This window comes from Prionailurus bengalensis, chromosome A1 (assembly GCF_016509475.1).
Source record: "Prionailurus bengalensis isolate Pbe53 chromosome A1, Fcat_Pben_1.1_paternal_pri, whole genome shotgun sequence".
In the NCBI taxonomy this organism is placed as follows: Eukaryota; Metazoa; Chordata; class Mammalia; order Carnivora; family Felidae; genus Prionailurus; species Prionailurus bengalensis.
In genome coordinates, this window is record NC_057343.1 from 10,093,120 (window position 1) to 10,164,560 (window position 71,441).

Consider the following 71,441-nt stretch of genomic DNA (forward strand, 5'->3'; position numbering starts at 1 on the left):
TTGGATGCCATTCAGCCTGCCTGTGCCCATGTGGCGTCTGAGCTGAGGTATGGATAGAAAATTAGCCATCGTCTTGAGGGAAGCCAGTTTGCACTTCGATCCGTCTTTCGATCAACAATACAGGTAGAAACATAGAAACTACCTGGCAAATCTGTAGAATAGGGGGAGAAAGCTGACATCCTGGATGACAGAGTCAACGTGTGAAGAAGAACTTCCCAGGCTGGGGTAATGAATGAAAATCAAAGAGGCTAGTCTGAATAGGGTCATGGGCAAAAGTCCAACATTAGTGGTATTTTTTTTTTGTTTCTCTTCATTGCACAAAGCTCAGGATCGGGGACACATGAATTGGTTCATATGACTCTTGGTTGATTGCATAATCTATAGGGGGGCTGGGATCTAGGGATCAGAGAAGGCAAGACAGGAGGAGGAGAAGAGGGAAATTTCAGACCCACCCTAGTTTATCCCACTAATGGGGTGTAATTCATTCTCAATCCGGAGAGACAGAGCACTTCTAGCTTCCAGTGAACTCTTAAGGGCCCAAAAGATAGATGGTGTTGGCCATCACACAGCGAAGGCTGCCTCTGAGAGCCCAGGATTGGTGCCAGGCCACGCCAAAGACCAGGGCCGCCCTCAGGTTGTGTCCTGATGTCTCAGCTGACTAGGGAGGAGATTTATTTATATCGTACAAAAGATGACTGCCTCCAGAGGGCACACGTTAGGCTATTTCCCTCACAAGTTCTGTGGATGTGGCCGGCGCCCGTCCAGAACATCCCCTTCCTGACCTAGATGGAAGGGTATATTACGTTCGCAATTATCTCTGCTTTTTTCGTAGGTATGTGGAACTGACCAACTACTGCGATTATAAAGACTACAGGGAAACTATATTGAGCAAGCCAATGCTGTTCTTTGTTAACGTACAGACCAAAAAAGACACCTCAAAAGGTAGGTATATAAATATTTTGGGTTTGATGCTGCTTCCTGGGGCTGTGGACTGTGGCATGCTAATGAGGTACAAGTTGTGCACGGAGTAGGCAGGGTAGATGTCAGCTTGTGACAACGCTGGGGGCAAGGAGCCTGGTGCGTTAGACCATCTGAAGCACAGCACCAGCCTGCAGAACCTCTACATGATCCTAGGGCAGAAGCCATCTGTCTCTGGGCTTTTGTCTTGTACTTCCTGTCTAGGCAGGAAGTGCTATCAGGTTCTGAGTCTACGAGGGTTGCAAAAATGACTGGAACGCTGCTGATGATATATAATACTGTCTGCCACATTCCAGACACTCACGTGCGTGAGGCATAGGCTCATGTCCTTGATGGATGCAACAGGCCCATACGACTTTCATGCAAACGGGAACCTTTTCGAGCATGAAAGTATGTCCTGTTAATAATTATGCTGGGACTAAGGTCTAACCCAGGGGGACTAGGATATATAGTCATCCTACCTATGAGGTGCTTATCCCCACTTAACAGATAAGAAAACTAAGATAAAGAGCTGTTGTAGAGGCTTTTATGTTTCATGCTGTGGCCTTCACATCTCGACTGGAGGGATATCTCTTTACCGTTTCTTCCAAGAAATCAGATTTACTGATAACAACTCCATTAACTTCCCGTTCCGATAGGGAAATATCTCCATCTTCCCTGCTTCCTGCACAGTGTTCTGTGGGGAAAGCCATGGGCATAATGCTCGGTGACAGAGGCAGGATTTCTTAATCCTACTTCTCAATAGCGTTCTTAAAAGGAGCCCAAAGTAATAAGAAGTGATCTGCAAATTCCAAATAGACTCTCTCAAACATTCATTCTCATTCAGATTCGTGGAGCTGCTGCTCTGTTCATTTCCTTCAGAATCATTCAGATTCTCCGCTCACTTGGCAATCCAGCCACAATGCTCTCTCGGCAGGAGGGGCTGGGAACGGAACACAAGGTAGCAAGTAGCGCTTGTTAGAGCATCTGAGCCCCTGATGTTATTTGGCTTGATGATGACCAGAAAGCTGGAGAGTTCTCCGGGAATGTAATTCACAGACATATCAAGTACACCTCCTGCGTCCATCTCTCAGGAGGAATCTTAAGAAAGAATAAGAGACCTCTCCATTTTTACATTTTAATGAAAGTAGCAGGGAGTGGTGCAGGAAATGTTTGTGGATTTGCGGGTGGCCTGTAAAAGGTATACGGTTGTGTGACAACTATCCTGGAAGGAGGTACAGAAACCCAGTGCTGTGCGATTGTAAGGAAAGCCATGAAAAAAAGAGCTGCTGTGATACAGAAGCTTGAGATGGTCAAGTTTAAATTGTGAAAGTTGTAAGTAAGGTAACACGTCTAACCTTGGTGCTAAGCTGCACTTTTGTGCAAACTAGAAAAAGCCACCAGTAACTCAACATCATTTACTAATCCTTTCCAGAAGTTTGTCATAATAACTGTACAAATAGACAATGTCTATGAATGTGAATGGCACCCTCTAGAGTTGTGCAGTGCGCAACCTGCCCAGCCAGCACGACTGTGGAGTGCGGTAGCCCTTAGCATCTAATGAACCTAAAGATCTTAGTTTGGTTTGTGTGAAAGTTAGTTCAAGGTCTCAAATAGCTTGCTTGCTTTCTTTATCTCTTGTCTCAAAGAGGATATAAGGTCATTTGTATTTAAAGTGCCCCCCAAGATGGCAATTTGGGAGAAAGGAAACAGGGGTAAAAAAAAAAATAAGATGAACAAAGTTAGTGCAAAAGTTAGCTCAAATGATATTCCTGAGGGATGTAAGACTAATTATTGAGGGACCGTAGGTTTGACTCCCAAAGCCAATGCAAAATAGTTCTCACACCCACATAATGGCTGGTCCGTGGCCTTTAACAGAGAGTGGGAATCCATGTAACGTGTCTGTCTAGAAAACAACACTTGACCGTTAAGGCGGAGGAGCTTGATTCTGGGGACTGGAAAAGTTATGAGATCGTTGGTTCATAATATTTCAAATTTCCTAATGAAGAAACAACTTTCTCTTTGTTTAGCTTGTGTAGGATTGGGCAGAAGTGGGCATAAGGAATTAAAAAAAGAAAGAAAGAAATTAAGAAATTAAGAAAGAAAGAAAGAAAGAAAGAAAGAAACAACCCCAAAACAAACCAGCACCACACCACCAAGGATACACCTGCCGGGGGCAGAGACATCGTATCATTTAAACAGTGGGAAGGATTTTCTTCCTAGTGACGTGAGCTCCCCATGCCGGATGCACACAGTGGGAGTCAGTTCTTATCTGTGATAATCGGGGAAGGGGACTTATTTTTTGTATTTTTTATTTTTTTGAGACAAGAGTGACAGAGTAGACTTGGAGCTGATTTTTCTAACTGGCTTTTACAGTTGCCCAGAGCTTCCTTTGCATCCCCAAGGTTCTCAGGAATAACATTTCTAGAAATCTGGTTAGGCCTTACAGTGAGGGTCTGAGGGAGCTGCAGAGGAGGCTATAAATGAACAAAATCTCCAAATAAGTTGGGAGTCACTGCTTTATCAAATGCTGAGAAGTATGTTGATGTCGCACGTGCGCACCTCAGTCTGAATCTTGCCTCCTAATTCCTAGAAAGAACGTACGCGTTTCTCGTGAACACAAGGCACCCCAAGATAAGAAGACAGATAGAGCATGGAATGGACATGGTCATTTCCTCAGTGATCGGGGAAAGCTACCGGCTTCAGGTAAGCTTGCGTCAGTCGGATTCCAGGGCTGCTAACCACATAGAGAGGGGTCGGTGGCATTTCATGCGAGGCTGAGTCCCTAGAGCTGAGTTATAACCAGACCCATACGTTTTCTGTGGTTTCATTATCACTACCAATAAAATGAGCTTGGTTTCGAGCAACCGATTAGAAACGGGGTAACAATAAAGGTCAATGTGACCAAGCAGTTCAAGGGCTTCAGATGGATAAGGTATAAGTGCGAAGGTCCGTTCTAAAAAACAAAAGTCAACCGTTGAAAACTATGTCAGAATGAAAAAGAAAGAAGATAGGTCATATTTTGGATATTTGGGCAGTCGTTAGTTCAATAATAGAATTCTATAGTAATATACGGTTCTGTCATATAACATTATAGCCATGACATTAATTAAACGCTTCTCTCTCTCTTTCAGTTTGATTTTCAAGAGGCGGTACAAAATTTTTTCCCTCCAGGAAACAAGGTGGTTAATGGAGAACATTTGAGCTTTGCGTATGAATTCAAAGCTGATGCATTATTTGATTTCTTCTATTGGTTTGGGCTCAGCAATTCTACTGTAAAGGTAGAAGGGAAAGTTCTGAATTTGTCAAGCACAAGTCCAGAAAAGAAGGAGACAATTAAATTATTTCTGGAAAAAATGAGTGAACCTTTAATCCGAAGGAGCAGTTTCTCTGACCGAAAATTCAGTGTAACTTCCAGAGGTATGTTACCAATTCTCAAGTACCTGAGGAAGGTAAATAAGAGGGTAGAATAATATCATGGGAGTGGACAATTAATTGAAAAAAAAAAGGCCTCGGGGCTCTTGGGCAGCTGAGTCGGTTAATAGTCGGACTTCGGCTCAGGTCATGATCTCCTGGTTCGTGGGTTCGAGCCCCGCGTTGGGCTCTGTGCTGACAGCTCGGAGCCTGGAGCCTGCCTTGAATTCTGTGTCTCCCTCTCTGCCCTTTCTCCCTTGTGCATTGTCTCTGTCTCTCTCTCAAAAGATAAATAAACATTTAAAAAAAGGAAGAAAGAAAAAGGCCTCTTGATAAAAGGGAAATATAACATCACGGACTTCAGAAAGTAAGAAGTGAGAAATGTTTACTACCAAGAAAAAAATGCGGTGACTCTTCTTTTTAGGCTCCTTAACGTTTTCTGACGTAGCAGTTATAGTGTGCAGCATGCCCAGAATACAATTTTTATTTAAAAAAAAAAATTTTTTTTTAACGTTTATTTATTTTTGAGACAGAGAGAGACAGAGCATGAACGGGGGAGGGTCAGAGAGAGGGAGACACAGAATCTGAAACAGGCTCCAGGCTCTGAGCTGTCAGCACAGAGCCCGACGCGGGGCTTGAACTCACGGACCGCGAGATCATGACCTGAGCCAAAGTCGGCCGCTTAACCGACTGAGCCACCCAGGCGCCCCCAGAATACAATTTTTAAATACATTGTTCATGTAAGTCCATCTTACTGCTCATTTAAATATTAACAACAATTTAACTGTTATGAAAGCGTGATGCTTTCCTGATGTGCATATTCAAGGCAACAGAATGTTAACAACCAGGAGCAGCTGGGGGAAGACTAACCACGGGCGATATGTATCTTTAAAAACTTTTGAAAGGGTTTGTAAGACCACGAAAGAATAGCTTTGGAGAAGGCTTCGCCTACCAGATTTTACTCTAGATCCTAGTATCCAATGCTTCCCCCTCAGGAGCTGGTGCGACTTTTCAGTCTGGTTGTGGCTCAGGCAGAGGACATCTGTCCAGTCTCGTCTGGGTTTGTCTTCCGCTGAGCCCATTCTCCTGTCCCACGTGAGTCTGGGCCCGAAGGCAACTCTCTCGAACCAGGACTCTTGCTGCTAATTGCAAGAAGAAAGAGCCCGAACACAAACACACGAAAAAACACCAATCTCTATGAACCTGCAGGTTAAAAAATACTCAGATATAAAAAAACAAGAGTCTCAATTATGTTTAACAAGGGTTGCTTTCTTCCGATGTTTATAGCAAAAATGCTTATTCCTGAGGATTTCTTGTCTTGGAGATAGCCTCTCCCCTCCCGTGTGTGCTTGTGTTTGTGTGTGTGTGTGCACGCGCATGTTCTCTCTCTCTCTCTCTCTCTCTCCCTCTTCCTCCTCCCTTTCTCCTCCCCCACCTTTCTCCCTTTCCCTCTCTTTCTCCCCCTAACTCCCTCCCTCCCTCCACATTGCTTTAGCTTTCTCTGTCTGGGTGTTCCTTACAAAACCACTTTGTGCTTCGCTCCATTGCAGCCCTGTGGGGGATCATACATGGATTCTTGGGGGGAAGGATTAACTTGCCCAGTGGTGGCTGCGGTCCCAGGTGCCTGGTCCCTCCTGTGACATCTCTCCAGCCCCACCCACTGGCCTTGGCGCCCGTGAGTGCGGCTGCCTGGGATGACCATTGCCATCCAGGGGACACCAAGGGGCTTGTGAAGTTGGCCAGTGCCTCCTTGCAAGTTGACTAAGAGTCAAGCTGGGGCCACTTCCAGGACAGAGCTGTGGGGAGGGACTCTTGGAGCCCCGCCTGAGGCCTGAGCCATCATTATGCACCGCAGGTCGCAGGTCGCACAGCCAGAGATGCATCAGCTGCCTGCAACCCCCTGCAGGCAGGCCAGCCTGGCCTCTACTGGCTCTGCCCTGGTGAATCAACCTAGTGCCATCCGCTTCTCGCCTTTGCAAAAACTGACCTTTGTCCTAGGCATCTATTCGCCAACTGGGGGCCTTTTGTCACAAGTGGGAAAACTCTGCACATCTACTCCGGTCCTTGGAAAAGCGAATGATCCATATCCTACTGGTAGACAAACAACCATAAAAAGCTGCTTGGGTTTTTGAGTTCTTCTGAGGAAGTCAAGGTTCTCTACTAATTATTGAAATGGTTACATTGTATGTTGTATGAGTTTTAAGGCACTGTTGGGTTTTTGGCTTTGTTTTTCCAGTGACGATAATAACGTGCCTTGTTACTTTTCTCAGGTTCAATAGATGACGTTTTCAACTGCAGTCTGTCACCCAGATCATCTCTGACGGAGGTTCTTTTGGCAGAATTGCCATTTCCAAGTGTTCTGGAATCGGAAGAGACACCCAATCAATTTATCTGATTGATTAAACACTTTGTGGTCCCTGCTACCTGCCAGGCCTGTGCCAAGACAGAAGGCTGGGGGGAGGCAAGAGGTGGTGGGAGGCGGGCACTTCCCCCTGCTTGTCCGTCCCTGTGCTCTCTCGGGAGGCTCCTGTCTTCCGTTTCCCTGGGGATGCCCTGGCCAGCCCGATGCAGCTGACTCCAGGAAGGGCGGGCTTTGGCCCAGTGGCCCGGAGGGGTATCTTCCCCTTTGAACACTTCTCCAAAGAGGCAGAGGGAGCACCCTGAATGCTTTGCTTAGAACCCCAGCATCCTGGGAGCTCCCCAGGCAGCCTTTGAGGGGCCAGTCTGACTTGGGCGTTGACTGTGGATACTGCATAAATCAGCGGTCCTCTGCTCGGGATCTCCTCCTCGTCTGAACCCAACCCCAGCAAGTGGATGGTTAGCAGTGCTATCTTCTTGCAAACGTGGCTGGACAAAAAGCCTAGGACACCTTTCACTGGAAGACAAGTATGTTTCCCATCCTTAGGAGAAACATTCTGGGGAGGGGTCACTGGAGGATTGGCCAGGTCGAGAGGACGGTAACCTGCCACCCGCTGCCTGAAACTTGAGCTCCCTTGGCCTCTTTCTCTCATCAAAATGATGTAGAAAGAGGCCGATAACTCAGAACCAAATAGTGACGGGGGAAGGATAACGTACTTGGCAGTGTCTTCTGGTGAAAGCGGGTTATGTCAGTTGGGTGTTTTAAACAAGCTTTTAGCAACCCTAACACTAAAAGCAAAAAGAAGGAAGCTGTAACATTACCATAATACATTGTTACATCAGTACATTTTTCATCTCCTAGCTACAATGGAGTTCTTCAAAAAGAAAAAAATTCCTATTTACATATAAAACCTGCATTGAAGGAATCGCTACATATGCTTATAAAGAGGAAGATTTATGGGTCCTTAGTATAATTTTTCTATTCTTTTTAAACAACTTCCTGTATTATACATTTTGATAGCGCTCCTGATTGTCCCTTCATTTATATTTGATATGTTGGGTACTCTGTGCAATTAAAACTTTTCTTAGCATTCAACATGGAATCGATTACATTTGTGACCGTGTGTGTATGTGTGTGTGTGTGTGTGTGTGTGTATGTGATATTTCTATCATGCTTTGTAGGTGGTGGATTTGCCTTGTAACTTACCAAATTACAATAAGAATTGTGGTTTTCACAGCTACTTTCTCAAGAAGAGCTTTTTGAGGAACAGGTCTATGAAGTATTTGGAGAATAGAAACAATTTGATAACCGATCTTCCAGAAAAGAAAAAAATGTTCCTTAATAACAGAAGAGGCTAAACATTTGTTTTTCAATTCAGTACAAGATGAAGAGTGTTCACAGTAAAAGAAGTGTCAGTGCAAACAAACCTTAGCAGATATCAAATATTAAATGTTTCCCGAAGGAAATAGAAACTCTATTCACAAAAATTGACAAAGATTTTTTTTTTTTTAAAGTAGCTGAATTAAGACAAACCATCAGTAATCACTCCAGGAATGGACTAGAAATCTGGAAGGTTTCTTTTATAATTAAAAACAGTGTTTTCATTGAATTAAAAGCGGTTTTTATTGGATGCATTCACTCAGTCCTTATTCACTCAGCAAAGTTTCATGAACTGCTTCTTTTTTTTTTTTTAATTTTTTTTCAACGTTTTTTATTTATTTTTGGGACAGAGAGAGACAGAGCATGAACGGGGGAGGGGCAGAGAGAGAGGGAGACACAGAATCGGAAACAGGCTCCAGGGTCCGAGCCATCAGCCCAGAGCCCGACGCGGGGCTCGAACTCACGGACCGTGAGATCGTGACCTGGCTGAAGTCGGATGCTTAACCGACTGCGCCACCCAGGCGCCCCTCATGAACTGCTTCTAAGGGGATATACACTGTGCAAATGTCACAACGAAGTAATGTCGGGCAGCCTTTAAATTTGTGAAAAGTGTATTGGAACAGATCTTTCTGGGAAAAAGAGGCTTCAATCTGGGTATAAGTGCAGCCTTATTCAGATATTTTAACAGTTTAAGATCGATCCTAGTCTCTAGGACAACAACGATCTAAGCAATTCATCCATTCATTCAGTCATCCATTCATTCAGTTCACGCATGCAACACATATGATCGAGTGCCTACTCTGCGGTGCACTGAGGTGGGTGCTGGTATATAGAGTTCAGCCCTTGCTTTCAAGGAGCGTCCAGTCTTATAAAAGAAGACAGGTGTGTGGGGCGCTTGGGTGGCTCAGTGGATTAAACGTCTGACTTCGGCTCAGGTCATGATCTCACAGTTCATGGGTTAGAGCCCCTCATCAGGCTCTGTGCTGACAGCTCAGAGCCTGCAGCCTGCTTCGGATTCTGTGTCTCCCTCTCTCTGCCCCTCCCTCCCTCCCTCTCTCTCTCTCTCAAAAATAAAATTAAAAAAACAAAATTTTTTTTAAAAAGACAGCTGTGCAAACTAAGAAGAATAATAAAATGAGTGCTATGAGAGACGTTTAAAAAAGGGAATGTCTAAAACACTTAGAATCCAGTTTCCGGAGTGAAACTAATGACATAAAACTGTAAAATCGAGTTTTAAAATAAATATATGAGGATTGATTTATCCAAGTGATTGATTTGTTGAAGCTCTCAGAACAAGAGTCACCTTGGAGGCTATTAATTTATCCCAACAAGAATGCAAATCCAGACATTATCTACAGAAGGAGGGAGGTTTTTTTTTCTCATTACCTCACGGTTATAGTTGATTTTTGGCTAAAGGATAATATTGCCCAACTTGATTGCCTACCTTAATTATCAGCTCAAATGTGGATGTCTTTTTACTGTTTCAAATCCCAATCTATCTTCAAAGAGCCAAGTTATGCCCCTATTGAAGAAATTCAAAAGAATATTGCATCTAGTTCTGAAGGGAGTTTCTAAAGAATTTCAAAAATGCTTTAAGCAATGGCAGTGTCATTAGAATGAATTATTACTTTGAAGAAGAGAACATTCATTTGGATGGGTAAATGCTGGTATAACAGATTTAAAAGGAGTGTTCACACTTGATATTCACTACTTGAATACACTTGAAAGGACTGACAGTGTGGAGCATTAGTAATTACCCAATGACTGGCCTGGCCCACTTAACCTCTTCAGAGTTCAGAGGAGAGGAAAACACAAGAATCAGGGACAGCAGAGCTGGCCCAGGAGGGAGGTGACGTCCATACTGGACTGACAAGGTTTTGATAGAATCAACAGTCTGATCTTGCTGCTCTGGCTCTATGTGAATAAAATGTCAGTAAGTTTGTTGAGTGGCACATTAGGAGGAGAGTTTAGAATCTGCTCCATTAGGTTGGACTGTCTTAATAAAATCGAGAACATTATAGAATTTTCTTTTCTGGATCTTTCAATAAAGTGATAGTAATCATTCTGGACTGCTTATTAACAACACCCCCTCTGAGTGACAGATGTGAATTAAGTAGACTTCAGAAAGATCTAGGTCAGTGAGGGCTAATTTTATGTGTCAATTTGGCTGGGCCATGGTGTCCAGATATTCGGTCTGAACATTATTCTGGATATTTCTGGTTAAGTATTTTTGATGAGACTAACATTGAAATCGGTGGACTTTAAGTAAAGCAGAATGCCCTCTACAATGTCAGTGGGGCTCTCCCATCAGTGGAAGTCCTGAGTGGAACAAAAGACTGACCTCCCTTGAGCAAGAGAGGGGTCTGCACAGGTGGCCTTCAAACTTGAATGGCAACATGGGCTCTTCCCTGGGCCACCCACCTGCCAGCTTCCTTTGCAGATTTTGGACTTGTTAGGCTGCACAGCTCTGTGAGCCAATTCCTTAAAATAAATCTCTTTCTCTATCCACATGCACACACACACACACACACACACATTCTATTGGTTTTTTTCTTTTGAGAACCTGAATCATATAGACTCCATCACAGACATTGAGAAAATGTTTTATGAGTTAATAAATAAGCTAAAACAAAGGAGCAAAAGCAATATTCTTTTTTTTTAAGTTTACTTATTTATTTTGAGAGAGAGAGAGAGCACAAGTGAAGGAGGGGCAGAGAGAGAGAGAGAGAGAGAGAGAGAGAGAGAGAGAGGGAGAGAGAGAATCCCAAGTAGGGTGTCAGTGCAGAGCCCAACTCGGGGCTCAAACTCATGAACCATGAGCTCATGACCTGAGCTGAAATCAAGAGTCAAACATTTAACCCACTGAGCTACTCAGCCACTTTAGTCTCTTTCTTTCTTTCTTTCTTTCTTTTTTTAACATGAAGACCCTTGACTAAAAGCATTGCAAACTACATAACGGAAAGACTTTTGCCCAAATATATCAACCCGGGGGAGGAACTTCACTCAGTGTATCCATATCCAAAGTACTTGGGTAACACTGGAGATCATCTGTGACCTCTCCTGGGCTTTTGGAAGCAGCCCCCTGTCAAATCTTTTACACATCCTTTGTTGGCTTGCTCTTTGAATTCTCCCATCAACTATTTCCCATCGTCTGTCTTGTTCAGGAGACACCGCTGTGACCGCTGTCACGTTTCCTGGAGCAAAGCTTCTCAAACTTGAATGTGCCTGGGAATCTCTCGGAGGTCTTGTCGAGCTGTGGACTCATTCAGGAGGTCTACATGTTTTAATTTCTTTTTTTTTTTAAGTTTATGTATTTATTTTGAGAGAGAGAGAGAGAGAAGCTCATGTGCACCGGACACGCTGATGCTTGTGGGGGGTGGGGGAGCGAGGGGCAAGGAGAGAGGGAGAGAATCCCAAGCAGGCTCCAAACTATGAGCATGGAGCCCAACTCGGGGCTCCGTCTCACAGACCTGTGAGATCATGACCTGAGCTGAAACCAAGAGTCGGAAGGAAGCGTAACCAACTGAGCCACCCCGGCGCCCTGGTCTGCGTTTCTAACAAGCTCCTGGATGATGCAGAGTCTGCTGCGTTTAGGACTCGGCTCTAGCTCTGCCCATCTCAAACTTTATGAATCATCCGGGGGTCTTGTTAGAAAAGCAGAACCTCAGGCCCCGCCCGACTGACTTACTCAGAATCCGTGTTCTCGCAAGATGCCCAGCTGTAGGTGGGCACGCTCAGTCCGAGGAGGGGCATAGACATCTTCTCCAGGTCTGAGCCCCATGCGCTCTCTCCACAGCGGCAAGTGCCATCTCTCTCCCTGCTTCTTACCCACGGCCCGTGAACTTGGTTACTCATCCCTCGTTGGAACATTAACTGTCCACCTGACACACTCCCTCTCCTCCAGCTGGAGACTTCCTTCTCCTTCACAGCCCAAAGCTGGGTGTTCTATACTTGCTGTCCCCTCCCTCTGCCACCCACCCGTCTCTCCGCTGCTTTAACAGCAGGTTCCTCTGTGTGTGTGTGTGTGTGTGTGTGCTCCTGCGTGCACAGAAAGAAATTCATTATAATAATTTGAATTGGAAACAACCGTGTAACATTTAACCCATTCAATATAATATTGTTTCAGATCAATTTGAAACTCTGTAAAAGGCGTATTAGTAACCTGGATGTCTTAATTTCCGAATGATGAACTTATTCTGGTAGGTGATATGGATAATCTTCCCTCTTCTTCAGGATTTATGTAAACTTCTGATCTGACCTCTTCACCCTGTTGCTTTAACTTAACTCCAGTGAATTCTTCTCATGTCTCGGGGCGGGGGGGGGGGGGGGTAGGGGGAAGCCCAAGCACAGCCTTTGCCTTCTTTCTTTTTCTTTTTTTAAATTTTTATTAAATTTTTTTTTTCTACGTTTATTTATTTTTGGGACAGAGAGAGACAGAGCATGAACGGGGGAGGGGCAGAGAGAGAGGGAGACACAGAATCGGAAGCAGGCTCCAGGCTCCGAGCCATCAGCCCAGAGCCCGACGCGGGGCTCGAACTCACGGACCGCGAGATTGTGACCTGGCCGAAGTCGGACGCTTAACCGACTGCGCCACCCAGGCGCCCCAATTCTTTTTTTAAATTTTTTAAAAATACTTATTTTTGAGAGACAGAGACAGAGCAAAAGTGGGGGAGGGGCAGAGAGAGAGGGAGACACAGAATCCCAAGCAGGTTCCAGGCTCCCAGCACTGATCCTGATGCCAGGCTTGAACTCACAAACCATCAGACGTTTAACCGACTGAGCCACCCAGGCACTCCCGAAGCCCTTGCTTTCAAGGGGCATCCAGTTTTATAAAAGAAGACAGGTGTGCAAGCTAAGAACAATAAATTCATGACGGAAAACTGTAGAAGGCCCGCAGGGCCTTGTGCTCCGGTGTCTCTTAGCTCTCCCTTCACTCTTTACTGTGTGACAATCCCACGCTGTCCCCTGCCTCCTGGGCCCCTTCTCCCCCTTGTGGCAGCTCTCCTCCCTCTCCCGTCTCCTGTCTCCCATTGAGCTGAGAACCCAGCTCAGGCATTTCCAGTTCTAGGACCAGCTCCCTAAGCTCCCATGGTATCCAGGGCCCCTTAATGTCACCCTCCAGCTCATTTTCAGTGCACAGTCCGTGTTTGTGAAGGGAAAGAGGCCAAGGAGAAAAGAATCAACTTAATCATTGAAAGGGGTTACCTCAAGCAACCCGAATTCAAGGGCAGGAATAGTGCTATACTGCTCGCGATAAAATGGACTTGTACCAAAAATCCATTCTGAAGCAGAAACGCAAGACCAAAAAAGAAGGCAGCTCAGAATAGCAGTGAGACAAAAGAGCAGTACCTTAGGTTTACACGGCTTTATAACTTATAAATTATTGTTGGAGTTACTCATCTTTCCATCCCGGTGAGGTGGGTACTGCTATACTCATTTTATAGATAAACTGGGGCTCAGAGAAGAATCTGCTTGATCCCAAAGCCCCCCCAGGTAGAAAGTGCAAAGATTTCTTCCAGCTCTTGATTCCGTGCGTAGGCCACAATTTCACAGCTTGCCTAAGATGAGACAAATGTAAGATATTAATACGAATTCACTTTCAAAATTCTATAGACTCCCTGCTCTGTTTAAAAAAATATATTTTTCTTAAATTATGCTATGCTAATTAACGCTGCCATTTTCAGACAGTAATCTGTTATTGGGTGTTATTTTCTTCATTTAGATGCCACTACTAAATCCTAATTTAGACTCATTCCTTTTAATAACATCGACAGAACTCTATACCTTCTATGTGTTCCCACCACCATTCATTGATGTAAAATTTGAAAGTGTAAAATGCATTAGGAATGTAAAACGGATAGGAATCCTCTCCGAAAATTCTACTTGGGATCTTGATTTTTAAGCAATACCTCGCATATGCACTTGGGATGCTTACTCTGATGCTTTTTCTGTGTCCTTTGATAATTTCCCTTTTTGTAGATATCACCGCCAACGTCTGACTTTTGAATAACCCCTTTGCAGAGAAGGGATTGTTGTAGATTGCCTTCTAAATATGTTGCCAACAGTCTCCAATGTGCACTTCCGGTCTTTTCTTTGCGGCCAGGTGGCTAATAGCTGTGTCCTAGCCTGGAGGCATTCAGTTTTACTAAGCCCCTACTATGTGTCAAACTACCAAGGTGGTTGCCAAGAATATGAGGATAAAAGTCCCTCCACATTCTGGGAAAACTCTGGGGTGAGAGACACAGTTTTGTCTTGTGGGGATAGAAGGACAATTAAATTGACAATCACAAAGTGCAAAGGTTTGTGCCAGGAACCCCAGTGAGGAGAAAGGTGTCAGCTCACATCCTTCCCCACTCTTGTTTCCTACTTAATGCAAAGATCTATGACAATTTTGCCCACAGTCACTTAAATAAGTTGAAAGTTATGCGTGGATGAAAATTTGCAATTGGGGCGCCTGGGTGGCTCAGTGGGTTGAGCATCAGACTTGGGCTCAGGTCGTGATCTCCCAGTTCACGGGTTCAAGCCCTGTGTCGGGCGGGCTCTGTGCTGACAGCTCAGAGCCTGGAGCCTGCTTCGGATTCTGTGTCTCCCTCTCTCTCTGCCCCTCCCCCGGTAAGGCTCTGTCTCTGTCTCTCTCTCAAAAATAAATAAATTTAAAAACTTAAAAAAAGAAAATTTGCAGTTGAAAATCTTCAGCGTACTCCTCTTTTTTGCTCCACTCCCCAAATAAGACCATGCTCAGGAAAGCTCATTGCAAGAACTATACAAATAAACAAAAGTAAGTAGCCACATTACTGGAAACACATCTCCTTGCTTTCCCCACCGGGTGCCCCGGCCCTCCTGATGAAGAGTCCAGCCTCCCTCCAGCACCTGTCGGCCCCCAGCTGAGCTGCAGGAAGTGACCCATGTCTCCATGGCGACGCGTCACAATGCAGCCGCGCTCCACCCACAGCACCCAGTCCAGCTGGAGCAGAGGGCATCTCGGTGGCCTCTTTCCAGCAAGAATGGCACTGCCTGGGCTGGAGGCTGCGTGCCCCTTTCAAGGAGGCCACAAGATTCAGCCAAGTAAGGGTACTGACCCTGCCGGCAGGGGAGGGGGGGGCTAGGCTTTTCCCTGGGAATGGGGTACACCGAGCAAAGGCTGCTTTGGTCTGCAGGGGTGTTTGCCTCCCTCTTACCGGTGGGACTCCCTTCATGGAGAGTCTGGGAGTCAGAGAGAATGAGATGTTCATGATCTTGCCCTTTTACAGCCCTTGGTCCCGTTTCTGCCAAACCTCTCCCTAAACCTCTCAGGTGCTTTCAAACACCCCCCCAAAGTGCCTAGGAGGGGACAGCAAAAAGAAGGAATAGTGCCTTTCCAGGATCCCAAAGTCAAAGACAAAGAAGGAACGGAGGTCGGACGCTGTGAAGACAGCGGACCCAGCGGAGACCTGACCCCCGTGCAGGATCTGGGGAAGTGCACAGAACACGGGGAGGTGCCCGGAGGCAGGAAAGGACCCCGCAAGTAGATGTGCAGAGGCACCTTACCCCTGCGTGGTCGTAGCCAGGCTGGCACCTAGGCGTTTAGCTGCCACTTCTCCGGGACCTTGGCTGATTTTTCTTTCAAAGCGATTCCGCATGAACCCGGGGGTAGAGCTTTTAATGCTAATTGTGCGTGCGAATGCAGCAGGTTTGCAAAGCCCGCCTCTGTGTCAGTGGAGGGAGAGTGATTCCCAGGTTCTCAGCCGCATCCTGGCCTTTTTCATGGCAATAATAACCCACCGCAGCCGCCTCGCTGGGTAATTGTGGTTCCACAGTGGCTACAGAGCAGTGGGAACTGTTCAGTGGCGCATTCCCTGGAATCATAGACCCACCAGAATGAATGAAATGCGTATTTTCATTCCATTCCATTCATCCCTTTGTAAATTAAGGACAGAAAATGAAAATACTTAACCTGGTAAAAACATATTGAGAACATTCTGTTTCTATATGATGACAAGGCAAAAAAAAAAAAAAAAAGAGAGAGAGAGAGAGGGAGAGAGAGACAGGAACCGCATTCCTTTTGAATCTCTCTTTCTAGTCACTCCTCTTGGTTTCTTTCGCTGTCGCCCCTCCCCCTTCCAGTCTGGGGAATGTGGGAATCCTCCAACATTCTCTCCTCCTTGGTTCACATCCTCTGTCGTGGCCGTGTCCTGCCAAGGGCTTCAAGTCTACAGAAATGCCCCACCGGCTTTCTAACCTTACCTCTCACTCCAGCGTTCCCCCTAATTTTCAAACCAAAGTACGCAACTGTCTACCGGATAGTTCATTTGGGTGTCACAGAAGGGCCTTGATCTAACACGTAGAAAATTACACTCCTTGTCCACTCGACTTTGCAGGCTCAGTTAGGAGGGTGCCAGCTGCCCACGGTACATGGGAGGGCGGCTTGGCTGACACCTCAGTTTGATCACCGGGGCTCATTGATTCTGCCCCCCAAGTTCCCCTTCCTGTGGGTGAGTTTCATTCTTCACGCCCAGTCTTGGGGCTCTAACAGGCACTCTGTGCCACTCGATCTTCCACTGCTAAAAGTGTCACGCTCCAAAAGGTGGGGGACTGATGTGTCACACTGCCTGGCTTTGGTCCAAAAATAAGATGAGAGGTTGACAATGACTGCCACGGACTACTTGCTGTTGAACTATTACTCTATGTGGGCTTGTAAGTGCTGCATCACTTTGAGGGACTGCCATAAATAACCAGGAACTGGTGGCTTGAAACCAAGGAGATTTATTCTGGAGGCCTGAAGCCCCACATCAAGGGCTGTGCTGCACCGGTAGCTCTGGGGCAGAAGCCTTCCTTGCTTCTTGTGTTTTCTGGGAGCTGTTGGCATTCTCGACTCGTGGCCTCATCACCGCGGCGTGCGCCTCCACGGTCACATCGCCGCCTCTTCCGGGTCGAGTCTCCCTCTGCCTCCCATAAGGATGATGAAATTGCACTTGGGGCCCACTGATAATCCAGCACGATCTCCTCATCCCAAGATCCTTAACTGCACCTGCAAAGGCCCTTTACCCTTATGTGGTACCGCTCGCGCGTTCTGGGGGTTAGGACGTGGACCTATCTTTTGGGTCTCTGTTCAGCCTACGTTAAATGCTTGAATTTACCCTCCCCTTTAATCCTCCCGACAACTAGGAAAACGTTGACTCACCAGGTGCTGTTCATACTTGCCCACCCAGCAGGCTATGGTAAGGATGAAACAAGACTCCACCCGTGGACACACTTTGTAAAGCGTGATAGAATACGCACATGTTCGTTACTGTTTTATACTGTTTTCAAAACCTCCTAATGCATCTTCGTCATTGTGAATACCTCCAGGGGTGGTGAGTTCAAGGGGGCAGCAAGGCAAACAAGGCCTCGCTGGCCTGGCGTTGACCATTTCTTCCCCTGCTTCACTCACATCGGGCCACTTCAGACTTTTCATACCTCGCGCTGCTTTCTCTGAAGAATGCTTCCCTCCACGTCCTCCTGTAATCGCGGTCAAACCCCTGCTTTAAGTCCCGGCTCAGATGCCACCTGTTCTATGAAGTCCCTCCCGGATCCACCCTCAATGCCCCTTCTCTCATCCAACCAGAAAGAACTGCGCCTTCCTGGGGGCTCCCACGGCACACAGCACAGCACCCCACTTAAAGTGCTCGTTGGCTATTTTCTCTTTCCTCTCCTCACCTGTGAGCTCCCCAAGGCCAGGACAGGGTCCCAATGGCCTAGGGCCTGTGGTCTCCATGGTCCATGGGAGGGGCTCAAGCCTTGCCTGTAGGATGAACAGAAAATGAGAGAGGTAGAAAGAGGAAGACAGAATCATGGGACGGGTGGACACAGAGAGGGAAAGACACTGGGATACTTAGCAAGAATAAGCGTAAAAGAAAGCAGTGGCACATGGCTTGCAAAGACGTTTTTAGAACATTCGGATTATAGATTTTTAAGTTACTGCTGCTGTTAACGAAGAGGGTTAATTCTAATAGCATTTTATTTGCAGGAGCTTTGTCAATGGAAATAAAAAGCATAGACGCAGCCCTGACCTAGAGACTTTTAGTAAGAAAAACCTTTAGACAAAAAGAATTGAAGAAAGATGTCCTGGAAATTGAGTGCACATCTCGTCATGTTGGTCATCCAGGCGGATTAGCATTAGGGAGTGGGGGGGTCCGCTCGGTCTCAGGTCCTAGAGGCAGCCAGGCACGGCCTCTCCTGCACCCGATGCCTTCCAGAATAGGATCTTGGCGACAGAAGGCGGCCAGCACCCAGCCTGTCCTCAGAAGGAGGAAAGGCCGCAGACAGCGGCAGCCAGAGGTGTTCCTGGCCTGCCCGTGTGATCAGTTGGGAGATGTTACCCCGGCGCTGTGTTGCCAGGGTGTTTGAGGTATATTTGGGCTTAACAGGAAATTGGTCTGGCCTGGGTCAGTGTTGTTTGCTTTAGGAAAAAGAGGGGGAAATGGTGCGTGGGCTCTGTGCAGAGAGGATCCTTCCTGAGCCCTGCAAGCGTCACACTCCGAGGTTCAAATCAGGTTCCATGGAGGTTTCTTTTAAGAGCCGCACTGCCTCCCAATTTCTTCCCACTTACTTGTCCATACTTGGAACTCTCTGAACAAAGAACATTTAATGCCGCAGTTGGAACAAAATGCTTCGAAGCATGAAGTGACTCCCACTAACGAGCCGGTGTCAGAGCATGACGTCATTTCTCGGAGGCGCGTGGGCTCGGGACGCGCACACCCGCAGCGTGTGTGTAAACGGAGGCACAGAGCGCAGCCTGCGGGGCTCGGGCTTTTGTGGGACCCGGGGGAGCGGGTGGAGGGGAGTCTCAACCCGTGGGAGGGCAGTGGGAAAATAGTCACGGAGGAGCGGGTCCAGCTGCCTGGCTCCCCCAAAGGGCCTGTTAAGTTAGAAACAAGACCTGCCTGGAAGATGGGAGAGGAAACAGAAGTATAGAGGCAGCACGAATGAAATGTTCCGTCAGGGCCCTACAGGCCAGGCGGTGCATATAGATTGTAAAGCTATTTGGAAACTGCAGACGTATTTGAGAAAAGTATAGCGATTGTATTCGGGATACAGGAGTGGGAAGATACACAGGCAGTTAGGTGGCTACAAGGTTCCTGCGGTGAGGCCCTAGACCCCGGACAGCAGGTTATTCAAATAGTAAAGGGGACCCTTTGGACCCAGGTTCTAGTGAGATGTAACCAGGTTAATTGCCTAGATAGGAAGAATGAGAAAATGTCGGAGTTAAATTTAAAATCTGTATTCCCAAGAAAGGTCGTGGTGCTTTGTGGACAGTGGGAGGCTGGGGCAGTCAAAGCCTGTTGTTGCTAGCAGGCGCCTGATGGTTAATTCTCTATCCTCAGTGGTCTGGACCCAGCCGACAGCGGTTGCCATAGGCGATCCCTCTCCCACCGCCTCGTGGAAAGTCCTCCTTCCTGTGGCCCCTGATGTCCTCTGCCCTCACTGACTGCTTTTCTCAGTCTTCCCCAACCTCTTGACATTGGTTGCCCCAGGCTTTATTTAGCCTTTGGGCTGGTCTCCTCCAGCTATGCCCCCTCTCTTGTTGAATCCACCTGCTTATGCAGATTGAAATATCACGCATGCTGCAGAATCCTGCACAGTTGCGGCAGAGAACGCATCAGAGCTGCCCCAGATGACACTGTTCAGTGACAGAAGAAAAGGACCCTTTGTGTATTATGAGCCCAGCTTGGTAAAACAAGATGGTGGAAACTAAAACCCAATATGTCAACGTCCTTATATATGCGTATATAAATCTCTGTATCATTGTATCAGCAGACGTAAAAGCGTGGAAAGAAACCAGCACAATTGTTAACATGGTCTGGGAGGAGGGCTGAGGAGGAGGAGGGAGCACGGGGAAGGCGCCCAGAATAACCGGAGGTGAGCCCCTTTGTGCAAAATCATTTCATGTGCATATAGGTTTATCTAATAGGGTTCATGAGAAGTTGGTCACTAAAGTCACAGTGGGCATCTTAAGGGGATAGAACTTCAATCGAACTTTCTGTTTTATATTTTTACGCATTGCTTAAATTCTTTTTTTTTTCAACGTGTATTTATTTTTGAGACAGAGAGAGACAGAGCATGAACAGGGGAAGGGCAGAGAGAGAGGGAGACACAGAATCCGAAACAGGCTGCAGGCTCTGAGCGGTCAGCACAGAGCCCGACGCGGGGCTCGAACTCACGGGCCATGAGATCATGACCTGAGCCAAAGTCGGATGCTTAACCGACTGAGCCACCCAGGGGCCCCTATTCCTTTAGACTTTAAATTACTATCCCCAATTTTTTTCTTCTGAAAAATTATTTTAATTATGAAGACGACACATGATGGAAGTATTCTGGTTTGCCACATTTCAAACCGTTTTGTCATCCCTTTGCCAGGCGAGGCCACCTGGGATTCCTACGCGACCACAATGAGGACTGCATTCACGCCCAAGACGGGAGCGGTGCCTGCTTTAATTCGGTAGATCCCGATTTGCGTCAGGTTGATGGACTCACCTTCGTCTGTTCACCTGTGTTCTATTATTCGGAGTCCCAAACCAACAGAAAGCAGTCATCAGAGAAGGTTTAGAAAAGGGCACTCAGGTAGAACCTGTTGCGTGCACAGTGCTCCTCCAAGCACCAGACAGGCTTTCCCCCCTTCGGACCCTATCCAGACCTCCTACAGGAAAACTAAGGAAAGAGACACATGGATCCTTCATAAAGTCACTGCGGGTCAGGGCAATAGAGCCAGTGTGTAGGTTAACAGAATTGTGCTACTCAAAAACATGGAGCTGGCATTGCGTTCATTACCTGGTATGTAGTAGGCAATGACGATTCAGTAACTGGATGAATGAAGAATTGTTAGCACTTGATCATCCATTGGAAGCTGGAAGGCCATGACCCACTCACCCTTCCCTTCACTCCTCCACTCACTGCTTCCTAAGTGGCCTTTCAGCGTCTCCCATTTCCACCTGAATTGTGCGGGGTGGGACTTTCTGTCCGTCGGCTGCCTCTTTAAACTCATTGGTGGGTGAGTGAGAGTGGGATCGGGAAAGCCTCGTTACCGTTACCGTCCATTGCATCCCGGGTGGGTGGGAAACCAGCATGGAGACGCTTCACGGGCCTGTGTTTACTCTGTGAATTGTTTCCAATAAAGAGCATCCTGGCACCTTACAAGTTCACGTTGCTGAGAAGTCACATGGATCGTGGGTAAGACCACGGCTGAGGAGTCGGGCAGAAATGGGCTCTGACCTCCGCTCTTTGCTCTATCCCTTATCTCTGCTACCTTCGGCAGGTGACAGGCTGTGGCTCAGCTTTATGGTTGGCAAAGGAGGAATAATGATTCCTGCCTCAGGTGGTGGTTCTGATGACAGAAGAAAACACTAGTACGGTGACCAGCATGGAGAAGTAACTCAAAAATTTTCATTCATTCCCGCCCCCCAGGGGAATCTCTGATAGACTTTCACAAACTACAGGGCTGTAAGACTCCTCAGTGGCTATCCCACCGAGTTACATTATGTCCCCTAACTGGGAGATTTATCATCTGACGGTAATGATCATGCCAGCTTCCCAGACAGTAACAGTTGTCTGAGGAAGAAACATTTGGGATAAGAGCCAAAAAACAAATGGGTACTAATGGAGTCTAGGTCAGTGGTCTTCAAATTCGCATATTTTTAAAGTTCACGGGAAAGTTTTCATCGTAAATTAAAATAATTGCAGAAGATAAAATGTATAGCCCATCCTAGACATTGACATTTTAAGATAAAACTATTAAGTCATTAAAAAATATAGCCAATGAGTAATCTAAACACCTTAGCAAATTGATACTTTCTATGATCTTTTTAAAAAATACACCAGACAGTAGACAATTTATTTCATTCCTTTTGCTTCTTGAACTTTTATTCCTCTCCACTTCCTCCGTAGAATTTTACCCTGCTATCATATATTTTGTGTTTGAAAGCAATTTATTGATCGCCCCATTATGCTTCTTTGAAACTATTTTAGTATATTAATTGAAATTAATTTTTAAACATATTATGTGACCCTAAGTACTGAGTTATAACAATTATTTTTAGTACACGATGGCTCAAAGCAATAAATACTTTACCGGTGTTAATAGTCACTAAACACAAGAAGGAAATTTTTCGGAATTGTATCTTAACGAGATAAACGTGACTGTTCTGTTTGCAATTAGTTTATGTATCCTGTTTGAAGTGTTACTATTTTGGGAGTGAGACTGCATTCAGCGTCCATTTTTTTTTCTGCTTCTGCTGTGTATTTTTCAATTTAGAGATGCTAATGTTAACCAGTCTTGTTCACGTGAATAAGTAGCCGTGAACGAAAGGAGTTGGGTGTGGCGCTGCCATTCAAGACTTTGAACTCTCTCTGAGTTAAGTGCCAGAAATGACAAGGTGATTTTTGTTAACGATTGAGCAGCTGACAACCTGGCTGGGAACTCCTTGGAGTTTATTGAAAGCAAATGATTAGATGATATGTCTTCCAGTTACTGGGTTTTTCCCCATCTCATTTTCTAAGTATCCTGAAAGTCTATGTCTCAACAAATGGCTATTAAATCACATCAGTTACTCTTTCACATGGAAGGAACTTGTTTAATATTTTTTCCAGTTCTATTGAGGAATAATTAACACACATCACTGTATAAATTGAACCCGTGCGGCACACCACGGGTGATGGCTTGGCTTCCATACGTTGTGAAATGATCGCCACGATAGATTCAGCTAACATCCATCTTCTCCTATAGATACAAATTCAAACATCCACTATGCATTTAATGAAGGAGAAAGTTCTATATGCTGAAAATTAATTGGTCTGGCCAGCCAGCCTATATTTCCGTGTATCGTTAAATATTTTACAATGTAGAATGAGATGAGGACTGGCCGGACTAGATTAAATATTTCATCGCATGTTTGGCTTAAAAAAAAACAAGACTTGAGTACCTTATTGAATGATGGAAATCTGAAGGAAAACGTGACAACATTTTTATGCGCCAGAGTTACCCAGCGCATCCTTAAAAATGTGGTAGTCTCAGAAAAGATTCCAGTTGTGTTTAAAAGAATCAGCATCACCACCCTGTCCTGCTTCCCCTGCTCAGAGATGCTTTTCTTTCTAGCTAATGACATGTCTTCGGGATTTTTTTTTAAAAACCTGGAAAAAAAAATGTTTAAATAGGTGGGGAGAAGAACCATTCAAAGCATTCTATATTCTCTGCTCTCTCCTCAGAGGCTTCTCCCCAAAGAGGGACGGACGTTTTGTAATTATTAGGAAATGAGAAGCTAGACACTGCTCTTAGCCAAAGCAGGGTACAATGTACCTAAAACCAGAACACGCCCCCCGGCCCCCGCCAGAGCATTTGCCCTGGTTAAAGCATCCCCAACCTCCACCCCTTCAGAAATCCTCGTGAGCCCAAGGTAGGGGCATGGAACTTGGATTACAAGGTGGCTTCCTTGGAACCACACCCCTCTCACTGTTGGAGGCTTAGACCCAGAGGCGTACCGCACCTTCCTAAGATCCTGCCATGACCTAGGGGAGAGAGAAAGGTGTGGGACAGAAGCACTTGGGCAGCGACGCGGGTTTGCTTTCAGGCAGAGACACGTTAAGGAAGATTACACTGGGAGATGGAGATCTGAAAATCAACTCCTTTCAAGCCGATTGTGCTGTGTTGCCTTTGGAAAATCGTCATGTGCCTTTAATTACTTCATTAGGACCACAGTCCTACCTGAGCCCACACATCTGAATAACAAGTAAACTGGTTCATCATCCAGATGTATCCCACTTCCCAGATGTTTGGTTTCTTATAGATAGTACCTGAATCTAACCCAGTCTTCTTTTTTTAAAAAGCCAATATGAGACATTTTAGACGTACACAAAAGCACATACAACGAATCCCCAGCCAGTATCTAACTACAATAATCAATACCCAGACAATACCTTCCACCCAGCCTTCCCACTGGATAATGTTGAAGCAAATTCCAGGCATTCTGTCATTTTAATTCTAAGTATTATTCTTATGTATCTCCAAAAGATAAGGATTCTTTAAAAGTATGCTACGATATAGGGGCGCCAGGGTGGGTCAGTCGGTTAACTATCTGACTTCAGCTCAGGTCATGATCTCATGGTCCATGGGTTCGAGCCCCGCGTTGGGCTCTGTGCTGACAGCTCGGAGCCTGGAGTCTGCTTCAGATTCTGTGTCTCCCTCTCTCTCTGCCCCTCCCCCACTTTCTCTCTCTCTCTCTCTCTCTCTCTCTCAAAAATAAAATAAAACATTAAAAAATAATAATAAAATCATATGCTACAATACCATTGTGTTGGCTAAAAAATAATTCCTTAATATCAAATGGCCAATCAGCAATCGAATTTCCCCCTGATGTCTCACAATTAAAAAAAATAACAAGTTGGTTAGAAATTAAATTCAATAAGTTCTACACATTGCACTTGGTTATTATGTTTTTTGCCTCATTTAATCTATAGGTTCCCTTTCTTTTTTTTTCTGAGAATTTCATTTTTTTCCCCTGAGAATTCTGGATTTTTCTGATTTCATCTCCACTGTGTTATTTAAAATATTCCTCTTTTTATGCATTTCCTATAATCTAATATACCAAAGACTTCATCTAATTCAAGCTGGGTATTTCGGCAAAAATATTTAATAGGTGTTGTGTATGTCCATCTAGGGAACATGATAGCTGGTGGACCCTCTTCTTGAACTGTGAGTACAAATGCTGATCGTTGCCTGGATGCTTGGTTTCATTACAGCCTCGCAGACCAGTGATGTCCTGTTCTTACCTACCTTCCTTTTATTAACCAGAAGAGAGAAACATTTCTTCAACAAGTATTTGATTACATTGAAGTGTTATTTATACAGGAGAGTACCTACCTCTTTAAGAAATATTTTTAATTAAAAAAATCAATGAATTTCAGATTATTGTTCTTTTAAATTCCATTTTAGGCCTCCAGTACTTTTGTGAAGAGCCGTCCTAAGATATGGGATTGTTTCCTTTCAAGGGAATCTGGAAATTAAATTCTTTCTGGCATCAAGTCTTCCTTGAGCCAATCTTTAAAAAAAAAAAAAATGTAATAAGGAAAATTATTTGACCTGTGCGTTGCCGTGTGATTTGGCATTTAATCCCTTATTCTGATTTTCGCTATCTTTTCTTGTAGTCGAAAGGGTATCAGAAGACTAGGATATACCTATTCTCTTAGTGACCCTATTCCCAATCAGACACAGTATAACGATGAGTATGTTTGGAAATCATGTTCTAAAGAAGACTGGATCAAAACCGGGACTTCAAGAGGATTCAGGAGCCAAATACCTCGCCCCAGTCAAGTAAGATGATATCTACATATCTGTCGAATTTAATGCTGTATCAGTACTCCATAAGAACAAGAGTTTGAATATTTCCAAAGATCCTCATCTACAGTTATGGTCCTCCTTATACTATTTTTTCCCCCACCTTCTCTCATTTCTAACTCCTTCTCCCTTATCTCTCCAAGTTTTCAAAACATTTTTTAAAATTTAGGGATGTCTGGGTGGCTTAGTTGGTTGAGCGTCTGACTTTAGCTCAGGTCATGATCTTACGGTTCATGAGTTTGAGCCCCGCGTCAGGATCTGTGCTGACAGCTCAGAGCCTGGAGCCTGCTTCAGACCCTGTGTCTTCCTCCCTCTCTGCCCCTCTACTGCTTGCACTCTGTCTCTTTCTGTCTCTCAAAGATGAATAAACCTTGACAAAAAATTGTTTTAATTAAAAAAAATTTTTTTGAATTGAAACGAAATTCACAGGGCATAACATTAACTTTTTAAAAATGAGCAATTCATTGACAATGAATACATTCATAATGTCCTGCAACTACCACCTTTATCTTATTCCAAAACATTTTCATCATCTCAAAAGGAAACCCCCTACCCTTTAAGAAATTAATTCCTGGGGCGCCTGGGTGGCTAGGTCGGTTAAGCGTCTGGTTCTTGATTTCGGGTCAGGTCATGATCTTACAGTTCGTGAGATCAAGCCCTGTTATCAGACTCTGCACTGGCAGTCTGGAGCCTGCTTGGGATTCTCTCTGCCCCTCGTCTCTCTCTCTCTCTCTCTCTCTCTCTCTCTGGCCCTCTCCCGCTTGTGCTCTTTCTCTCTCTTAAAATACATAAACATTAAAACCAAATAAAATTACTTCCTGTTTCCCTCTTCCCTAGCCTCTGGTAAGTAACAATCTACTTTCTATCTCTGTGGATGACATATTCTGGATACTTTTTATTGGGAATCAGAGAACATATGACCTTTCACATCTGGCTTCTTCATTTCGTGTAATGCTTTCAAGGTTCATCTGCATTGTAGCATCTATCGGTACTTCATTCCTTTTTATGGTTCCCTTTTATGGTTGAATAGTATTCTTTTTTTTTTTTTAATTTTTTTTCAACGTTTTTTATTTATTTTTGGGACAGAGAGAGACAGAGCATGAACGGGGGAGGGGCAGAGAGAGAGGGAGACACAGAATCGGAAACAGGCTCCAGGCTCTGAGCCATCAGCCCAGAGCCCGACGCGGGGCTGGAACTCACGGACCACAAGATCGTGACCTGGCTGAAGTCGGCCGCTTAACCGACTGCGCCACCCAGGCGCCCCTGGTTGAATAGTATTCTATTGTATGTGTATACCACAGTTTCTTCATTCATTTAGCCACTGCTGGACATTGGGCTGTTTCCACCTTTTGCCTATTGTCAATAGTGCTATCAACTGGCACTCGCAAACATTTGTGTTTCGTATTATGCGTCCCCAAACTGCCAGATCTTTTGTCATTTTGTTTACTCTACCTAGAATCCCTTCTCCTGTCCACCAAGGACATTCATACATTCACCAAGGCTCAGCTTAAAGAGAGCTATCTCTAATTCCCTTCTCCTATAGGTGGAAGTAACTGACCCTCCCTCTGTCTTCTGGGCACTGGGTACCCTTCTCCCACCATAAAAGGCAATGCTCAGTTGTAGTAAAGAGTTTCATTTATTTGGATGCCCCCCGGAATGGTACCCCCCGGGATGTATTCATTAGGTAATAAAGTGGTGGAAAGGGTAGGATTTGATGACTGAAAGAATATAAATGGCAAGGAAGGGGAAAGAACGAAGGATGATTTTTCTGGTTTTGAGTTGCATGGCTGAGTGGACACTCCTGCTGTTTACTGAGCAGGCATGGGTGAGGACCAGGTTGGGTGGGAAAGGGCATAGGGGAAATGTGAACTCGGTTGAAGACACGTTGGTTGAACATATGTCCAACCGGCAGTTGAATATCTCGGTCTGGAGTTTGTGTGGAAGAGGTGAGCTATAGATGTAGACTTGGGAGTCATCAGGGCATACACACATATCCCATTTAACACCGCATTTCCTCCTGGAACCCATTCATTTTAATGAATTTACCTCTTAAATATTTGCCTTAAGATTTTAAAATTAATGTAAAGCAGTTACAATATTATACTGTGTATGTATACATATATACACACACACAAAGCATTTGTTTTCTTTAGGTGTTACTGAACGCTCCCAGCCAATGAGAGCTAGAGCAGTAGGTGGTCCTGGGCACTCGTAGCCAATGAGCAGTAGTGGGGGCGACTGCTCTGTACGCTTTCAATCAGTGAGGTTTCACACCGGGCGTAGCCCCTCCAGCCATCAAGGCTCTTCCAATCGACCTGAATGAGGGTGTGCTGCATTATTTACTCTGCCGGGGCCTCTCTATCTGCCATGTATTTGTTTCTGTTGAACAGTTACGACTGTGGCTCGGGACCTGAACTAGGATGAGACTGGCAAGGTGCTCCCTCTCTGCCAACAGAGAGGATCTGCCGCAAAAGCGATTGTCCTGGGAGTTAAAATACAGACTGGTGGGTTGGAGCTCCTTCAAGGAAACCGTGGTGGGAAACAGGGGCCTGATGATATATTGGCAGCAATTGTGATGCATCCGGGTGTGGGCAGTCAGGCAGAACACGGGCTGGAGGTGGGTCAGGGCTTGACTAGTGATCACAGGACCCTGCAGCCATTTCTGTCGCTGGCCCCTTTTGCGGGCAAGGCTTGCATGTGTATAGTGATGCGTCAGAGTGACTAGTATCACGAGGATGAACGTGTGGAGCATAAAGATACGTCCGGCTGATGAAGCCCTGGGGAATCCCCAGGTTTGAGGTGCAGGTCAAAGAAAGAAGCCATAAATGGAGACCAAGGAGCAGCCCCAGAGGAAAGCCTGAAGGAGGTGGTATCATCAATGCCTGGGAAAGAGATACAAGAGAGACCCATCACCGTGTAAATTATCTCTGCTATCTATGGAGTGTCCCACCGGAGGTCAAGGGTGACTGCAGTTCCCATTCAGGATATTGGAAAAAAACCAGTTTACCTGGGTTTAGCAATGACTGGCAGGGCAAAGACCTCAGGCAGTAGATGGTTATATGTGCCACCTTTTATTCATTCTTTTAAGCCACGAATATTTCTGGAGTGCCTCATATGTCAGGCACTCTTCCAGATCTGGGATGTAGCAGTGAAGAAAACGAGAAAAAAACCCTGTCTTCATGGAGCTTACACTTTAGTAGGGGGAGACGGACAGCTGATGATAAATATAACACTCAGGCAAACTGTAATGCACCATAAAAGTTTAGAAAGTGATAATCCTATGGGGAAAAAATTGATCAGGGTAAGGCGGATCCAGAGTGGAGTGGTGGGGGAAGGGTTTGCAATTTTATGTGGGGGTAATTTAGGGAGGTGTCATTTAGATGGTGACATGCAAGTTGAGATTTGAGGGAGGTGAGAGAAAAAGTCATGCTGAAATCTCGGGTCAGAACCTGTCACCCTTTCAAAGGCAAAGCCTTGAGGCAGGAGCGTGGCTGATGTTTCAGGAATTGCAAGGCAATCCAGGCAGCTGGAGAGAAGAAGGAAGTGAGGACAGAAAACAAAGGGGAGGTGTGTTGGAAGGGGCTGAGGGGTAGATGTGTGTGTGGGGGGGTTGTAAATTGTGTAGAGTCCTATAGGCCATTGCAGAGTACAACTATTACTCTGAAATAAGGAGGAGCCACTGCTGAGTTTTGAGAAGAGGGGGCGCCCTGGCCAAGAGTAGACTATAAGAGAGTAAAGGTGGAAGCCGAGATACTGGCTAAGAGGCTACTGCAATAATCCAGGAGGTAAACGATGATGGCTCAGACTAGGGTGTTATGTGTGATTGGAAGAACTGGTCTGCTTCTAAATATATTTCATAGGTAGATAAGGTTTCCTGATGCAAAGAATGTGGGGTGTGAAGCAAAGAGATGCGCCAAGAATGACTCCAGGGATTTAGATTGAAACAGTGGCAAGGATAGAGTGGCCATTAACTGAAAGGTAGAATATTCAAGACTCAGGGGGACGCTCAGGGGTTTGGTTGTGGGAATGTGAAATTAGAAGTGTCCTAGCAAGCTTCCAACTGGAGATCGACAGAAGAAGGACGTTGGGCCGTAGGGATCTGTGTTGAGGGAGAGGGTCTAAGCCAAAGATAAATGGGAGTCATCCTATGTATTTGAAACAAATGAGACTGGATGAGATGATCAAGCTAGAAAAGAGAAGAGGTTCAAGGACTGAGTCTTGGGACATTTCACTAACAAGCGGTCAGTGGAAGAAGCAGCAAAATGGACTGAGAAGGGGCAGTCAGTTGTGAAGGAGAAAGCCCAACAGAGCGTGTTGTGCTGAAAACCAAGTGAAGAAAATGAAGGAAAAAGGACTGATCACTGTCAAGGTCAAGGTAGTCGAGGATAGACTTGGCCGTTGGCATGCATGGAATGGAGTTCATGGGTTGCCTTGACAGGAGTAGTTGTGGTTAGAAGAATGCTTGATCAGTGTGAGACAGAGGGCTTCTGGGAGAACTGGCCGAGTCCAGATCTGGGGTGGGAAATGTGCAGGATGAGTCTGGAACTACATAGAAAGAAAGAAAAAAAAAAAAAGACTAGAGCTATATCAAAATTAAAGAGGTGCCCACAGGCTCAAAGGTAATTTGAGCTTCAATAAGGATAACATATGCAATAGATTGAGACACATCAAATATGCTTAAATCTGTGAGTTCTGTTAAAAAAAAATGGGGCCACTTTCAGAGGACGATAAGAAACCAATTCATTATCTTAGAAACTGATGGAAGGAAAACGATCAAGCTCTCCCCCCCCTCCCCCCCCGTGCCTTCCCTATATGAACTATGCCCCTAGTAAACTAAATGATAGATGAGGTAAAATGTCTCCTTATACACATATTCTAGCTTACACATGAAAAAGAACTGATAGACTATCACCCCCTTTCATCCATTAATCTAGGCATTGAGCATCAACAGCTGGTAACCTCACACAAAGAGAAACAACTATATGTTGTAATCCTCCCTGTCACATACCACTTGCAGTCTCATCAGAGGGATCTATCCTGAGAGTAAGTCAGTCTCTGCCAATTGTAGGAAATACAGGGAACAGAGGAACTTGTTAAACTGCACAATGAGTATGCATTCAACAAAATCCAGAGCGTGGGAACCTCTCCACATCAAATGACTTGGTTTCTTCAATAGATTATAAGGGAAAGAAGGGGATGGAGAGGGACCCTGAAGATTAAAAGACACGTAAAAGACAAATTTGGGGACGGTCAATGTATGTAACTATTTTGGGGGGTTTCCTGCGAAGGGAAATTGGGAAATATCTAAGTAACTAGAGGGGAAGTAGAGTGAAGGGGGCGTTTTTAAGATAAGAGAAATGAAGGCAAGCTTGGACAGCCATGTCCCCAAAGAGAGGGAGAAATGGAAGTTGCAAGAGACAAGTGAGAATTGGGGGGGAGGGTCACGTGCCAGAGTAGGCTAAACACAGTGGTCTCCCATCACAGCGTAATGAGTGCAGATGTGGTGACGTGCCGGGCGGTGTTTGGAGGTTCTCATCAGATGGCTTCAGTTTTCTCAAGGAAATAGGAAGCAAGGTCATGAGAGTGGGTAGATGGAAAGAGGTGCTGGAGGCTTCAAGTTTCATAATCGTAAAATCTCTTTGGGGGCAAAGAAGAGAGAGCGCCTGCCCTCCCCCTCTTACAGGCTGCTTCTGAGAACTCTGCATGGGAGGCAGGGTGTCTCTTGAAGCCTGAGACTGTCTGCTCCTTGGGCATTTAAAGTCAGGTCAAGAACTCACGTGGGTCTTCTCCTCTGGTCTGAGCTGGAGATTTCTGGTTGGAGGCACACTCTTTGGACTCTGCACACACTGCAGTGTGGTAAGTGGGTGTAGAGGACCCAGAAGAATATATACCCACAAACACACATAATCTTCATTCCATTAGGTGAACCTATATCAATTTTCTTGAAAATTGTGTTTGTATTAATAGGATTTCTTTCTCTGGACATTGCCTCAGGGCCAATCAACAGCATCAATAAAGAGCCACCTCCCTTGGAAAATCGCTGCTACAAAGGAAGAGGTTAGGAAGGCGATAGCAAATCGGTTTATTTCTAGTACTAGAAGAGACTTTGTGGACACAGCAAAAGGTAAACATGTTCATTTTCTCTCTGGTCATATGTTGTGCCCTGGAGTTGCAGTGGGGAACAGCATAGATGCAGTCTTTTTCCTTAAGGAACTCACAATACAGACACAGAAAGAGGCAATTTAGCAAACAAAAGGTCACATATGAAAAAGTGTATCATACGGGAAATTCTGGGTGCCGTGGGTGCACACAGTGGGACATCTAGCCTGAAGTTGGGAAGGGGAAGCCAGGAAAGGCTTTCTGGGCCTGAAAAACGAGGATGAAACAGCCCTGCAAAGATGAAGAGGTCAAGTTCAACATGCCATTTCCAATTATTGCTATTTTGAAAAATTAAAACTTTTATTAAACTAATGCATGCGTACATCTAAATCAAATAGTAACCTAGTGGCTTATTACAAAGTAATAGCAATTCTTTGACCCTACTCCCCATTGGTGATCAATTCAATCCTTTCAGTGGTTCTTATGTGATACTTCATATTTTAAAATAATATGCATATACCTTTATCTTTGGTTCATCAATTTTAGACCTTGTTATTGACTTCCTGTTATAGTGGTTGAGGATTTATCTCTCCTGTAACTCTTTCTCACTCCCCTTCCATCCATTCTCTCTATAATTATATTACAAATTCTTGTTTGATTCAATTGCTAATGTTTATATTGTGATACTGATATGATATATTATGATTATGTAAACATTCATTGCTGAGCTAGGTGGTATTTTATAATTGTTTCCTTCCCTTTTTGTTTTCTTTCTTTTTTTTTTTTTTACCAGAGTTAATAATTGACTTTTTATTCATATGCTTAGTTTTCTATGGGCCTGTCACTAATTTTTGCCAAATTCTTTATCACATACTTATCAAGACTTTTTTCCAAACAGTTTCAAACACTCTATCACTTCTGTTTTTCCCAGAGATCTTCTGCTTGACACCCTTCATCATTCTCTTCTAATCCAGACTGGTTGTTCTGTAGCTTTGCTGCCCCACCTAGCACTTCGACTTCCTTTCTCATCATTCTAGGAATGACTTTGGCCTCTGCCTGCATTGAATCTTGTTTCCTCTTCCTCTTTCTTATCCCTTCTCCCTAGTTTTGCCAAAGGACATCTCTCAGTACGTTCCTAAGAAAGAGTGCATGGGAGGTAGTTTTTTAAGTGCGTTCTGCCCTACTTGGAAATGTCCTTTTTAATTCCTTAAACTTGTCTGATAGTTTGGCTGGATATAAAATTTTAGGTTGATAATCATTTTCCCTCAGAAAGCATTCCTCTAAATATCTTCTAGCATCCAGGATTTCTTTGTACAAGACTGATGCCATTTTGATTCCTGACACTCTCATATATATTTTTTTTCCTGGCAGCTCTTAAGATCTTTTCTTTATTCCTGTCATTCTGAATTTCACAACTGTATGCGTTAGTGAGAATCTTTTGTCATTGATTATATTGGACAATTAGGGGCCCTAGAAGCTAGAGTCATGTCCTTCAATTCTGGACATTGTTTCCTGCATGTCCCTTCCCACATTTCTCCCATCTCTTTTCTCTGTTCTCTTCTGGGACTCCTATTTGTTGGACTGATCCTCCAATTTTCTCATCTTTTCTCTCCTAGTATCTTTCTCTTTGTATTTTTGTTTTGCTAACTTGAAAATTTCTTTAGTTTTTAATCTAGCTCTTCTATTGGATTTTTAATTCACTAGCTTTCTTCCTCTCTCTGATTTTTTATTTGAATAGTAAAATTAATAAGTTTTATTTACTGCAATATATAGACCTCTGATTATTATGGTCTATTATGGTCTGATTATTATGATTATTTTTTAAAACAGCATTCTGTTCTTGTTTTATATATGTAGTAATTCTCTTATAAATTTTAGGATGTTTATGATACACTTAATTTTCAACATTTTCATCTATTCCTTGCATTGTCTCTATTTTCTGAGTGTTTTAATGGTCTAATGAAAATTTGGTTTTCTGTTCATACTTACCGGAGGGCAGAGGCAGATTTACTATGATGCTAATAAAACTTCTTTTAATTCTTTGGACTCTCTTTTTAAGTGAGTGTAGGCAAAACATTAATCTCTAAGGTTCGCAAAACCTACAAGGGAGACACACAAATCTGATTGCAAACTACATACAGAGATGGGGCTTATTAGCTGGTACTTGATTTAGGTGGTTAGGCGATAAGCTCTCTTTCTGTTGGGAAACCCCCAAATACCCATACTTATAGGTCAGTTTCTCCAAAGAGAGAAACCCTTGGCTGTTGGCCTTCTGAGAGCAGGATTGGGGAGGAAACTGGGATCTTCCTGCTTCCCATGCAACACTTACTGAACCCTTCTTTTTCCTGTTCATCTCACTACCCCACCTTCTACTGTGCCTCGTGTCCTGGAATCTCCTGAGCTTCTCTCATTCAGTTTTACACCTAATAAATTTCTGGTTAGGAAAGGATCACCAAATGACTGCATGAGGTTAAGAAGATTGTGCAGGAACTCAACCATGCTGTATACAAGCTTTCACCCAAGCTGCTTGTTTTCAGCCTGAGCCTCAGTACCTGCCTTACCCTGTTCCTGTTACAGAAGCCTATTGGGGGTCTACAATGTGGATTAGCTCACTGATTTGTTATTCCTTTCGGCAATCGATTAGTTTTAGCTTCCTCTACTTTGCTAATTCAGTTGCCACATCTGTATTTGGTCTCCAGCTTCTAAAAATATGGTAACCTCTAATCTGCTATCATTCTGGTGAAGTTTGGGGAGGGAGGAGTCAAGTATGATATATGATAATTTTTATGAATCTAAATTGGATCATATTATTCCATTGCTTTCCAATGGCTTTGCATTGTATTTTGTTTTGATTTTGTTTTTGAGAGAGAGAGAGGGCACAAGTGAGTGAGGGGCAGAGAGAGAGAGAGACAGGGAGAGAGAGAAAGAGAGAAACAGGACTCACCTGAAGTGGGGCTCATGTTCACGGGAAGTGGGGCTTGTGTTCACCCAAAGTGGGGCTCGTGTTCACCCGAAGCAGGGCTGGAGCTCACGAGAAGTGGGGCATGAGTTCACTTGATGTGGGACTTGAACTCCCATCCAAGTACTAACCAGGCCCGACCCTAATTAGCTTTTGAGATCAGACGAGATCGGGCGCGTTCAGGGTGGTAGGGACTTGAACTCATGAACCGTGAGATCTTGACCTGCGCTGAAGTCAGATGCTTAACCCACTGAGCCACCCAGGCTCCCTGCATTGCACTTGGAATGAAATCCAAGTTTCAGTTCCTTCTCTTTGTTCACAAGGTCCTGCGAGACTGCCATAGCCCTTGCTTACCTCCTCACTGTTCCTCCTCCCTCCATCCCCTCGTTCATCAGGCTCCAGCCACGTGGGCCTTTTTAAAATTCCTATAGGATACCGTTTCCCCCCACCCCCAGCCTTCAACCAGTGCACAGGCTGTCCCCTTTGCCTGCATTGTTCTTCTCCCAGCTCTTTCTGTGATTTTACTGTGTCATTCTGTAGACTCCAGAATGTCCCCTTGCCTGTGAGACCTTTCCTTACTGTTTTAGCTGAAGAAGTGGGCCACCATATCATTTGTTGCCTTCTAGCACCTGGCATTTTGCAGTCATTTGTTTACTGATTCTTGTTTTTTGTTGTTTTTGCTTTATTCTTTCTTCCACTATTCGGCAGGTGCCCCAAAGGCCTTTATTCACTCAGAATCTGGCACGGTCGGTATAGTCTAGTCTGGGTATGGGAGGTGCTCTGTAAATATTTTTGGAATGATGGAAAAAATATACGGGAAATACACTTTTTGAAATTAGATAAGTATAGAATCAAAAGACCTCCCTACTTCAGGTAAATATTAAGGGTGATGGGAAAAGATTTGAAATGTCAGCCTTCTTAAAAGATGTCTTCGAGCTACTAAGCAAAGGCCTTTCTGCATGTACAAATTACCATCTCCCTATGTGTAGATAAATACCCAAGACCTGCCAAGACTCTCTCCTAAATCTCTTAGCTCCGTCTGTTCCTCTTCCTCCCCAAAGCCACGGCCGCCCGTGTCTCCCCCTTGGATGACCTCTATTCCAGCTCTCTTTTCCAGGTTTGTCGCTTCCGATCCATCGCCAGGACCATCACCATAGTTTCCAGATGTGCGAATTGATGTCACCTTCCAGCTGAAAACCTTTCAGTGACTCCCCAGTGTCCTCGGGACACTAAGCTAAATGCCTTAAATGCGAGGCTGTACAATCTGGTCCCTGCCTGCCACGCCAGCATGCTCCCTCACCAGCCCCCACACCCTCCCCGAGACCGTCTGCCTTCCTTCCCCCAGACCCACGGCACCCCCCGCGGCCTTGTGCCTTGCGCACACACTGCCCCCCTCCCGTGGGCCACCGGCCGCTCCCTTCTTGCAGCCTATGTCTGTCCATAAATGAAGTCCAAAGACAGGCTTCGTGTCTCTCCTGGGAGTCTCCTCTGATCCCCCACGTTTGGATTGCTGGCGCTCCCATATGTTTTTATAGATCTTATTCTTATCTTTTCCACATTATTTATCACCCAATATTGTCATTCTCTCTTTTTTGTTCTGTTTCTCTAGTATTTGAAGCTTCTAAAGCGCAGGGGCCATGTCTTATCTTTGTATCTTCATCATTGTATGAAGGCCCATGAGTGAGAAGCACGAAAAGGTGCTTGTTTTCACATTGAGGCCTGGGGAACTTGGCTTCGATGAATTAGAACAGCAGACAGAGACAGCAGAACTGGTTCTTGCTTGGCTGTAGATTATGCGCTTGGTCCCAGTGGTTTTGAACAGTCCTTGCTGTAGATGCACGTTTGACTGGGGACTTTCTGCAAGTGCCATGCTAATCTTAAATGGGCCAGTTTCTCTCCTTGGGCTATAGGTACACTAGTGCGGCGTCAACCGTTCTCAAGTGAAAAAGAAAGAGTGGGAGCTGAGCCCCTGAGGAGCAGGGATGGCTCCCCGCGAGGAGTCCAGGGCTTGGAGGTGTGGTTACCATTGGGTCACGTTAGCTCTGAGTCATGGTTATCCCGTCAGGGCAAACTTCAGTTCCACTACGGGGACTTCAGGCATAAGTTGGGTCCCTTGGGATGAAAAACTTCTCTTCTTGATGATACTGAAGGAACTCATTAACGTGAAATTTTGTAAAGACAATAAAAGCGTGCGTTGAGAAGAACGAGGTCGATTACTGTGATAACGGCTAAGGATCAATGAAGAGTAAGACTTAATCTTTATCTTCAAAGGAATGCAGAGTAAGTCTAGGCTCTAACTTTGTCTTTTCTGGGTCTTCACGTCCAATTGCTCCACTACGCTGCTTGATCCTGGTCTACACGGACCAGCCCCTCAAAACCCTTCACAACCTGGTTTCTAACTTACCTCTCCTGATTCACCCTCAGCTACTCCCTGCCCTGCATACCTCACACTCTTGCCAGCGAGATCATACTTAATGAACACAGTGCACAACTTTTGCTGCCCTGTTCACCCATCACCAAAGCACATCCTTTGCTGTGTCTGCCATTGAACTCTTGTCTTCCCTCCCTTCCCCTAACAGAGCTCATTAAACCCTCTCTGGGCTTCTATAGCACCTGTTGAAGGCTCTGAGTCAGTGATTCTTAAGCCTAGGGGAAGCTTGTTTACAATGTAAGTGCCTGGGGCCCCACTTCTAGAGATTCTCAATGTCTGGGATGAGGTTCAGCAACTGTGTTTTGGAAGAAGCTTCCTAGGTAAGTGTGCTGTATTATCTCCACGTGAGAACCACGGTTCCGAGTGTTACGGTTACAAGATGTCACATTCCGTATCTGTTTGTCGTGTGTACATCTTTCTAATCACGCTAGTTTGAGGTCGTGCAAGGTAGAGTGATGACTAAGTTATTTTTAGCTTTGGCACGGAGCACTTCAAGGACTTCACCAAGAATTTATTTTCCTCCTATAAAGCTACTAGTGATATACAAAAACCAAGGTATAGATGGTGCTTACTAGGAACCATACCAGATGGTTTCCCAAAATATCTTCAGGGATATCCTCTTTTTAAGCCCTAGAGTTGCATCTTCTCTATAACTTTGTCTTCTCCTTGGACAGGTTATGAGGTCATTATGAGGGCCATTGAGTACCCACATCCTCTCTTCCTGACTCATCTAAATGAAGAGGCAGCACGTAGTGAAGCTTTCTCTCACTGTGCTGGTCTAGACATAAATCATTTCTAAACAGATCATTAAAATGCTCTTGGGTGCCAGTAGATGCCATCACATATTGTTGGATGTACCTTTGAATTAAATATCCATAAAAACTACGGAAAAATGAATTCAGGACAAGACTCGAGTTTAGTTTCAGTAGATCGTGGCACCATTCGGATATTGCTCAAGATGGCCATGTTAACATTCTTGTCCTGAATAAAATTGGTGGTGTGTGACGTGCCTCTGAACCACCTTGGTAGCCAGAATTAGGGATGAACTCCCTCTAAGTGAGGAAGCTTGTGCCTCCTCTGTGATCTGGTAGCGCTTGTGGAAGCTGGCGTTTAGTCAGTGCCTCGTAGGTATTTACTGATTATTTATCATCATATCATCGGTATTTGATGAATATTCGTTAGCAGAGTTATTACAACGAAATAATGGCGCCGTTGTCCGCCAGTGACAACGATGTTACCTAACCCTCCATCAGAAAGGGATGAGCTTCAGGTGGTTCTTTTCCAGGTGATGGGGATGGTATGCACTTCTAGGGTTGCCAGATTTAACTAATGAAAATACAGGATGCCCTGTTACGTTAGAATAACAGTATTGAGTAGATAAGCGAGTATTTTACAACAATTCTTCGTTATTTATCTGAAATTCAAAGTTAACGGGCGTCTTATGTCTTACCTGTCAATCGTAGCCTTACCTGAGATCTCTCTCTCCCCTCCCCACCCTGCCCCAGGGACGAGGCATCCCTACTGGAATGAGGGATGCCTTCTGTGTCCATTGAGCAGAACGGAAGAGCGTTCCAAACTGACATACAATATATTCATTAAAACCCACTTCTAATCATTGGAGCATATACTTCCCATGCCTGATAAAGCAGAAAATTATTTCTTGGTTGAAATATCCATAAAAACGACATTGATTGTACCTCTAAATACGAGAAGAGTGGGTTTAGTGTGATAAAATTGGAAGCTACTGCCGGAAGTAAAAATGGAATGAAAATATGATGCTATTTTAAGTAGCTTACAAGGGGTTACTGCCTTGTGTCTGTGCCTCCATTCCAGCTCAGGAGATTCAGAAAAGTTCTCAGATGTCGCTGGGACAGAAAAAGTTACTTCCTCGACCTGCGGACACTGAGTTTCGACGGAATTACCAAGTTCCAGCTAAAATTCCTGAGCTTCAGGACTTTAGCTTCAGATATGGATGCTACTCAAGCCTCCCAGTTGCTTCTCAGGGTCTAGGTAAGTACACCTAGAGCTTTTAAAGCAACTTTATAGATTCTGTCCTTGTTCCAAGATTCTTCGGCACATTGGGCCCTGGCAGGTAATCTTGGTGACCGTCACAAAGAATGCCAGTGATCCCTGTAAGCCTCCAAGGGATCAACACTAGGCCTAGCTTCAAACCCAGGGAATGAGTAAGTTCTGGGAAAGAACTGGTTCCTTTTGCTGTGAAAAGAGTGCACGCTCTGCCTGGAGGCAGCGGTGGGGATTGAGGGACACTTCCTCCTTGTAAAACAAAGGGAAGAATTTAGTTACTATACAATGACTAAAAAAAGAGACTGAGTGGGACTGAAGTTAGATTTGTCAATCATCCACTGGAAGCTTGACCGTATGGTATGTCCATCAAGGAGCTTCAGATTCAGCAACCATTCCATTCACGTATTCTCTTACGATCCTGATTCCTACTGTTTTCAACAGAAAAGCTCTTAAAAGTTCCATGAGCAAGCCACCTCCAAGCTACTGGTTAAGAGGATAATTTGGTGTCAGTCTGAGATGGTGATATATTCCTGGTGTGGAGTTGGGATCAAGTAGTACTCTAGACAAAAATCACGGGATAGAAGCTTAGCCTCTCGGGATTAGAAGACAGCGTAGAAGTTACCTCATCTGGATCTCACACCCTGTGGGAATCCCCTCTACCCCGTCCTTGCCAAGGGCCGATGTTGTCACTCTTTGGAGGATACCCCCCACCCCCAAGGCAACTCTTTCATTCTTAGATACTCCAACTGTTGGAAAGTTCTCAACGGCTGGAACCTTCCTTGCTACGCTTTGGCTTTGGTTCTACGTCTTCCTACAGAGGTTATTCTATGAAAACCTTCCTTTATACCTTCCACGCTCTCTACCGAAAGCATTTCCAGACCCTCCAAATGCTCTTCTGAGGATGTAGCATGACAGTGCCCTCTTCCTCCCCCTGCTTCCTTCCCCTGGCCAGTGGTCCCTATAAAGGGACAAGCTGGGACTGAAAGCAGTATTTAAGGTGTCCTTAAGGTTCAAAGATTGGGCATGCTGTAGAAGTTAGGTTCTCACCTCATGTTTTCATTGCTTTTTTTTTTTTCTGTGATAATTCCATGACCATCGGAACCCACATTAAATGAGCAATATTCAGAATCAAACGTAAGTGATTTTGGTTTTGCTTGCACCTGATGCCTTTATTAGTCTGAACGTGTAATGAGTGCCAGCTGGAGATGTCATCACCGCTCACCTGAACACACCTGGGTCCCTGAGGGACTCCTCTTAGTGTGTCAGCCCATGTCTGCACAGGGGATGGCACAAAAGGGAAAGAAGCTTCTGTGAAGGCAGTAGTTTACTAAGGAGGTAGTGAATGCTACCATCCCAACACGCTGAGAAGCAGAAGAGTCGATTTCAGGGAACATTTTTCTAAAAACGGAGGTCAAACTTGAGTCTCCGGTCATCGGCCCCAGTCACCACCACTGCCAACAGCAACGGTCCTGAGTCGGAGCAGCTCTGCTCAGCCCGAGTCCCGGGAGGAGTCACTCATGTACAGCGCCTCCCTTTCCAGCACCTTAAGGGTGATGATTAAGCTCCAAGTTGGGTTCAGCGCTGTTGGGGGCTTGCTAGACAAATAAGGGCAGGAATTCTTTCCTCAGTGACAGCCTCCGTGTCTTTCCCTCCTGTATGTCCCTCTAGTCCCTTCCGTGCTGTACAGCCACATGAGGAATCAAGAACGCACAAAGAAGCAGACCACGTACCAAAGCGATTATGGGAAAACCTACCTGGATTTCTTAGTGATTTTAAACTCATTTACTCCCTCTCAAATCACAGAGTACCTTCAGAGTCTTTCCTACAAAGGTAAGAAGAGGTCTTGAGTTACTGTTTAATGGATTTACAGATCATAATACACTGCTTTATGCAAATAGAAACTGTTGCAACTTTCAGCCACTGGAGTTAAATGTTCACGAAAAGATAGATATTGCCTCATAGAAATCCCATAGTTTTGTGTAAGCCTCAGCCCATTGAAAATAACGTTTTCTTTTTCTTTTTAACTTTTTAGTGTTTATTTTTATTTTTGAGAGAGAGAGAGAGAGAGAGAGAGAGAGGGGGACGGGCAGAGAGAGATGGAGACGCAGAATCTGAAGCAGGCTCCAGACTCTGCGCTGTCAGCAAGGAGCCCGATATGGGCCTCGAACTCATGAACCGTGAGATATTGACCTGAGCTGAAGTCGGATGCTTAATCGACTGAGCCACCCAGGTGCCCCGGAAAAAAAGCTTTCTTAAAAGAGGCCCCAGTGACTGTAGCCCCCCTTATTACAAAAGAAACACCTAGCTTTTCACTCATTCCTGATCTCTCTCATTTCACTCATTCAGCCTGTGGTTGAATTGCTCCCATACGACTTCTGTTTTTATTACAGTTAAGTGATTTCTTCTGTGGGTGTTTATACTGTCTCACGATTTCGTTTTATCTTATGTGATCTTTATTTCCTGCTTGGTGGTACTTTTTGTGACAGCCTTTTAGAGTACATGGGAATGTCTGTGTATAATGCCCTCAAAAAGAGCGAAGCCTGTGCTCAGGACAGTGTTAGTTCATTCTGCGTGACAAAGACTTATCCCAGCTTAGGGCCTGGGGACTGGCATCTCCTCGAGAGCACCTCAGGGGCTGCTGGTCATTCTGTGCCTGTGTAAAATGTCAACTCAGAGCAGTTGGAGTGAAGGAAACTCAACTCCTCCAACAGCTGTGTGCTCAACACCCACTGCTAGTGACTGTCCTGGTATTCCTCATCTTTGAGCACATGACCCAGTGCAGACATTTATTTTTATGCAGTATATTCATACGCCACTAAACTAACGTATTAGGTAAGTTATAAAACACACTAAATGCTAAAGGAAGAAGTGCTTCGGGCTGTGTGGGGGTCACACACACAGCCTTGTCTTGTGCCCTGTGCTCGAGCGTAAGCTTAGGTCTTCCGCCAGCTCCTCAGTAATCCTCCGACTGCTCCCTGTCGCCTACCTGCCTTGGTCCCCAATCTCTGTCCTTTGCCTGTCCCCAGCTACGATCGGAAGAGCTTGATCTTCTGAAATCTTCACTGAAACCCTTTTATCCTGAGATCTCCTACCCCACACAAAACTGAAACCCTACTGTGGGCAAGACAGAAAAGGGAGTGTGTGTGTGTGTGTGTGTGTGTGTATAAGGGGGGGAAAGAGGATACTTCCCATGATTGCAGACTGAGGGCTGATGGCCCAAAGGCCTTTAAAAGAGCTTAAATGTTGGGTTTTAAGAGGTACAAGAAGCAGGTGTTTTGCCTCACTCTAAGGCAGAAGCAGAAGTCTGTATTTTCCATCGGGAGCCTCATTCCTCTCAGCAGGTGCCTCTCGCACCCATTTGGCACGTCAAAAGGAAACCAAGAGGCTCTTTGAGGTCGGCTGGTCAGATCTTCCAGGGAGTCATCCCATCAAGCTCAAGCCTGCTTTCTGTTCCTTTTCCCAGCTTGGTTCACCTGTATAAAACTGTAGTCAGCGTCCTGTAAGGTGCTCTTTTCACCTTGGAGCCACATCTGTTTGACCTATAGAGTGCTCCCAAAGCAGATGCTCCCATCTGCCCAGGGACTTGAAATACAGATGCAGCTGTCGCTTCTCCGCCTGCGTGGGAAAACCGTGGTGGCTGCTGGCACTTCTGTCCTGGGTTGTCTGTGTGTGTGATTTGTAATTGAGCCTTAGTGGTGCCCCCCAGGGGTGAACTGAGGACTCTTTAGATGTTTTGCAGCCTCTGCTCCACTCAGATGTACCTTCCCCAGGATTCCTAGCATAAGCCAATTCCGTTGGACTTCTCCAGTTGGGCTTTTCTCTCCAGACAAGTGAGACATGGCCTATTACTTAACAAGGTAGCTTTGGGGCCAAGCTAGGCTTCGGTAGCTTTTCAGATCTCCTCTGTTCCTGGTGCCCTCAGGATGGGTGCTGGGGCAGGTACAAGATGCTTGTGCCCCAGAGCCTTGCCATTGTGCACTGACTTGGTGGCTTGTAGGATCTGCTTGCTCTGGGGTCTTGGTTTCTCTTCCCTGGTTTTGCTTTAGGATGACCTACCCATCAGCCAGCTATGCTACAGGCTGACAAGCAAGTAGGAGGTTCCCTTTGAATTCTTATGCCCAAAACCTGCTGTCATTTTCTAGTGTCTGGGACGACGCTTATGCTTTTTGGATGGCGAGTGTCTCAGCAGAGCTCATTTGTGGTAGGGCTGAGCCAGGATGCAAGAGAATAAGAATCTTGGCAGGCATATTAGGCTGAATGAATGATTACCACCTCAGCTTAAAGTATTTTACTGGATTATCCCTCTTAGACAGTCTCAGAGCCCAGAACAGGTACATTTTGAAAGAGAGAGGGGAAGGGGAGGGATGAAGGATATGGCCCAGGGCTGGGGCCAGGGAGGTGGTGGGGGGAGGTAGGATAGAGAAGACTCCAGGAAGACACAAAATGAAGCTGGGCAAGAAGAAAGGGGGAGCAGCTGAAGGCAAATCTTTTGTTTCCAACAATGCTGAGGACCGCCACTTGGTATGGAGTTTCTCTATGAGAACTTGAGGGGTTTGAACTAGATGTCTTTAGTGGGCATTCTGTTTTCAAAATTGCTTTAATCTCTGAGTGATTCAGACCACCAACAGCTCTGACTCTTGGGGCCTCTGTTATCTATTGATAAGGACTGTCATCTCCCCGGGTAGTCCCCCCTCGAACGACAAAATTACCTGAAATCTGGCTTCAGATGCTTTCAACTATTACTCCCTCTCTATCTCTCCCAATCAACACTCCCAGGAATATTCCTTCCTAGGGTGTGATTCAATGTTGTGACGAATATATTCACGGACTCGAGAAACTTCACCGATTGAATACCTATAATGCCTACTTGAGACCAAGATAAATAAAAAACAAATCTTTCTTTTTTCAAGGAACTCATCGTCAGGGGTGGGAGACAGGCACGCAGTGGTAATGTCATGAGCTCTGTAATCGAAGTAGTTTTTGGGTACGTTCCAACCCTGTGGATTGACATTGCCTGAGGGAAGGCTGCTTCTGGGAGGGAGGCTTCCTTTGAAGGTTAAGGATGAATCACCCTGACAAGAACCAGGGCCTTTCAGAGGGAGCAGAGGGAGGAGCATAAATGAAATCACGGAGACATGAGTCTGAATCTGTACGTAATAAATACAGTAGCATCTGGATTACAACTAGTAGCCTGTCTGACATTAATTTATTTAAATTGATATTAAATTGGACACAATCTCATCTTTTTTTTATTAATTCACGCCAAATTTGATTCACCCTCTATGTTTACCTTTGGTATAAGAATGATTTTTGGTTCATTTGCTTGCTTATTTAAAATTAGCTCTTTGCTGTAAGGTTTAAAATGGAGCCATTTGGGGCTTGCAAGGACAAGGACTCAAACTAGCAAATGTTGAGAGTTTGGAGCAAAAAGTTGCTGGTGGGTATATCAAATAGTAGGATCATTGTAACACTTGTAACAGATCTGTCAGTTTCCCACAAAGTGAAACCAAATCTACTCCATGACCCAGAAATTCTACTTCTGGGTATTCACCCAAGAGACAAGAAAACACATGCCCATCGAAGGACTTGTCCAAAAATGTTCATGGCCATTTTATTCTTCACAGTCCCACACCGGATACAACCCAAATTACCACCAATAGCAGAAGGTAAACAGACTGGTATGTTCACAAGATACTACTAGATCTTAAGAAGCCCCAGTGATTGGTGTATTCAACGACAAGAACTTCAAACACATTATGCCGAGTGAGAGGAGCCAGACACAAAATCATACGTTTTGTATGTGGGCCTTTATTCAAAGGGCTACAACAGGCAACATTTATCTGTGATGAAGGAAATCAGACGAGTGAGTGTCTTGAGGGAGGAGGCATTGACGGGGATGGAGCCTGACAAGCCTTTCTGGAGTGGTGGCAGTGATCTCTATTATATGGGTATGGGTTATATACACCCAAGTGTCAACCCATCGAACTGCACGCAAAGGATCAGCGCGTTTCACTTCATGAAAAGGATACCAAAATTCAAAAAACGCTGAGGTCAGAAAAGATATGGAGCAGGGTGGGGATGGCTTACAATTAAATGTTAGGTCGTAAAAACAAAGAACCACAGAGAATTGGAGAGTAAGCCTGGTGCACACACGTGCACTCCTGACCTTTAGACCTCGGCTGACATTTGTAACATGGGCATTGAACTTGATGACATGGTACCACTTGCATTGTTCCTTTCTTTTGGTCTTTGCTACATAGATGACAATTGCTGGGAGTACGAAAAATTTTACAGCTCCTCTCTGATGTATATAATACACACACACGCGCGCGCGCACACACGTATATGTAATGACGATTAGGGAACCATGGATGTTCCGACTCAGACAAGGCTCCTTTACTTTCCAGATGAGGAAATGGAGGCCAGAAGGTTGAAGGGCCCTCTCATGGTCAGCTATTACTCAAAGATAGCAAAGCGTACCAAGGTTTGTTGGCAGAAGAAATAGCCCTGGCTTCAAGAAGCTCTTGCACAGTAGCCTCTATGGTTTTATGTCATCACGGTTTATTACTGTGTTCTCAGTAGTAAAGGACAAGGCTATCCTATTTATTGTCTTTTATGGACCAGGCCCTGCCCAGGTGCTTCTCACATAGCATTCCTAACCCAGTCCAGCAAAGGTGCAAGGTAAGCGCTATTATATATATTCAAAGACAAGGAAGTGAAGAGATGGAGAGGCCATGTGACTTGCCAAAGAGCGTGAGCGCGGAACGGAAACTTAAGTCAGTTGCATTCCAAACTCCACGCTCTTGCCAGGAAGACTTGCTGATCCTTTGAATATGAAGTGTACTCTTTTTAATCCATACTTATACAGTTGTGCCTTTCTAGGTATTAGACATATGCCCTTTGATATTTTGGTCCCATCAAATTTGTATATAGAGCGCTATTCTCAGATATTTTTCCTCCTTCCTAGAATTTCTCTGTTTAGTGCTTAAGTAGTTAAATGGAAGATTTCATCCTGTTTTTCTTCATAATTTTCAGACAGACAAATTCTTGATCGCTTTATTCGCTCTCACTGTGGCGTTGACATGGGACAGGAAAATAACAGAAACGGTTCGAATGAAGAAAATTGAAAATCAATGAAAGCACCAGGTCAGAGGGCCTACTGAGTCATTTTTTCAATAATGAAAAAATAATAAGATCCAAATTGTTCTAAATAATTTATTCGTGACGCCGTGTAATTTTGTTTTATTTTGTTTGTAAACAATAAAATCATTTAAGGTCATAAATCCTTCCCACCACCATAGCTTTAAGTGTATCTAATAGATTTTGCTGTAATGTTTTGTTCTATTATCTTCTGGATACTTAATTTGTGGTTTCAGTTTTGATATCCTCTTAGACCCAGAAATTATGCCAAAGAGGTTTCTTAATTTTCCAATAATTAGAGGATTTAAAAAAAACGTGTAATTGTTGATTGCCTGTTTGAAAGTTAAAAATATATATATTTGCTTTGAAAAATACACCAAAGTTTTCTTTCGTTGTGCATATGATTAATTTGTAAATTACATGAATATAAGAGGAGAAAAAAATGTGTAGGTTATTGTGTTTCTCACATCGTGTCTATCTTTGCTTATATACTTGAACTGTCAAATTCTGAAAGAATAATATTAAAAACAGCCCACAGTAAAAATGTTTTCACTAATGTCTCCTTGGATTTCATATATTTATATTTATATATGTAAATATATAATATATGGCTGCTATGTTGTTTGTCAATGTTCATGACTCATAGAGCTTTTTCAGTGATTAGTTTCCTGCTCATTACATACTCTTCCTCTTTGACCTCATTAATAATTTTGGCCATGAATTACCTTGAAGCTGATATTAGTGTTGCCATCCATGTTGGGCTTGCTTTTCTTTGCCTTTTCTTGGTATATCTTTGTCTTCCCTTAATTTCCAATCTTTCCTTGTAGCATTGTTTCAATATGCTTCCAGAAATACCTTATGCCTGGGTTTTATATTATAACTAATGAGAGTCTTTACCTTTTGCCAGGAGAATTTAGTCAGTAATTATGATGCTTGACATACTTGCTTTTATGATTGCCATATTAGTTTTTGTTATTCTTTATTGTTCTTTTTAGATTTACTTTTAAATTTTTTCTTTATTTTTTTTCTTAAGCCATTAATTTTTATTATTTTTAATGTTTATGTATTTACTTCGAGAGAGAGAGAGAGAGAGCACGAGTGGGGGAGAGGCAAAGAGAGAGAGAGAGGGAGAGAGAGAATCCCAAGTAGGGCCTATGCTGTCGGTGCAGAACCTGACAGAGGCCTCGATCTCACAAACCGTGAGATCATGACCTGAGCTGGAATCAAGAGTCAGATGCTTAACTGACGGGGCCACCCAGGTGCCCCTGATTTTTAAATTACACTATTTTTTGAATTAAAAGCAGTTTTTGAAAAGTCATACATGGCCATTGCTGAATTTGGGGTTCTCTATTAAAATAAAAAATTACACAATTCCTATGCTTCCGGTGCCTTCTCCTTCACAACTCCTCCCTTCCCCACTTACTGATGGGAGATATTTTATTTCCCCATCTCGTAGTGTACTTCCTGTCCCATCCCCACACGCACATGTACACACACGCTCACACACACTTCACTGCTGAGGGAGTTTGGAATTTTTGCTTCAAGCGCTTCTTAAGGATTTCCTTGCAATTTCCTTTCCTATTTAAAGAAGATGTAAGGCATGTAATTTTCAGTCACATCATCAGTATCATCCACTTATATTTAACTATCACCGGTTCCTCCATTCTTTTGTCTTCCTAAATGATGAGATCCGTGCTCTGACTTTTATCTGGTTAGAATAGTTGCTATGGATTTTCTCAGATGGGTTCCCAGGATGGTTACACCCTGAACCTTACTTATCCCACAAGGTCATTCTTTTGACCTTTTGTCTTAATTAAATGGTATCTTGTCTGGGTGTAGAATTCTTGGAACTAACTTTGATTTTCTCAATTGCCCACAGGTATTCTATTGTCTTGGTTGAGAGTACAATTTATAAGTCAGATACTGGTCTGGTTCAATTACTGCCATACGTGATCTGGGTTTTGTGAGTGTGTGTGTGTGTGTGTGCACGTGTGTGTGCTTCCTGGAAGTTTATAAGATTCTCTCGTTATCTTTAGACTATTTCGGTAACTTTTTGAAGTTATGTTCAGTTTCATTTGGAATTTTTCTTTAACTTCAGGTAATTTCTTTTATTTCACCTTTTGTTATTATGGCCTTTCTCTATGGAACTCTCTATGCTACCTTTTCTCCTTCTGAATATAATAATATTTGCAGCAGAGTCCTCCTGGATCTGTCCTTTTAGTCTTTCGCCTTTTTGTTTATAGTTGTCATTTTTAAAAATGGTTTTAACTTCTGTTGTATGTTTCTTCCTTTTGCTCACTCAAAACATCAGTTTGGTTCTTAGCAATGACCCTTCTGTTTGCCACATTTTAAAATCCAGGCATTAGGGGCGCCTGGGTGGCTTAGTCGGTTAAGCGGCTGACTTCGGCTCAGGTCATGATCTCATGGTCCGTGAGTTCGAGCCCCGCGTCGGGCTCTGTGCTGACAGCTCGGAGCCTGGAGCCTGTTTCGGATTCTGTGTCTCCCTCTCTCTGACCCTCCCCCGTTCATGCTCTGTCTCTCTGTCTCAAAAATAAATAAATGTTAAAAAAAAAAAATTTAAATCCAGGCATCAAATTTTATTTTAGCTTTAGTTTTAGAAAGCCTTTTTTTTCACTCTATGATTGAATCTCCTTGAGAGTTTACTTCTCTTTTGTTAAACTTATCCTTACCTTCTTCATTGACTCTGACTTAATTGGAGCCACCTTTTCTAATTTTTGGGTCTGGTCTTTTCCCTCAATGTATAGAGTACTCATAAAAGATATCATAGGTTGTCTGCCCTCAGGCTAGGTCAGTCCCCTGGGGCCTCTGAGCCAAGAAAAATGAGCCTTAGGGGAAGGCTGGTCAGTATTTGTTTACCGGCTGAGAAGTGAAGGGCTTGGCTAATAGAAGGGCCCTTGTTACTGAAGGGCAGGGGAGAGTCCCATGCTCCCTCTGGCTCCTCCGAGAAGGGGATGAACAACTCTTTCTCAACTGCGCAGACTGGGAAGAGTGTTGCAAACCCCTCCAGGTTTTGTATGGTCATCAGGCTTGGACAGGTTGTCTCGGAACCACAAGCGACAAGGGGACAGGTGTAGTGCTTCTGGAAGGTGTATTCCCACATCTGCCCATTGGGGCCCATCAGAGAACCTTGAATCGGAGATCCTTGCTCTGGGTTTCTCCCATGGCTCGGTGTCTACTGCTCTACCATGGCACAAAGATTCGAGGGGAATAAAGATCTGTACCTACTCTGAATTTCTGACGAATTTGTGACTTCACACAAGGCCCGGGCCCCGCTCAGTAAAGTGCAGTTTGGTTGTTGTGAAGTATTGGAGTGCATCGGAAGCTCCTTAAAGATAGGGCTTCTCAGCCTCACTCTCTCTACTTCCCCGGAAGTTGTGTGGGGGCATTCTCTCCTCTGCTCCCTGCCCTGAATAACAATTACTAGCAAGATTTGCGAGGGGAGGCAGCTTGACCACACGGTGTTTTATGGATCTCTCTCTCTCTCTCTTTTTTTTTTTTTTTCCAATGGTGTCTCTTTAAGATGGATAATTTTCTACCTATAAACTGGTGTTGGCCCCACTTGGGCCAGCACTCGAACATCAAGCTGCTGTTGATGTCTTTCTTGGAGTTCTAGGAATTTCGCTGTGGCCAGCCAGTAATTTCACATGGATTCACTCTTAGTTTAGTGTGTGTCGTGGGGGGCTTCCTGACTGTCCTTACAACACTCACTCCAAAGCATGGTCCACACACCACTGGGATCCTGTGACAAATACGAAACAACGAGTAGCCACTTCAGTCGATATTTATTGAACATCTACTTAGTCTGCAGTATTTTGTTACAGCAGCCCAAATAGACTCATACACCCAGCTGACCTGCCCGACTGACCCACAAATTGTGAGTGAAAAATAAATGGTTTTCGTTGCATGCCACTGAGATTAATGGAACCATAGCTAAATGATTCATGCACAGTATTTATTTAGATGAGACATTTCGGGGAAACCTCAAAACGAAATGAAAGGCTTGGTACAATCAGTTCTCCCTCTTAAAAATATTAAGTCTGAACACCACTAAAAACTGGGTAGTGTTTAAAAAGTGGTTGTCTTTTAACATAGGAGAGGGCGGTTGTGTTTCCTTTGTATTTTAAAGCCTGCCAAATGGTGAAGGCATTCGAAACATTGAAAACTTCAAAGGTTCTCCTGAGGCCAGTAGCCACTGGTTATTTTAACATGCCGAAGGATGTGAATGATTGCTTTGCTATGGTTCCTTCTCAGAGCATATTGTCAAGACCAGATCAGTCAATGCATCCGACGTGAATTAATTATGTGGTCCTAGTATCTCTATTACCGTATTTCAAAGAGAGTTGCATTTCAACACAGATAATGATTCTGAACTTGTTTCTTTTGTGGAATCCCCTGATGGTTTTTTTTTTTTTTTGATTCCCTTTCCACTCTCTTGCAACACTCACCCCCGCACACACACCCAATCAAAAAAAAAAAATACATACATAGCAGATTTTTATACTTTCCAGAAACATCTGTTCTTTGTTTTTAACCTCTTGGGGAAACTGTGATATAAATATGTTTAAATTTGTTCTGTTTTGTTTAAAAAATGCTTTCACGAACGGAAGAGTCGAAAAGTAACATCACTTTAAATTAAAGACTGCAGTAATTTATTTTAAAAAAAATAAGAGGAAAAGAGAAGAATCACCATGGTGCATATGTAGTGGAATTTGCATTATGTGCTAAGAACCTCTCTGTACAGCAAGTATAGGACAGAGCGGTGCTTCTCAACCTTGGCTGCACAACAGAATGGCCTAGAGAGATTTTGATGCGGGACTCGATCTCACGAACCACGAGATCATGACCTGAGCTGAAATTAAGAGTCAGGCATTCAACCAACTGAGCCACCCAGGTGCCCCTTGTCTCCATTTGAAGTGGGCTTCCTTGTGTGTGTATATACGACATCTTTTTCTATTCATCAGTCAATGGGCATTTGTGCTGTTTCCATAATTTGGCTATTGCAGATAATGTTGAAGTATCAGGGTGTGTGTATCCCTTTGAATTAGTATTTTGTGAGCAGGGGGATGGCTTCAATAGGTGATGGGGATTAAGGAGTGCATTTGTTGTGTTGAGCACGGGGTATCCTATGGAAGTGTTGAATCGCTATATTGTACACTGTATGTTAACCGACCAGAATTTAAATAAAAACTTAAAAAATGGGGGTGCCCGGATGGCTCAGTGGGTTGAGCAGCTGACTCTTGATTTTGGCTCAGGTCATGATAGCAAGGTTTGTGGATTTGAGCCGCGCCTTGGGCTCTGTGCTGACAGTGTGAAGCTTCCTTGGAATTAATTCTCTCTCTCCCCCTCTCTCTCTGCTCCTTCCCCACCCTCTCCTGCTTGCTCTCCCTCTCTTTCAAAATAACAGAGTAAATAAAATAAATAAATAAATACATAAATCTTTAAAAAACTTTTAAAAATGAAAATTAAAAAAAATAAAGCAGGTGTCTGGTAGATAGCAAATAATTAGACTTGCTTTTATTTTCAATCTGATAATCTCTCTCTCAATTAGTGAGCTCATGCCATTCACCTTTAATGTGATTATCGGTACGATTGGATTAAAATGTTTCATTTTGATATCTGTTTTCCATTTTATTTCATATCTTCTTTTTTCCCTCTTTTTCTATCTTCTCGTGGATTGATATCAGCATATTTTTTGAATCAGTTGGATTGATCCAGATTATTTTTATTATTCCATCTTTGTCTCCACTATTATTATGTATGCTGTTTTCCAAATATTTTCTAGTGCTTGCCTTAGTTTCTCCAATATACATCTTGAAGTAGTATGTATCCACTATTAAATATTTTACTGCCTCCTATGAGTTTAAAGACCTCATAATTTTATATGCCTAATTCCTCCTTCTTTCCTTTATGCTATTGTTATCATACATTTTATTTTCACCTATGTTATAAATATGCAACAGACTACTATTCTTTTTTAGATAGCTTTCTTTTAGAAAAATCAAATTTGATATTATCTTTGTTGTATCTCTAGCACTCTCCATTTCTTTGTGTAGGTCTGAGTTTCTGTCTGATGCCATATTCTTTAACATTCCCAAAGCTTTTCCTTCTGGTAGACTTTTGCGTGAGGATTAAGGTTAATCTTATCAGGAGCTGGGCTGAGTTTGAGGTGACTTGTTGCTAGGATTACCCTCGGTACAACAAAACCTACAAAATTTTCTCAGTTTCTGTTTGAGAATGTCTCTATTTCGCTTTCAGTTTTGGAAGATATTTTTTGAGCTATAGAATTTTTGCTTGACAGATTTCTTTTCTTTCAACACTTTAATGGTGTTCTTCCTTTGCCTTATTGCTTGTGTCATTTCTAACAAGGGGCACCCTAATTCTTATCTTTATTCCTCTGTAATATGTCTTTCTTCGGTGACTGCCTTCAAAATTTTCTTTCTTTCTTTTTTTTTCCCCCAAGGAGTTTGACTATAATATTAAGGTTTTTGTTTGTCTTTTTGTTTGGCTTTGGTATTTACCCTGCTTAATGTTCTCTGAGCTTCTTAAATCTATGGTTTGGTTTCTGTCATTGATTTGGGGAAATTCTTAGCCATTATTCCTTCAAAGAGTTCTTCTGCCCTGTTCTCTTGTCTTCTGCTTCTATGATGCTAAGCACACATATATTACTTGGCATTGTCACTCAGCTCGGAAATATTCTGTTTTGTTCTTTTTTTTTTTTTCTGCTCTATTTTCTCTTTGTGTTTCAGTTTCGCTAATGTCTATTGGCCAGTCATCAAGTTCACTGATTCTTTTCTTGATTGTGTCACGTCTACTAATCAGCCCATCAAAGGGGGCTCTTCATCTCGATTTCTACATTCTTCATTTCTAGCATTTCCATTTGATTCTTTCTTGTGGTTTGCATCTCTGTGCTGACCTTACCTATTTGGTATTGCATACTGTCTACATTTCCATTAGACTTTAATATATTCATGGTAGTTGTTTAAAACTTCCCATTACATAGTTCCAACATCGGTGCCATAGCTGAGTCTTTTTCTGTTGATTGCTTTGTCTCTTGACAGTGTACTGATTTTTTTAAATTGTCCTTACATGTGCCTCATAACTTTTTGCTGGAAGCGGAACGTCTTGCGTACGACAGTAGAATCTGGAGTGAACGGTTCTCATGACTGGGTACTGTTATGCTTTGTCTTCTAGTAGACCTTTGGTGTGGGAGTTAGCGTTCTTTCCGTCAGGTTTGTTGTTGCTATGGTTACCCTGGGTGCACCACAGCTTTCAGATTCCTCTTACAATACCTTGTAGTGGAACAGTACCTTGTACCATAGCAGCTGGCTTTCCAGAGACTTTCAATTCCTGCTCCTTCCCCAGCGTTAGGTGTCTCCTGCACGATGCACCTCAGTATGGGTGTATTTCCACACTTGTAGCTCTGCTGGCAGTATTCTACTGTTACTTGTCACTCAGCTTGTTAGCGTCGTGGTGGGGATGTTCTCTGGTGCACTGGCTAAGCCTTATTCTTAGGCTGATACTAGGTTCCCGGGTCTTGGGATGTGGCCTTCTCAGGACTCCTGCCTCCCCTCTAGCTATAGTTCTGAGCCCAGTCCTGTGCCTGTCCCTTTCCCATGAATAGAGGATACTTTCATTTCCCTTCCCTCAGCACCAGTGGGTTTTCCCCTAGGCCCTAGAGGCAGTATTATTTTCTCCCCCCCTTATAGAATAAAGCGTTTATTCCATAGGAGAGATAGGGAAAGGGGTCGGGGTAGGGCTTCCTGCTCCTCCTGTGGTAGCTACTCTCCCTAAAGCCTGAACCATATTTTCCCTGGAGAGTCACAAGTCCCTCCCATGAACTCCTGGTGGGGTCCATGGAGAAGTCTGCAAGGGGGTGGGAGATTCCCCAAGTCCCGCGGCCTCACCAGGCTCCACACTCTACTGCCAGCCCGTATTTAGTTTCTATCAAATCACCAACTGTTCTTGCAGAATTCTTTCTGGCGTCCAGCTGCTTCTGTCCTAGGTTAAGCAAATATCAGTTCCCATCTCGCCCCGCAGGTGCCCGTGTCTCCTTAGATTTGGGGCTAGTTGGTTTGCCCTGTGACCTCAACTCTGTGATAGGCACAAAAAAAGTTGCAAACTTGCAGTTTGTCCGGGTTTCTGTGGTGGTTGTTCTTATCAGGGTGGGAATTATACCTTTTCCTCCTCTCCAGAGCCCTGAGCGGAAGCTGAAAGTCAGAAATATGGTGGTTTTTTTTTTATTTTTTTTCAATGTTTTTTATTTATTTTTGGGACAGAGAGAAACAGAGCATGAACGGGGGAGGGGCAGAGAGAGAGGGAGACACAGAATCGGAAACAGGCTCCAAGCCATCAGCCCAGAGCCTGATGCGGGGCTCGAACTCACGGACCGCGAGATCGTGACCTGGCTGAAGTCAGACGCCCAACTGACTGCGCCACCCAGGCGCCCCAGAAATAGGGTTTTTAGTTGAAGTTTTCTGTCTTTTAACAGTTTCTAACTTCCACTTATAAGTAAGTCCCGAGGATGCAATATACAGCATGAAGACGATGATTTGCTATATTGTATGTTTGAAAGCTGCTAAGACAATAGATCTTAAACGTTCTCATCACAAGAAAAAAATGTGTCACTATATAAAGTGATGGATGTTAATTAAACTTATTGTGGTGATCATTTCACAATACCAACATGTATCAAGTCATTGGATTGTGTGCCTTAAATTTATACAATGTTATATATCGATTATATCTCAATCAAACTAAAAAAATGAGACTTTTTTGGCATGTTAAGGATATCTCACTAAAAAATCATACAGTATTTTTTAAAATCGTGTGGACTAGGGGTGCCTGGGTGGGTCAGTCAATTGGGCGTCCGACTTTGACTCAGGTCATGATCTCGCGGCCTGTGGGTTCGAGCCCCGCATCAGACTCTTCTGACAGCTGGGAGCCTGGAGCCTACTTCAGATTCTGTGTCTCCTTCTCTCTCTGCTCCCCGCCCCCAGTTGTGCTCTGCCTCTGTCTCTCAAAAATAAATAAATGTAAAAAAAAGTAAAAAAAATCGTGTTGACTGTTTTTAAGCAATTGATGGATATAATTAATCAGTAGTCAGTTATTAACTAATTTTACTAGTTTTTAAGTTTTATTTTATTAGTTTAATGTTTCTTGTTTTTATAGTAATTATAAAATACTTTGGGTAACATTTAATCAGAAACGTACAGGACCCATATGAAGAAAACTCATAAAATTCTCTAAGGAACATGAAGTAAGTCTTGAGGAAATAAAGAGGGGGTGAAATTTCATACAGAAGATTCAATATTGCACAAATGCCACTTTTTCTTAAATCGACTTATAAATTTAATACCAATAGAATTTTTAACTGTAGCTTCATGAGTGTATATAACTTGACAAAAAATTCCAAAGCTCGCGTGGAAAGAAGAAATGTCAAGAATAACCAGGAAATTTTTAATCCAGAAGATAATTGGAGAAAATAATTAGGAGAAAATTTCCCTTATAAATATTAAAATGTGTCATAAAGTTACCATACTACACTCTGTCATAGGTGGAGGGAAAATGAACAGATTAACGAAAAAAAAGTAGGCGAGGAAAAGACTGAAACATATATGGGAATGTGGCATTTAATCAAGATGCCAGTACAAAACTGTAGGAAGGGAATGGCTTATCAAATAAATGCCACTGAAAGCCAACCATGGGGGCAAAAAGACGTATCTATACATCATTCCCTTAATAAATGGCAGAATGGATTAAATAAACAAATGTAAAATGTTTAAAACATGAAATCTTCCAGGAACCAGAATTTTTTTGTTTTCCTAGTGAGGGTAAAAAACACAGATTCTTAAATAAAGAGACTATAAAATCTGTCCACCTCCCCAACTCCAAAACAACCTTGACCATAAGAAAATGAGAGACAACTGAAAAAGTATTCACATCACCTATAACAGAGTAGCAATAGTATATTCAGATCGTTTTTTTTTTTTCAACGTTTATTTATTTTTGGGACAGAGAGAGACAGGGCATGAACGGGGGAGGGGCAGAGAGAGAGGGAGACACAGCATCGGAAACAGGCTCCGGGCTCCGAGCCATCAGCCCAGAGCCTGACGCAGGGCTCGAACTCACGGACCGTGAGATCGTGACCTGGCTGAAGTCAGACGCTTAACCGACTGCGCCACCCAGGCGCCCCTCAGGTTGTTTTTATAAATCAACCAGAAATTAACAAACACCTTGATGGAAAAATGGGCAAAGGCTTGCCATGTTGGCAAAGATGAACCAAACAGCGTTGGCAATGGTGGGAAAGGATGTCCTCATGCATGGTTATGGTGTGTATTACTTTGTAACAAGTGACCAGGAACTGGGCGGCCTGAAAACAACAAAAATTATTGTCTCACTGTTTGGGAGGCGAGAAATTGGAAATCAAGGGGGAAACTGGCAGGGTCATGCTCCCTCCAAAGCCTCTAGGGGAGAATCCTATGATTCTTCCAGCTTCTGGTAAACCTAGGTATCTCCTGATTTGTAAAAGCATCAATTCAACCTCTGCCTCCAATGTCACATGGCATTCTTTCTGTGTCTTTGTGTCTTCACAAGACCATCTCACCTCTGTGTCTCTGTCCAAATTTCCCTCTTCTCATAAGGACATTGATCACATCAGACAAGGGCCCACCCTAATCCAGTCTGATCTCAGTTTGGCAACATGTTTCAAAGTCCCTTTCACGAATTTACCACAATAAGATCTTTGGATAAATGGGAGACGTTACATACGCAGTTTATTTTTTAAATCAAAGATCTATGAAATTGGAGAAAAGTGTCAATGACCATTATGTCCATTAATAGGGGAATGTTAAGAGGCACCTGGGAGGTTCAGTCAGCTGGGCGTCCATCTTCGGCTCAGGTCATGATCTCATGGTTTGTGAGTTCAAGCCGCGCATAGGGCTCTGTGCTGACAGTTCAGAGCCTGGAGCCTGCTTCACATTCTGTGTCACCCTCTCTCTGTCCCTCCCCCATTTGCGCTCTGTCTCTCTCTCTCTCTCTCTTAAAAAATAAACATTAATTTTTTTTTTTTTTTAGAAAAGGGGAATGTTAAGTAAATTCAGAATGTAACACCATGCACACAGTTAGGTCTCTATTTTTTTTAATGTTTGCTTATTTTTGAGAGAGAGAGAGACACAGAGCACAAGCAGGGGAGGAATAGAGAGAGAGGGAGACACAGAATCCAAAGCAGACTCCAGGCTCTGAGCTGTCAGCACAGAGCCTGATGCGGGGCTTGAACCCACAAATCATGAGATCATGACCCTTGCCAAAGTCAGATGCTTCACTGACTGAGCCACCCAGGCCCCCCTACATCTCTACTTATTGACAAAGAAACCCAGTCTAGACATCTTGCTAAGTGAAAAAAAGTGATACGATGTCATTTCTATAAAATTACACAACTTCACATTAATGTAAAATTAAAAAAAAGATTACACCGATGTCCACAATAGTATGCTTTATCTCGAGGAATGCATATCAGAGTGCTACCAGAGGATATCTCACAGGTAGTGCCTAAAGTCAGAGCATTTCCACACTTTGTGTAAAACATCAGGAGAGACGAAAGGGGACGCAGCTGTAGTGAAGTTCAGGGGACCCCACCCTTGAGGACAGAGAGCCAAGCTGGCACATCTCAAAGCAGAAATCTCAGATGGGTCCCATCCGAGCTGGGCTGCTTTCTTCACGTGTAAATGAGGATCGCCACACTTCCGGGGGTTGACCCAGAGAATAAGCAGATGAAGTTTTGGGACCGACGGGCAAACTGAGAAGTGCCATTCATTCTCGCTTCTCCTATTCCAGACATAGTTCTAGCCTCTGGGGATTCAGCTGGAAAAGAGATCAATTCATATCCATGGAGCTTATGTTCTTGAAGGTAGAAAATTGATAACAAACTAATAAATGCATGATACAATGACAGTTCCAGTAGGGTGAAGGAAACGTACATATAATACAAATATGTATTTCACACGTAATACACCAGTGTCGAATTCAGGAGTGTGAAGGAAAATACAGCAGACTAACCACAGAGAGACATGAGGGGTTGCTATTTTAGGTGGGGTGGTCAGGAAGGCCTCTCTAAGGTGGCCTTGAGCTCTTTCCGAGCCGACAGAAGCCACGGAAGAAGGCAGAATCTCGCGGATATCTAGAGGCAGGGCCTTCCAGGTAGGGGAACAGGGGCAGAAGGCCTGCACGTACTAAGAGGTCAGTGTGGTCCTAGATAACCCAGCAGAGAATAGTAGGAGGAGATAAGGTCAGGAAGATAGAAAGGCAGGCAGATCACAGGAGCCTCTGACGCTACGGATTTTGCATTGCATTTCGCTCGAACGAGATGAGAGTCATGGCGGGGTTTTGAGCAGAGGATTGACATTATCCAACTTCTGTTTTTAAACGATGGCTCTCTACACAGAATATAGAGCAGGGAGGCAGAAATGAAAACAGGGAGACCGACCGGAGGCTCGTGGCAATGGCCAGGCAAGGGATGTGGGTCGCTTGGACCAAGAGGAGGTGTTGGTGGAGAAAGCAAGGAATGGTTGGACTCTGAAGGGATTTCAAAGGTAGAACCTATAGAATTTGTCGGTGGACTGAACGTGCGTTCGCGAGGGAAAGAGGATGAGATGACCTCAAGGATTTTTCCACAAGCAACTGGAAAAATGGAGTTGCTGTCTGAGTCCGGGAAGATGGGAGAGTGGCGTTGGGTAATCAAGGGTTCAGCTTTGGACAGTGAGTGGCATTCAAATGTAATTATTATGAATTGTGCCCTGGCAGGGCAAAGTGACGAAAGAATACTTTCATTTTTTAATTTTTATTTTGAGACAGAGAGAGAGAGAGAGAGAGAAGGAGAGGGGCAGAAGGAGACAAAGAGAGAGAGAGAATCTTAAGCAGGCTCCATACTCAGCGTGGAGCCTGACGCAGGGCTCGATCCCATAACCCTGGGCTCATGACCTGAGCTGAAATCAAGAGTGGCTCAACTGACTGAGCCACCCAGATGCCCCAAGACAGCACTTTTAAGACCAGAGTTATTTTTCCTCTTTGGTCCCTCCCTGGCATCTCCTCCCCACCTCACCACCAACTTCACATTAGCATCAGTTACCTTCTCCAGTGATGGGATTAATGTCCCTTAAGGTACATGAGTCGGGGGGCGGGGAGCAGAGAGAGGAGGTACCTACCCTGGTACTCCAGTTACAGACCTTGGCAGCGAGAGGCAAGCAGCCACTCTGGGCAGAGCTCATCAGCACTGGTTGCTCCCAGCCAGAAAGCAGCAAGATTTTCTTCTGCTGGCATCTCTCTGATCATCAGTAATTGGCCTAGGGGACCTAGTGGACACAGTTCTTATCAGTAAAGCAGCACCTGACAGGTTTTGCCGTCTGAGACCATGAACCAGAGAGGAAGAAGAGCAGACTCTGCTCTGGGAAGGTGAGAAACATCTCACGTTAACAGGTAAGAAAAGTTATCTTCATTCCTTGCCTTTTTTTTTTTTTTTTAAGTCTCATAGAATTTTCTAGAATTCTGCTTGGGTACAGACAGCTGTTTGCTGTAACAGTGAGTATTACGAGGTGACTGTTTACGTTGTCAAGGAAGCAGGTTTTGCTCCTCAGGAGGAAGGTAAAGAGAAATTTGTCACATTCACTGTGGAGCTTGACCATACCCCACATGGACCGGCACGAACGTCAGTGCATTACAGTGGATTGTGCTCAGTGTCCTTAACTGGCTGTTGCTATGGAATTTTGTCTCCGTAATCAGAGCCTCTGCCTTGATAATTTGATTGCACTTAAAAAACAACAACAAAAAAAAACCCCTTGAATTGGTGTAAATCCCGATAACATCACGAGAGGGCTTTTGATTAATGCAAAATTAAAGCTCTTTCAGAAGCATTAATTGAATAAAAAGAACACTATTCAAAGAGCTTTAAGGACATCCCAAACCATTTGAAGATAACAGACTCTACAGCCGTTATCTTAAAATCTGGTTAATTAAAGTACTAAGTGTCATCAAATATTTTGACTTCGGGGTACTTTATTTATACTTGTTTCTATCTAATTTTCTTGTTGTCCTGGTCATTAAGTATCTGTTCTTTTCTCACACTGCCCAGTCACGTTAGCAGGAAAAGAAACCCTAGAGTATTTCCAGCTCAGTCTTTCAACCCATCCTTCCTCCTGGCCAAGTGTTGATGAAGTATCATAATTAAAAGTGACCCATTTCGGGCGCGTGGGTGGCTCAGCCAGTTAAGCAACTGACTCTTGCTTTCCTCCCGGGTCATGATCTCGAGGTTTGTGAGATCAAGCCCTGCGTTGGGTTTTGTGCTGACAGTTGTGGAGCCTGCTTGGGATTTCCTCTCTCCCCCTCTCTCTGCCTCTATCTCTCTCTCATAATAAAAAAATAAACATTTAAAAAGGTGATCCATATTTTCTAAGGTGGCTAAGACACAATGTGCCTTTAGCTCGGCAGAAGATGTGACAGAAACAACCGTGAACATAGTATTAAGTTAGTATTTATATCGACAAACAATACACTTAAAATTTGCTGCCACAGGTACCATCTAGGAGGCTTAGTGTCATAGCTCGTAGGAGACCCACATTGCCTAGACATTTAGAAAGGTCGTTACCTTACAACGTCCATTTGCTGGTAGGGAGTGCTCCGAAGCTGGTTAAATCAACAACTCAAAAGCGTCATTTAACACAAAATATCCTTTCCAACCTCCTTGTTCGGGCTTTGGGCCTCACATTTATCTGGGTTGCGTGTGGTTATGGCATCTCCAACCAGAGTCCCCACGTCTGAGGCAAAGGAAAACCTCGGTGTCCCCCTTCACTTTTTAAATTTCTTCTTCTTTTTTAAAATTTATTTTGAGTGAGAGAGAGAGAGAGAGAGAGCCAGCGCATGAGTGGGGAAGAGGCAGAGGGGGAGACAGAATCCCAAGCGGGCTCCACGCTGTCAGCCAAGAGCCTGACGTGGGGCTCGAAGTCACCGTTGAAGTCGCCAACGGTGAGATCGTGACCTGAGCCAAACTCAAGTGTGGGATGCTTCACCCACTGAGCCACTCAGACACCCCTCTTCACTTTCTACACGCATGAGACCTTTCCCAAAAGCCACCCAGTGCACTTACACGCACATCTGATTGGCCAAGTTGTGTCACGTGCCTGTGACTAAGCCCAAACCAGCAAGGACAAAGGCGGTTACCTTTGTCATCTAGCATCTCAGGATTCCCCCCTCCTCCCCCACTGAGACGAGGGAGGAGCCCTGCCTTTCATGAAGGGCACGCCCCCTGGACACCCACCGCAAAGGCAGAGTTCTGTCATTAGAGAAAGGGTGGGGACAGAGGGCTGCTGGGGCGAAATGCATGGGCACTCTCTGGATTTCTTCCCATCTTTTTAGCTGCTCATCTGTAGTCCTTTTCCTTACTTCTCTTCCTCTGCCTGTCCTTGAAATATCGGGATTCCTCAGGGCTCAGCTGGGCCCTCTTCCCTTCTCTGTGTGTCCTCTCTGCTTAGAAAATCCTATCCAGTCCTGTGGCTTGAATTGCCATTTACACGCTGGCAACCTTCCAGACTGCTATCGTCAGCCCATACCTCTCCTCTGAGTTCCACATTTGGCATCCAACTCCCCACTCAACAGCTCTACTTCTGTGCCTCAGAAGCATCTCAGACATGTACGTCCCAAACTGAACTTTTAATTTTCCCCCAACCAGCCCCTCCGCAGGCCTTCGCATCCTAGAAAACAGCACCTCCCTCTACCCAGTGTTTCAGAACAGATGCCTGGGAGTCAGTCTTGACACTCACCTTCCCTGACTACCCATCACAACTACTTTTCTTCTGTTCAACATGGCAGCTAGCACGGGCCCAAGGGTTCAGCCCACAGTGGGCGCTCAACAAACATTTGCTGCAAATTGATTGGATGTGCTAATGCAGCACATACCTTGATTGGAGAATGGAAATGTGAAGGTTAGAAAGGGCTTGAGGGTAATAATGGGTGGCATTCTGATAAAAGATGTTCATTCTGGGGTAAATTGAAAGAAACCTTCACAGTGCCTTCTGACAGGTGTAATGGCGTCTTCCTCCCCAATTCAAACAGAATGCCACCAATCTTTTTCTTTGTTTATGTTTATTTATTTATTTTGAGAAAGAGAGGTAGAGAGCAAGCAGGGAAGGGACAGAGAGAGAGGGCGACAGAGAATCCCAAGCAGAGATGCGGGGCTCAGACTCATGAACGGTGAGGTCGTGACCTGAGCTGAAATCAAGAGCTGGACCCTTAACCGACGGAGCCAGCCAGGTGCCCCCCACCAATGTTTTCGACAGGACTTGCATGAACGCTAAAGGAGTGGTGGCCGTGGAATCTTCTAATTTACTCGGATTTCTCGCAGAAGCATTGGCCTCCATCGTGCTCCTGGTAGCAAAACCATGTTTGATAGTGAATGCACAATGAGGGCCCAATGGGAAGTGAAATTGTGATGAAACCTGCATTTTCTCTCAAGAAGCCTTGGGTCAGTGACTAATGAACTGTTCAGCTGAGGGATGTTATTCTTGTCTTTGCCGTCATTAATGATGCTGATACACCGTGATGTTGGAAAGATGGAGAATTACACCAGTCAGCTACTGCTGCATAACAAGCACTTGTGACATCTTGGCGAGCATTACTTCCCACGCATCTTCCGCTTGGCTGCAGTGGCTCATCTAGGTTGGGCATTGCTCGGATAGTTCTTGAGGCCGTCACTCTAGCTGGGTGTGACAGGGATGACTCCGTTCCGCTTGTATTTATCCCGGGTCCCAACTGAAGGGGCAGCAGTTCTCAAAGGAAGTTCTTTGCACGGCGATGGCAACAAAGGCACGACAGGGAAAATGGAAACATTTGAAGCCTCTTAAGTCGTGGGCTCAGAACTGGCACACTGCCACTTTGGCCAACGAGGCAAAGCAAGCTACAAGACCCAGAGCGGTACGGGGACGCCTTTTGCGGAAAGATCTACTGGGTTACAGGGCAGACAGCATGGATGTGGGGGAGGGGTGATGAATCAGAACAAGGTTTCAATCTGCCTGAGTGTATACTACACATCAAAGAAAACGGAAGAGAAATCGCGGGTTCAGCTTGAACTAATCAAGCCCGGGTAGGGCTGAATTTCCTCTGTTCCCATCTGCTTGTCACTGTAATTCAAGCTACACCTTACGGTCCCTTTGTAGTAGGCTATCCAATATAATATCCATCCCTCCCAAAGCCATTCCGTTAGTTATCTATTCAGGAATGCCCAGACAACTTCCCAGGCTGGTGCCCTGGATGTTGGTTCCTCTGGTACGGTTGTTATGGGAAACATTTCATTTCACATCTGCTGACACGATTTGCTGTCTCTCTAATTTTTTTTTAAAGGAGAAAGAGAGAGACTCATATTCTGATGGCTGTAAAGGATAATGAGTAATTTATTCAGAGCTATATACAAATCAGACTATCATCTTCCAGACAGAATCAATAATATAATTTTAAGCCCACACACATTTACAAATGCTAACGCTCCAGCGCAGCTGGGTTGCCATGGGCAACCAGGGCATGCCAGCTCGTGATCTGAGACGGGCCCATGTCTCCCAGCCTGGTAAGCACATTCTGCAGACAGAATCCAAGGGAGCCAAGGATGTTAGTGTTGGCTCTGATCTGGCCGCCGCACAAATGCACCCCTGTGATGGTTTGGATTAGTTCTTGATTGAACTGCTCAGCTTTTTTAAAGCTCCTGTTTGCACAGGACTTCTTCAGTACCTCTTCTGTGTCTGTGTTTAAGCAGGTTGGGGGATGGAGTGGGCAGCGTGGAAAGAGCTGTGTGGGGTAGAGCAGGTGACGAGAAGCTCTGCCATGGCCGCTAAAGGTCAGAACAGCGAAGGGCGGTACTCAGGTCAGAGGTGAGGGAGCAGGCTGGTTAGTCAACTGGAAAAGCGGGCCCCGTGGGTCTTCTCCAAAAGAGGGCCTGATCAGATGTTGGGAGCTGACCTACGTTGGCTGGGAAGACAAGAGCCAGAAACAAAAAGTCACGAAGGGAAAGGAGAAGGTGGTCGAGCACAGGCAAATAGTGGGAATGTGGTGAGAGGCAGGCAGGCCCCACTAAAAGGGCTGCAGGAAGGGAGGACACACAGGAATGGTCCATGATGGTTCCATTCAAACATGTCGGCACAGGGGTGCCTGGGTGGCTCAGTCTGTTGAGCGTCTAACTCTTGATTTCTGCTCAAGTCGTGATCCCAGGGTCGATCCCAGGGATCGAGCCCCACGCCAGGCTCCATGCTAAGCGTGGAGCCTGCTTAAGAGTCTCTCTCTCCTTCTGCCCTTCTCCCCCACTCATGCTCTCTCTCCCCTTCTCAAAATAATTTTTAAAATGTCAATACAAACCGAAATTCACTGCCAAAGGGGTCTGAGTTAGCTCGGGCAGCCACAACAGAATACCACAGACCGGGTGGCTTAAACAGCAGATACGGATTTCTCGTGCTTCTGGAAGCTGGAAGCCCAAGCATCAGGGTGCTGGCATGGTGGGCACCGTGGGATTCTTGCTGAGGCATCTCTTCCCGGTTTATAAACAGTCAACTTCCCGGGTACTCACATCACGGAAAAACCGATCATCCCTCTTGTGTTTCTTTTTATAAGAGCACGAATCCACTCACCGAGGTTCCACCCTCATGACCTTGTTACCTCCCAAGGGTCCAGTCTCCAAGTACTAGCACACTGGGGATCAGGGCTTCAGCACGCGTATTGGGTGTTCCCAATTAGGGGATGTTCCCGGTGAGAGAGCCACTGATATTCACAAAAATCATGAAAACATTTAGAATTAGGTGGTGTTTTGTGATGTTATGACATGACTTGTCCCCCATCACTGGCCCTAATCTTGGTCAGAATCGAAGAAGAACAAGCTGACAGAGAGACCTAGGCTGTATCCCACCCCCACCACTGGACAGCAGCATGCCTGGATTTGTTCTACCTCAGTTTATACACCTGCGACACTGAAGAGGTGCCTCAGGTGACAACCACATGAGCAGAAGGTCTTTGAGGAGTCGAGCCCTGTGCATCCCACGGCTGGGGAGGAGACCTGTAAGCCAGAGGGTTTATGTGAGTTGGTGGGGAAACCCATCAGGAGATTCTTTTCTTCCCCCCACCCCCCCCACCTTTCTTTAAGTGAGAACATTTAGATTCTACTCTCTCAACAAATTTCAATTATACAATACAATGTCATCAACTGTCATCACCACGGTTATACATTAGATCCTCAGACCTTATAACTGAAAGTTTGTATCCTTTTACCAAACTCTCCCTGTTTTCCCCACCTCCATCTCCTGACAACCACTGCTGTCTCCTCTATTTCTACGAGTTTGACTTTTTTTTTTTTTTAGATTCCACATTTAATTGGTACCAGGCAGTATTTGTCTTTCTCTGTCTGGCTTATTTCACGTAGCATGATGCTCTCCAGGTTCATCTGTGTTATTGCAAAAGACAGGATTTCCTTTTTTGTTTCTTTTTTCTTTTGGAGAAACATCCAGAAGTGGGATTGCTGGATCATATGATATTTTTATTTTTAATTTCTTGAGGAACCTCCATACCGTTTTCCATAGTGGTTGTGTCAGTTTATATTCCCACCGGTGGGGCATGAGGGTCCCTTTTCTTCTCATCCTTGTCCACATTTGTCATCTCTTATCTCTTTATAATAAGACATCCTAACAGGTCTGAGGTGATGGGAATCTTTAAAATGCAGCAGAGGAGTCACAAAAAGTCCTTGGGACACCAGCTGATCCGAGAAAGACAGACAAGAAAATTAAGGTCACAGAAGTTACATAATTTGCCCGTGGGCAGAAAACCAGAGAGTGGCAGGTGGGCAGTTCCGTAGGGCAGTGGGGAGCTTCGAGCAGAGGGTGGCGTGAGGAAAGGGTCTGCAGACAAGTGGATCTGGGCTCGAGAAGAATCAGGGATGGGAGCTTCAAAAGTCAGGGAGACCCAGAAACCACCAGGTTGGGGGGGATGGGAATAGAGAATAACAGGATTGAATGACTTGGTGGGTCGGTCAAGAGGACAGATGGCCAGAAAGGGGGCACAAGATGACTACCCTCCCGCGTTTGGGCAGCTGTTCAAACGGTGGTTCTGCTTCCAGGAAAGTGAGGAGAAGGAAGAATTAAAAAGGTCTCAGACTCGGGGACCGGGCAGCTGATCCAACGGTGGGGCCATCCCAGGGAAATGAGACTAGAACAGCTCTCGGCATGCTGGGACCCAGGAGCCATAAGGATGGAAGCCATCTCTCCAAAAGGAGAGACCCTGCAGCCCGGGAAGTGAAGGCTGCCCGGGATTCTGGGAACAGTGGAACCCCCACCTCCACCTCCCAAACTTCATGAAGGGCATGCACCAATGTCTCTGGCTCCAGGCTTTGCCTCTGGCTCTTCTCTCCCTTGTGCTCAAGTCTTCAGGCTTCCGATCGCCCAAGATCTGTCCCCCACACCTGATCCTTTTTTATTAACGTGTGTGCATTAGCTCCTCTGAATTGCCGACCTTGAGCATCGCCATTAGGTGCTTGGCTCCCTGGGCACGCGATCAACAGTGACGCTGACATTTCTGAGTGAGAACAAGACACTCTCCACACAGCCTTCCCTGCCTCCACTCACACTGCAGTGACCACCGTGGGGGGTGTCCCAGGTGGGTCTCCAGCGCTCCAGACCTCTACTTCTGATTGTCTGGTAGATCTCTCTTCCTGGCTATCTCAACAGGAGCTTTGATTCAGTATGATCTTGAGTGGCACGTCTTTTTCCTTTCGCCATGGTTTTCTAATAGCCTCTCCCCATGTATCTCGTCCAAAACCCGGAGCCATCCTTCACCTGCCCCACAACAAAGTCACGGAAGTCTGTTACTTCAGACATATACCATCATCTCCACTCCTGCTACTGCTGTGGTTCAGGCCCTCTACAGTTTTCTGTGGACTCCTGCAAACACGTTCGGTCCCTTCTAATCTTTCCTCTTGCTACAGAGAGAAGGGTCTTTCTAAAATATCTTGCTGGCATTGGCTCTCCGTTGTTTGAGGATGAAATCTCCTTAGTGTGACATACACGCTCCTTCAGGATCTGACCCCCACTAATTTTTTTGCCCTTGTATCTTTCATCTCCTTGCTCAACTGCTTGGAGCTCCCTGACAACATCCAGCATCCAGCTCGCTCTGGCCTCTGCACTGGCCTACTTGCTCTGGCTCTTCCTGGAAGGCACTGCCCTTCTGGTCTTCCCGGAACGAATACTTCTCTCTCCAATGGCTTCTCCTTTGGGAAGCACCTCCCCACCCGGACCCGTCCAGCTAGAGTTAAGTGCTTCCTCTCTGTTGTTATAGTGCTCCCCCACAACATGGCATTTATTGCAGTGTTAAAATCATTGGCTCACCTGTCTGTAATCTCTTTTGTCTTTATAGCACCAAGATCTGACACAATGTCCAGTGTAGGTCATGCGCTCAACAAATGCTGGTCTCGGTAAGAGAATGAATGAAGAAATGAACAGGGAGTTTCAGCGATGCTGTGCCACCCACACCCACCCTCATTCTGAAGGGTCACTGCTTCCAGAACTCAGAGGCTGGTAGACGAGCTGCAGTTTGGGGAGTATAGATTCTACTAAGCTGGATAATAAGTAGATTAACAATAATGTTTAGAACCCAAATGGAACCTAGAGATTCCTTAGCCCACTTTCTCATTTTAGGGGACATGACTGGATAATGATGGGCTGCTGGACATCTTCTCTACCTCACCCAACCAGCCGTGGGCAAGAGGGTCGGGGGCCCTTGGTCCATCTCATGTAGGATAGGAGGGGGCAGGACAAGCCTTAATAACAATAATAACGCAATAATAACAATAGCTAATATGAGCAGAGCACCAACTCTACGTCTTGCACTGCTCTAAATACTTGACATACACTTTTCCATCTCACGTTTACTTTTTACCCTGGGGGTTAGGTACTATTAGGTACTAGGATTATGATCATTTCACAGTTGGGGAAATTAAGCTTCGTAAGCCATGTAGCTGTATCTCTAAACGCTACCATCCTTTAAAAAAAAAAAAAGGATTGTACTTCTGCAATGTTTCCATATCCTGGCCTACTCTCTTCCCTTTGGCCTTTTCCTGCAGAGGTCCAGGGCCCTCACTTCAGTTATCCAAGGTACTTCATTTAAATGCCCATGTTCCCATAGCATCCCTACTCCTTCTCCCCTCCACTACTCATCCAAATCCTACTCAACTCAGTTCGCCTCTGGCTCTCTTTCCCCTCCCCTCCTCATATCCGGGAAAAGCCTGGTTTGGCTGTTTGTGGTATAAGACCCACCATCGTCAGGGAGGTTTTGTTCCAGGACAGACACTATGTCCTTATGGTCACATGAAATAAAATTCCAGGGCACCAAGAGTAAGAGACTCTACTCAGAGGTTTTCCCAGGCTCTGTAGATTCAGTTTCTACATCCAGCATTCGAGTAATAATATCCAGGATGCTCCGAAAGATGCCTTCTTAATCACTCAATAATCCTGAACCTTCAGGAGGACCCACAGTCTACCCTATAGCTTACAGCTGAGCCTCTGAGCGGCATAACCGGTCTACCTGTTTGTTCCTTTCCCGAGAGCCCAGATTATGAGCCCGATAACATGAAATGAGATTACAAACTTCTTTTGCCTGACTTGGCAGCCAAAGAGATGCGTTTCTTCTGAGTCTCTATATTTCAAAAAAAGCCCAGTGAGCAAGAAATTTAGGCGAGGGACTAGCAAGTGTTACTCTCTCTGAGCACAAATACAAAAGGGCACGTACCTATGAAAAAAGTCTAGGATCTATTATTGCCTCTGTTTCTTTAAGATGGAAATACGTCGAAAAAGCAGCAATCTCAGGCACCTTTGGGGATTTTCCCGAGCAGCCCCCATAACACTCTTGTAAAATTAATAGTAATTAGGATTATTGCTTAAACAACTTGTCGTTTATATCTAATTACCATGCACTACAATAAAAATGATGACAGATTCACTTTGGCGTAGCCCTTATTTAATTACAATCCTTAACTTCTATGGATTTTGTCTTAATAGTTTCCTGCTTACTTGTTACATTGTCTGTCCAGAACTGAAAAATATTTGAGAAATTAGTAGTTCTAGGCTTATATTGGGGTGTCTTTTTCTTCCTTTATCCTCTTTTCCTTAAAGCAGGCCGGGAAGAGCTCAGCTTGCTGTCTTTCGTCTTGGTCAGTGAAGGCGGAGATCCTGCCCCCACCACCCCCACCCCAAAGTCCTTTCCTACTTCTGGTGCCACTTCTGAGAAGGCGGCTGCTTAGTCTGCTCCCAAGGGAGTTGCATGTGGGCTCGAGGGCAATGGCGGTGGAGTGGGACCCATGTTCCGGGCTGGGGTCAGGACAGCATCCTGGACGCCGCAGCCATCCTGGGGGAGCCGGTAACGCTCAGAGCCCAGACTTGCCCCACTGGACCTCAGCCTGCAGGGGAGTAGGGGCTGCAGAGGGCCAACCCCCCCGGTCTGGCTGCTTCGGGCCTGCTTTGCCAGGCAGAGGATGCGCAGCCACTCCATCGGGATGGAGGGGCTGGCTCAGGGGAGGACGCCACCGACCCCGCGGGCCTGGCTTGGAGCCTGAGGGGGGAAAAGGTAAGGGAGCAGGGAGGGGGACCACAACGTCCTGGGCTATGCAGTCTCTTGGGCAGAGCTCTGGGGCTTGGCTGGAATCCCCTAGGGTCCAGGGCAGATAACCCAGTTTAAAGCCAGAGATCCTACTGGGTGCGCTGTGGTCTCCTCCCGCGTAAGGTCCTCCCTGTCCTTGCTGCTCCTTAACCACCTCTCCCCTAATGCACGCACCTCCCAGACCCTTCTGTCTAACCCACGTGGCCAGCTTCGCCATGCTTCTTGCTCTCCCTCCTTTCCATGTCTTGCAACTTTTTTTTTTTTACACGGCCGGCTGCTTTCCAGTATCATTCTTTGCTTTTCAAGGTCACAATTGCCTCCTCACATAAATCGGATTCATGCTAACGTGTCAAGGGTGTGAATACGTTCCAATTAATCCCTTTTATTTGATTTCAATTCAGCAAACATTTATGGGGCAATACCGTGTACGGAGCCCCAGAGAAAACTCAAACTTAAGTAAAATATAGTCTCTGGAGACTTTATACAACTAGCACGGCTTTTCCTCACAGGACATGGTAGTAGGCTGAGATTTGTAAAATTTTAGTAACAGTGAAGTATTCAGGTAAATGTGTGCTAGAACTCTAGCAAGTACATCAAAGCCTTGATTTCATAATTACTATTATTTAGGATGAGGCTAAAGAAGGTAGCATGTAAAACAAACAAGTCTATTTAAAGAAACATAGTAAGTAAATAACAGAGAAATGACAAAAAGCCGGGCAGGGGATGACGGATTCGGATTCGTGGCTGCTTTTCGGAGGAGGAGCTCGGTAAGAGAGGAAGATTTGCAGATCAAAGACATGCTCCTAATGAGGAGACGGGGAGGGGGCAAGAAAGGCTTCATGGAGGACGTGACATTAGAGACGGGTCTCCAAGGATGAGTAGGAGTTTTCCCAAGACTGTGTGCAGTAGAGGCCATCCACATGGAGGAAACAGCACACGCCAAGTCAAGCGATTGAGGCACACGGGGCCTGAGGGGCCGATACACGATGACTGTGGGACGGTGAGGTTAGAAGTGGATCATGAGGCGCGAAGAACTGGGTTTTGTTCTTTTCGCCGTTGTGACCCACGCAACCCATCTATCAAAAGGAGCTTTCCTGGGGACAGGATCTGCACACTGTGGGTGAGATCAACTAATGGAAAGGGATTTCCCGGAATATGACTGGCATCTAAAGAAAGACGGACGGTCGTTCACACCAGAGTTCTTCCAGAAGACGCGCAAGTGGTGTTTGGTGAAGCCTTTGTTTTCTGAGTGGGCGCTGCGTCATGATGGAAAGTGGGTGGCGGCTCTAAAAGTCTGAAACCAGTGGCTCCGTGTAGGGAGCCTTTGCTCTACCCATTAGATTCTTGTTCGCTCGCCCACGACTGAAGGAAGCTTCCACCATCGTCAGAGGATGGCCGAGCTACGGGGGGCATTTTGTAGTTGAGGGTGAGTTTTTAGCTGCTTGTGGCCAGCCTGGGGTCTGATCCTTTGCAAATTGCACTTGCCCTGGCCACACAGTGACTGGGCTGTGCCTGGCAGGGGGCTCCCCGTTGCCGTCCCGAATAGCGACAGGATCTGAATCTCCTGGCATGAGGCGGGTGTGGGATGGTGCGGAATCCAGGCGGTGCAGGAGGCTGTGGGTTGAAGGCACTTCAAAGCAAAAGGGCTGGCCTGTGT

At 44.8% G+C, this 71,441-nt stretch overlaps 2 protein-coding genes across 3 annotated transcripts in view; both read left to right on the forward strand.

Moving 5' to 3' along the window:
• Positions 1 to 7,825, forward strand: part of MEDAG (mesenteric estrogen dependent adipogenesis) — a 16,971-nt gene extending 9,146 nt beyond the window's left edge. The window contains exons 2-5 of the mRNA XM_043576248.1: positions 833 to 942; positions 3,551 to 3,663; positions 4,092 to 4,377; positions 6,642 to 7,825. Of these exons, the coding sequence (XP_043432183.1) occupies positions 833 to 942; positions 3,551 to 3,663; positions 4,092 to 4,377; positions 6,642 to 6,766 (634 nt within the window). The 3' untranslated portion in view covers positions 6,767 to 7,825. The remainder of the gene's footprint in view (positions 1 to 832; positions 943 to 3,550; positions 3,664 to 4,091; positions 4,378 to 6,641) is intronic.
• A 7,229-nt stretch (positions 7,826 to 15,054) lies between these two features.
• On the forward strand, positions 15,055 to 46,665 carry TEX26 (testis expressed 26). Of its 2 annotated transcripts, XR_006296770.1 has the most exons (8): positions 15,055 to 15,175; positions 20,486 to 20,567; positions 25,262 to 25,427; positions 31,419 to 31,575; positions 38,774 to 38,950; positions 40,634 to 40,795; positions 44,590 to 45,015; positions 46,001 to 46,665. XR_006296770.1 is itself a non-coding variant. In XM_043576263.1 (7 exons), the coding sequence occupies exons 1-7, from the start codon at positions 15,115 to 15,117 to the stop codon at positions 46,090 to 46,092; spliced, it is 897 nt and encodes a 298-aa protein (XP_043432198.1). In that variant the 5' UTR covers positions 15,055 to 15,114; the 3' UTR covers positions 46,093 to 46,665. The 2 variants fall into 2 exon arrangements, 1 of the variants encoding a protein (XP_043432198.1); XM_043576263.1 differs by lacking the exon at positions 44,590 to 45,015.
• The last annotated feature ends 24,776 nt before the right edge of the window (positions 46,666 to 71,441 follow it).

Coding starts and splice junctions, on each gene's coding strand:
- TEX26 (XM_043576263.1), top strand. CDS start 15,115: ATGGCACTGCCTGGGCTGGAGGCTGCGTGCCCCTTTCAAGGAGGCCAC. Junction 15,176..20,485: donor AGGCCACAAGATTCAGCCAA/GTAAGGGTACTG, acceptor TCCCTTTGCCAG/GCGAGGCCACCTGGGATTCC. Junction 31,576..38,773: donor CTTTGTGGACACAGCAAAAG/GTAAACATGTTC, acceptor CCTCCATTCCAG/CTCAGGAGATTCAGAAAAGT.